The sequence below is a fragment of the Pyrus communis genome, chromosome 11 (assembly GCF_041283825.1).
Source record: "Pyrus communis isolate YQ-2024b chromosome 11, ASM4128382v1, whole genome shotgun sequence".
In the NCBI taxonomy this organism is placed as follows: Eukaryota; Viridiplantae; Streptophyta; class Magnoliopsida; order Rosales; family Rosaceae; genus Pyrus; species Pyrus communis.
Genome location: NC_142575.1, coordinates 12,193,271 through 12,265,359, shown reverse-complemented (window position 1 = coordinate 12,265,359; position 72,089 = coordinate 12,193,271). Strand labels below are relative to the sequence as shown.

General features: G+C 38.0%; 4 protein-coding genes across 5 annotated transcripts; 3 read left to right on the top strand and 1 right to left on the bottom strand.

Annotated features, from left to right (window-relative positions):
* Window positions 1-37,972: 37,972 nt before the first annotated feature.
* LOC137742076 (serine/threonine-protein kinase D6PK) lies at window positions 37,973-42,767 on the top strand. The gene is made up of 3 exons (XM_068481822.2): window positions 37,973-38,339; window positions 39,112-41,038; window positions 41,576-42,767. Exons 2-3 carry the CDS (start codon window positions 39,339-39,341, stop codon window positions 42,429-42,431), a joined length of 2,556 nt encoding a protein of 851 aa, XP_068337923.2. The 5' UTR covers window positions 37,973-38,339; window positions 39,112-39,338; the 3' UTR covers window positions 42,432-42,767.
* Window positions 42,768-43,509: 742 nt separating this feature from the next.
* LOC137741945 (protein-tyrosine phosphatase) lies at window positions 43,510-46,431 on the top strand. The gene is made up of 6 exons (XM_068481648.2): window positions 43,510-43,919; window positions 44,174-44,309; window positions 44,480-44,547; window positions 44,645-44,731; window positions 45,700-45,929; window positions 46,143-46,431. The coding sequence occupies exons 1-5, from the start codon at window positions 43,548-43,550 to the stop codon at window positions 45,778-45,780; spliced, it is 744 nt and encodes a 247-aa protein (XP_068337749.2). The 5' UTR covers window positions 43,510-43,547; the 3' UTR covers window positions 45,781-45,929; window positions 46,143-46,431.
* LOC137741944 (alkaline/neutral invertase E, chloroplastic) lies at window positions 46,297-50,098 on the bottom strand. Of its 2 annotated transcripts, none has more exons than XM_068481646.2 (7): window positions 49,780-50,098; window positions 48,655-49,493; window positions 48,127-48,292; window positions 47,768-47,979; window positions 47,166-47,659; window positions 47,037-47,085; window positions 46,297-46,852 (listed from the first exon to the last, which is right to left on the bottom strand). In XM_068481646.2, the coding sequence occupies exons 2-7, from the start codon at window positions 49,378-49,380 to the stop codon at window positions 46,535-46,537; spliced, it is 1,965 nt and encodes a 654-aa protein (XP_068337747.2). In that variant the 5' UTR covers window positions 49,381-49,493; window positions 49,780-50,098; the 3' UTR covers window positions 46,297-46,534. The 2 variants fall into 2 exon arrangements, with proteins under 2 accessions (XP_068337747.2, XP_088536741.1); XM_088680615.1 differs by having other exon boundaries at window positions 46,961-47,085; window positions 49,780-49,977.
* A 16,927-nt stretch (window positions 50,099-67,025) lies between these two features.
* Window positions 67,026-67,907, top strand: LOC148692906 (uncharacterized). The gene has a single exon (XM_088680263.1). The coding sequence runs from the start codon at window positions 67,026-67,028 to the stop codon at window positions 67,905-67,907; it is 882 nt and encodes a 293-aa protein (XP_088536389.1).
* The last annotated feature ends 4,182 nt before the right edge of the window (window positions 67,908-72,089 follow it).

The window sequence follows — 72,089 nt, the reverse complement described above, 5'->3', positions numbered from 1 at the left end:
TGTACGTCGCAAGTCAATCTATTCATGGTAGACAAAGCATCTTCAAGAAGAGTGTGACTCGGCTTTCTATGATTGGTTTGACAAATTTCATTCCTATCTCCATCGGGTTCGACCTGGATATGATTAGGATTACATTATGGCCTCATAAGTGGAAGATATCGTCAGAGACGGTGGTGAGTACATCGAACACAAGTATGTGAACACGGCTCACAACATACCCAATGATGCTTAACCTCGTATCTCCCTTGCTATATATTCCCTCCCATCCTAATTATGTAAATTTTCTAGGGACTTTTGTAACTATGTCGTAATTTCAAGCTTAAGTATGTATTGCAAGTACAAGTTTTATAGACGTTCTTGTATATTCACAAATTTTCATAGGATCTCATAACACGTGAGTCGCAATTAATGACACATTCCATCACTGCTGTCACCCACATATACTTTGAAAAATCAACTGTGACCACAAGTAAATAATAGTTCACTCCTTACAAAACTAACACATCTTGCATACAAAATGAATATCAACAATTTAATTATTCACACCCTTTTTAATGGTAATTCATTATATATTCATAAAACTTATCTAGCATCCCCGAATGACCGCTCGTAGGTTTAGTGTTACTGCTTTGGGTTGGCATTGAATTAGGCTCAGGATCAACAATTTCATTTTGCTCGGTAACATCACCATGACTGGTGCTCGGTGGCGCCTGTGTGCTTTCTTCAGGCTCGCTCCAGCAAGAACTGGACAGTTACAAATCAATCCAAAGTTATTTCAAACATTACAGCCACAAATATATTGTCAAGCAAATCATATTTACATTGCGTACCTTCTATTTGGCCGTGGACAATTCTTCTTCTCACCTTTGCATCTCTAATTTTGACTTCGCTTCTTTTTTGTACTTGTCTTCAATGCCCCTTTTCTTTTAACTTGAATAAGATCTTTAAGCACCTTGGGTTGGGAACTCCTCGCTCCTTCTGCATTCTGTTTTTTTATGACCTACTACCACTACCCAAATAGTTCAACTTCGTATTTAATGCTTTGAAAGTCCAAGATAAAAGTGCGGTACCTTCCTCTGACATCATCGCCTTATCAATCAAGTCGAAAGCTTTATTAGAAAATTGAGCTCTTTTGGACACAGTAGAATTGTCGGGGTGTTTGCCTATTTCTTTCCCTTCCGTGTCCAAAACAATGTCGCATTTGGCAGTTTGAAGCCACATTTTCAGTATGTAAGGTTCCACCAGTAGCTCTATTTGTTTCATTCTCAAATAGGCCAATTTGTTTCATTCTCAAATACGCCAGTATGTAAAGTTCCACCAGTACCTCTAAGCTCTATCTCTTTGCAATTGCATTTAGCATAACCCGAGGTCGTATTAACCACCAACCTCTTCATCTTTGTCACCCCCACATCCCTCTCAAGTACTAGGTACATTGCCTCATTCTCGTGCCCGAAATACTCCTTCAAGGAACAAGTCAAACTCTTCAACTCCTCCACTTGAAACTTTTCAAACATAAATCGTGTGTACAATTTGGCGATTTGCTCTTCCATTGGAATACGAAGCTGTAATGGAGGGGCACGGTTTTCATCATTATGGTCACCAACCACCTTTTTCTGACATTGTCATCCAAGGGCTCGATTGAACCGAATGATGAATTCAATCAAATAATGCTTTATGTGCATATATTGCTTGAAAAAGGAATGACTACTCTAAGCACACTGGCTGCTTGACATTTTGATAGAAAAAACATGCTTATAAAATGTTGGAACCCCTTGTGCACGCAAGTCATAAATGTCCCGAAGCCATGTTTTATCAACCAACTCATGTTCTTCTAGCAACACCTTCCACCTTACCTCAAATTCTTCTTTGCTTTTGATATCCCATATGCAATCATGCAGATCCTTGAAAGTGCCCCTAACTTTGTCATTGAACTTGTTACTAATATGCCATATGCAATAACAATGAAATGTGGTTGGTAGTTTGCTGCTAATAGCCTTTGCTATGGCTCTATCTTGATCCGTCACTTTCAGCAGCTCACCTGACATAGCCTTAAGCATTTCTTCAAACAACCACTAAAAGCTCTTGGTTTTTTCATTTTTCAAGAATGTACATCCGAATACCTTGGTTTGACTGTGGTTTTTAACTCCTAACAAAGGAGCAAACATCATGCCACAGACATTGGTGTTGAAAGAAGTGTCAAACACAATCACATCACTAAAAAGGCCGTAACCACGTCGTGACTTAGCATCTACCCAAAAGAAATTCCCAAGTGTTTTACCTTCGTCAATCTCCATCTTGAAATAGAATGAATCGTTTTTTCTTTCTCATCCTTAAAATGCTCTTTCAACATTTCGGCATCATGCCGGATTAGATGGGTTCGCAATTGCTGTTCCGCATTATACATATCCTTAGGGGTGCAATCAATATTTCCAATTCCTCCATTTTGCATCTTTAATAAAGCCACTTGTTTACTTACTGAAATATTGGTCTCCGCGCATTGTTCAATCATCGCATTCTTTGCCTCCGAAACTCGACGGTGTGTTTTAAATAAGTGTGACGTACTTGACATAGGGTGGTTCTGTCCTTCAATGAAAATTGTTACACCAAACATTTCACAACCACTTCATTTATTCAACACAAGATTCGCCTTGCACTGAGTTCTAGCATCTCCCATTTTTCCTTTCTTATTAGGTTTGAGATTACAATCCTCCCTCTTCTTCCCTTGTTTGCAACAAACAAATTCTTTCCTTAACCAACATCAAACATCAATGGACTTTTTGCTACTATGCTCCCGAATCCCCATACCTCGCTGCAAGTGCATAATTGTTGTAAAACCTATATCCTTCATTAACGAATTAAACTGCATTCTCAATTTCGGTTTTAATTCTTCATCTACTCTTGATACCAAAAAAATTCAATCCTCCCTGCACCTAATTCATTCCCTACATCTACATCTTCTCTGTCGACAACAAACCTTCTACTTCTACCTCTCCCCCCATCGAATTATACTTTAATGTCTACCTGCAACAAAGTTACATAAGCACAACACAACTTATCACAAGCCAACACAACATTTACACCTATATATCTAAAATCCACTTTCACGATTTCAACCAAATCCACTAATAACCACTGACCATTATGGTTTCAAATCCCAAGTTTAAAAAAAAAAAAAAAAAACCACACTGTAATGGAAATGCATTATAACATAGGTTCTGCAATTATTCAAACACTCACTTTCAAAATCTGGGCTTCTTCTGAGGTTGTGGATGAACCAACAGTGTCAACTCCAATCCAAGCACAGCTTCAAAGCTTCAATCCTTTATAAATTGAGTGTGTGCACACCTTTCAACACTTCCCTCTCTCTGCCCTTTTTCCCCGTTGGAGAAAACCCTAATCTACCTTCCCTGGTTGTCACAAACACACCCAGTGAACAATTTTTTTTTTAAGTTATGGGATTACCGGGTCACAGCTACAACCCAACTTCGATCCACTACAAATCCGTTCCAAACTCCAACTCCCTATGTTTGCCTCTCTTCCCCTCTTTTTCCCTCTCCAACGCGCACAATGGCCAACATCTATTTTCTGCTTGCCTTCTGTTTCCCTCTGTCAGAGAAATACATGCCAGATGAATAAAAAAAATTTAAAATTTTCTAAATGTACCGGGTCACAACGACCCAGTTCTACTCGTGAACTCGTCCATTTTCAACCGTTAGATCCTTGTCCCTATGCTTCATCCACACCTTAGACACACCTAATTGAAGTTTCTGCTATCGTTAATTTATACGTTTACCAGAAACCTTTAAGGGGAGGGATCTCCATTTTTTTTATAAGAATGAAGATTAGTTTTAAGGCCCAACCACATCGGAGTTTAACGATATAAACCATATATTTTTTCAAGTTGCACCTCATAGATCATCCTTGCAAAATATTAGCCAAATCGAAAACATTTGAGTCATCTAATGGAGTTCAAAGAAATTGATGAACACTTTGTTCTACAACAAACAATGAAATTTTATCGTGATAATTAAAGAGGCAAACAGTTTTGGATTAATAATAATAATAATAATAATAATAATAATAGTAATAAAATTGCATAACATCCTATTTGTAGATAGATCCTGCCTTTAAGGAAAGAGATTCTCATTTTTATAAAAAAAAAAAAAATTGGGAATTAGTTGTTGGACTCATACTACATCAAACTTTAACAATCCAAATAGTTTATTTTTTAAGTTGCATATCATAGATCATCCTTATAAAATATTAGCCAAATCAGAAATATTTGAGGCAAAAATTGACGAACACTTTTTTTCTCTAAGAAACAATGAATTTTCTATGTGATAATTAAATAGGCAAATGATTTCGGATTAATTTGAATTTTCGTATGGATGATTTATGAATCGAGACTTACAAAATAGACGGTTCATATCATTAAAATTCAACTTGGAGTGGGCTTTACAACCAGTCTCCATTTTTACCCAAAAATGGAGATCCCTTTGGATAAAGGGCTGACTAATCCTAATTCTTTATTTGAGTGAGGAAACAAAATCCTTATTTTAATGGGTTAGCCCAAATCCAAACAATAAAATAAACCTAAAATACTAATATTTTCCAAGTAATATAATTGTTGTGCAATATTTTCAATCTTTATTTATGTGGGATCAACCGTCACGGGTGAAGCAGTTTATGGATAGTGTACATGGGAAAATTGGAGAACAATGATATGAACATATTTATGCGACTTTGTTATCTTATTTCTTTGCATTTACTTAGTTAATTTCCATTTATTATAGTGATTTAGTTTATTTTCGTATTATTGTAGGTTCAATTGGTGAAGATGACAATAAATGGCCAAAATGAGCAATTTGGAGCAGTTTTGGACTTGGATTGGATAACATGTGTGGGGAGCACTTTGGATGGATGTTTTTGGTGGTCAAATAAGGCTAGGAATGTGCTACAATCTAGAAGAATTAGGATTGAAGCTTGGAAGACAAGGAATCAGAAATTAAAGGCAAGCCTTATCCAATCTTATCTTATCCAACCTTATCCTTAACAAACCTTATCTTATCCTATCTTTATTCTATCTTACCTTATCTCCAGCTGAAAGGGGGATTCCTTATCACATTAAACCACTTCCTATCTGATTTTTGGGAGTCCTAAATTAACTCAAAAACGCCAAAACCCTTTCCTCATTGGATTCAGCCATTTCCCCCTATATATATGAAGTTCCTGCAGAGATTAAGGGTGTGCCATGCCTACCATTCATCCATTGAAGTTGCTGGAGTGTTTCTAGGTGTATTCTATCCTTATTTTTAGTTTCAATGTTTAAATTAGATTGTTTTTATTTAGTTATGATACACATGTGGAACTAATTTCGTTTTAGCTAGAGGTGAATTCAAAGCCATGAACATATATGTGTCACATCCCGGCCCGGGGCGTATCACTTCCCGGGCCCGCTCCACCACCATAGCACGATATTGTCCGCTTTGGGCTTACCATTCCCTCACGGTTTTGTTTTTGGAAACTCACGAGCAACTTCCCAGTGGGTCACCCATCATGGGATTGCTCTCGCGCGCTACTCGCTTAACTTCGGAGTTCCCATGGAACCCGAAGCCAGTGAGCTCCCAAAAGGCCTCGTGCTAGGTAGAGATGGGAATATACATATAAGGATCACTCCCCTGGGCGATGTGAGATGTCACATATGTGATTGGTGTGAAATTTAACTTGACACACAAATTAAACCCTATTTGTGACAATTGTAGTATATATGCAAGTAGGGATCGTTCTAGACCGGGGATTAACTAGGGATGCTAATCAACACAATTAAGACTCAAAAACACCAAAGTAGACTCTATAGACTCAAAACTAACTTAAAACACTTAAAACAGCAACAAACAATAAAAAAGACTCAATTCTAGACCTAACAAGTGATTTTGACGAAAATAAAACTTAACTTGACTCAAAAGACTAAAAGAAAACAGATTTTGACTCAAATAACAAGACTAAATGAAAAGGGGATTGTTTTTGACGAATTAAAAACTTAAACAGAAACTTTGCATAAAACACATTGTAAAAACGAATTTGAGTGAATTAAATGGGTGAAAGGCTAGTTAGAGAGTCCTCCTTCACACATGACATATGCATATAAACCAATTTCTAGTTATTATTCCTTTAGACTATGAATGACAATGCCCCAAATTAACCATGAAAATCATAAATTAACTTTCAAATTTTCCTTAATTCATTGAATTGGATGGGATACGCATCACAACCAAATTATCCTTATCAAGTTCCCTAACTATGAAAAGCATGATAGAAAATCATATCAAAGGTCATTAAGTTCTTTGAAAACCATAAGCATTGACAAGGCATTCGTAACTATGAAAAGCATGATACTCATACAAGGATTCACTTAACACAATCATGACTAGTAACTTCCACTACTTGTGAATATAAGTTCATAACGATTTGGTGAAACTCCCTTATACTCTAGCATTAAATTCATGCATGCAAATTAAGTGTCGACCCCAATCAACATACATAAACAAGTTTTGATAACTCAGATAAGCAAATCACATTCAAGGCTTAAGAAATAATAACTGGATGTAATCAATTCATATAAAACATATAATGATGGCTTCGAATTCACCTCTAACTAAAAAGAAATTAGTTCCACATGTTCATCATAATTAAAAACCAAATTAACATAAATATTGAACTAAAACTAAGGATAGAATAGACCTAGAAACACTCCACACTCCAATGGTAGATTTCGAACCCTCCTTGGATGGCAGATTGCACAAGTCTTTTTCTCCTTCCTTCCTTGCTTGCGGCACTAGGGTGATGTGGTGTGAATTATGGTGTTTGATGGCTGAATGTATGAATGAATGAATGAGTGAATGGATGGATAAAACCTGTGGCAAAGGCTTGTATTTATAGGCTAGGTCTTACACAATTTCTGAAGGAAAAGGATTGCACAATCCAATGGGAAAAGAACTTGGGTTTTGGACCTTCTAGAAATTAGAAAACCAAAGAGAATATGGAAAGGGTGCGGCATACATTTAGGAGCAGATAAGGGCTTTTAGAAAGAGTATTAGGGCAGATTTCTAGAAGAACCTAGGCTAAGGGGTGCGGCACCTTTGTAGGAGAGGGATTACAACTCCTAAACCTTCAAGGAATGGCATATATGCGGCACATAAGGGATTAGGCTTCTAGAATATGAGTTATGTGTTTAAATGTATAACTAATCCCTTCTAAATAGCTAAAATTTATGGTACAAACTGATTTGGATAAGAAAAGATAGGATAATGCTAGATTTAGGAAAGGATAAGGTTGGTTAGGATAGGATAAGATAAGGTTGGATAATGTTCCTTATTTCTTGCTCTTTCCTTATCTTCTTTGTATTTGAACTTCTTTCTCCAGATTTGTAGCATTTCCTAGCCTCTCTTGACTTCAATTTCGTCCATCCACCTTGCTCCACTCATAAGATATCCAATTGATGCCCAAAACTACTCCAAATGGCTCCAAAATGCACTTTCTTCCTCCTTTTGGCATTAGGACCTACAAACATACGAAAATAGCTTAAAAGACTATAATAAGTAGTAATTAACTAACTAAATGCAAGGAAACAACATAGCTAAGTAGCATAAATATGCTCCTATCAAATTCCCCCAAACTTAGCTTTTGCTAGTCCTTGAGCAAAACGAAACAAACAAAACACAATCTAAACCTTCCAACAATTTCCTCAGGGATTTCCAATGCAACATGACATTAAAAATCACTACTCACATAGATTTTAGCTATCCTTACTCTTAAGCATACACTTAACAGTAGTCACCACTTACTAGCTTGCATTTAATCAATTAAAACAACATTTTGAATGTAGTAACATGCCTTAAAGAATCCCTTAATTCCTCACTGGATATACTCTCTATTTTCACACAGATTTTTTGACTACACTCCCTACACTAAGTATATGTGAGAAGATTGATGTAAACATGTAGACTAATACTTACATATGTATAATCAAAGAAGGCACTTTCTGGAATTATTAACATGTATATGATCTCATGAATGGAATGCCACTACTTAGACGCGAGAACCAGGGATACCATATGCTCAAACCAATTTTAAACTCCACATATTGAAACACATAACAATCAAGATCGAAGTCAAAGGGTTGTAACGGGGCTAAGGTATTTGGCTAACAAAGAAAGGTAAGGATAAACAAAAGTTCTTAAAGCAATAGTAAGCAAAGTAATGAAATAAGCACTTAGAATTCACTTTTGAATGCAAAAATCAACTTTAAACACAAAAGGAAGATTCACACATCGCTTAGGGCCAGATTCAAACTTTTGGACCCTTTCTTCAACAACCAATACTCGTGAGTTCATTCTCACTTATTTTCAACTCATTTTCTTTCTTTTCTTCAACTTTTTCTTCTTTTTTTTTTCTTTTTCACGTTTTTTCTTTTTTTCTTTTATTCCTTCGTGCCCAATTCTTTTTCTTTGGCACATAAATTATACATCCTCCTAGATTTCCACGAAAATCCTTCCCCCACACTTGTTTTTCTGCAATTTTTAGATCAAATGGAATTCCCTCTAAGTCATGCTTTACTATCCTTTAAAAATAAGGGTATGGATAGTCCTATTCTAGGTTAGGTAAGGATAATGTGGTTAACAAAGAAAATAGGCTAAATAATGATCAAAGGGGTTAAACCTACGATACATATGCAAGGGATAAGGCTTTTTGGCTCTGGTTTTAACTAAATAACTTCATCTTGTTATATGTTATGCACTCAATTTTATGCTTTGAATGAAATGGGTATGAGTTCTAGTATTTGGAACTATAGTGATGAAACGCATTCTAAGTAGCAACCAAGCAAAGAAATAATGAGATCATGCAACGACTTTAGAAAACAAGAACATCAAGATTAATAACTCTCCAAATAAAGTTTAGGCTCAAGTCTCTCAAGGTTGTAGCGTTAGTTTGAGTTTCTTCCTTCAAGCATGTTACAAAAAATGATTTTTTTTCCTTTGCGATTACATGTGAATTTGTAAATGTCAACTATAACCAAGCATAAACCAAAGAACATATCAAACTTCCATCCATGTTTGTAACTTTCTTTAACAGTCATGCAATTAAAAGCCAAATCCTCATCATTATGTTGGAAGGTACCCTAAGACACAAACAAACACACAAAAATAACTCTTTTTGGGTTTTTCAAACACTCTTTTTGAAATTTTTTTTTTTTCCTTTCAAATTTGTGGATTTTCTGTTTAAGACACATAAAAACACTTCAAAACACATTAAAAACACTTTAAAACAGTGAGTAACAACATTAGAAGTGATAGGTGATAAAATCCCATGAAAATCATGCAAAAATAGCTTGTTTACCCCCCAACACTTGAATCAAACATTGTCCTCAATGTTTCAAACAAAGGCTCACACACAAACAATGAAACAACATAACGAACAAACATGACAATCATGGCAAAGTAAAAGCAATAAAGAGTAGGGTTTAGGAACGTAAATCTGCTTGTGGTGCCAGAGATTCCTAGGTCTTCTTTATTTGAATGCATGGGTTGCCTCCCAAGAAGTGCTTGCTTTAACGTCTTCCAGCCGGACGATACTTCATTTTAAGCTTCATTGGAGCCCACGGCATGGAGGAGTATATCCTCCACTACATGCTCTTCAAAATGCTCATAGTATGGCTCAATGAATGGGAGGGGATAGTGATCCTCCCTGATTGTGGTGTTTTGGTTCCTAAAGTCCATGTAAATGCTCCCACCACCTTGAAATCGATTTGGAACCTACAGCAAAGAAGGTAACAACCTATTAGTTAAAATGGGAATTGGAACTGGGATTGGAGACTTACTAGGATGTTGTGGCAATGCCCCTAGGGCAGCCACCATCTCGCCAATTTTATCATTAGGCACGGCTAGATTGGGTGTTTTTAGGGTAATGGCGTGCTCCTTGTGCTCCACTCCAATTCCTTCCTTGATGATGGTTCTAGATGCATCCTTCTTGATTGGTGTTGAACATTCCTACCCTATATTTTTAATTACACCAATGGCAAAATAAGAACGAACATCATTAGGATTCTCAATAGATTCAGAAACTTTAAAGTTAATCATATCACCACCAAACTCCATAGTGAAGGCTCCCTTAGCCACGTCAATCTTGGTGTGGGCTGTTTTTATGAAAGGTCGTCCAAGTAAGATTGACGATGGTGGAGAGTGGGTTGAATCCTCCATGTCAAGCACATAGAAATCTGCAGGAAAAATCAAGTGGTCTACCTGCACCAAAACATCTTCCAAAACTCCTATCGAGTATGCATTAGATCGATTGACTAATTGAATAATAACACCATCATTTTTAAGCTCTCCTAGATTCATAGATGCATAAACAGAATATGGCATGACATTAATTGATGCACCTAAATCTAACATAGCATGTTCAAACCTTGTATTACCAATTACACAAGGGATAGTTAAACTACCTGGATCTTTGCATTTAGGTGGTAGCTTTCTTTGCAACATTGCAAAGACATTCTCACTTACTAGGGTTTCTGACCTTCTAGAAATCAGAAAACCAAAGAGAATATGGGGAGGGTGCGACATACATTTAGGAGTAGATAAGGGCTTTTAGAAAGAGTATTAGGGCAGATTTCTAGAAGAACTTAGGCTAAGGGGTGCGGCACCATTGTAGGAGAGGGATTACAACTCCTAAACCTTCAAGGAATGGCATATATGCGGCACATAAGGGATTAGGCTTCTGGAATCTGAGTTATGTGTTTAAATGTATAACTAATCCCTTCTAAATAGCTATAATTTATGGTACAAACTGATTTGGATAAGAAAAGATAGGATAATGCTAGATTTAGGAAAGGATAAGGTTGGATAATGTTCCTTATTTCTTGCTCTTTTCTTATCTTCTTTGTATTTGAACTTCTTTCTCCAGATTTGTAGCATTTCCTAGCCTTTCTTGACTTCAATTTCATCCATCCACCTTGCTCCACTCATAAGCCTAATTGATGCCCAAAACAGCTCCAAATGGCTCCCAAAATGCACTTTCTTCCTCCTTTTGCTATTAGGACCTACAAACATATGAAAATAGCTTAAAAGACTATAATAAATAGTAATTAACTAACTAAATGCAAGGAAACAACATAGCTAAGTAGCATAAATATGCTCCTATCAGTGATATGAATTGATTACATCCAGTTATTGTTTATTTTCGTTGAAGGACCGTTTTGTAGCTGCCCTCTTTGTCGTGATCTTCAAGCTTTTGTGGCTGATTTCTTTTCATCTTCATGACTTTGTCATCGTCATCCTTCAATGCTTACAAGGTTTGTCTCGCATGTCATTTGCTTTAGCGAAGCAATTTTTTTTTCTTCTTTGTTTTTTTCTTTTTTGCCGTCCCACTTTGTGCTTATGTTGCCTTGTTTGTTTTGTTGCAACCATGGTATTTTTAAGTGCTTTAAGAGCAATACCATCACCATTCTTGCGAAGGAAAATAATTCACAAGATAGGGGAACGATGTTGAAGCTTTATGCGCCGTTGATTGACCCTAAGGTGCTTGTTCTTCCTTCAAAAGACAATTTGATGCACATCAAGTTGTGGTCTTCTGATGCATCTTGGAAGGTGACAAATTTTGGTAAACCAAATACAAAGAAGAAGACGTGTACGTCAAGGATTCTTATCTTGAATCCTTCACACCATGCTCGTGACAGTTCACTAGCTTCATGTAAGCTTCTTGGAGATCGCGTCCATAGCGGAGTTGTGACTTGGAATAACACTTTGCTAACTACTGGAGAAGTCGTCTTTGTTGAGTTTCATTGGAAGTGGCTTGAAGATGTCTTGAGCCGATCCAAAAATGTATTTACCAACATGGGCCTTTATCACTTTGTGTACACATCTTTGTTTAGTTATTATAGCCATCATTCCGTCCTTCGTGCATTCTTTGAGCATTGGTGTTCAGCAACCAACACACTTCACACGTCATAAAGGGATATGTTGATTTCATTTTGGGATCTCCACAAGATAAGAGGCTTGCCAATCCAGGGTAAGTTTTACGATGAGGTTGTTCCTAGCATGGAGGAATTTTCTCGTTGCAATAGCCAAGGATTGTCTGCGAGTTGCCGCTATTTGTTTTGGGTGTATCATAAGCTTTCCCAGGAGGCTCAGGGTAAGTTAAGCGTGAAGATTTCTTCATTGATCCGATTTTGGTATTGGGGTGCCATGAAGTACAAGACGCCTTCGAAGAAAGTGGCTGTAACAAGACCACTAAACCAAAGGGAGACTCAGACCTGTCATGTGTCATTGGTTTAGCCAGGTATTATTCCCCTGTCAAGTTGAAAGCATTTGAGGATATTGGCATAGTGTTAGAGCCCATGGAAGAATCTTACCTAGCCACTTTCTTAGCTTGTTAGCTTTATAAGTTTGTTTTCCTTAAGGACGATGTCAACCTTATCTATCTTGGAGTCTTCAAAGTGGCTAGCAAGATGGCTACAGGTGAATCTTTTAGCCTTGCTATTCCGGTCTTAGCCAATATTTACAATGGCTTGAGTCTTGTTTTGAACTCAACGAGCACTGAAGATCGTGCTGCAGTACTTTCCTACCATTATGTGTATGGTTGGTTGGGTGAGTATTTTGGCACTCATTTTTCTTCGTCGACTTTAGACAAGTTGGGTCCTTCTTCCTCAACTTCGGCCAAGCTGGGGCTTTTGATGACAAAGTACTCTGGTGTGCGTTTTGTAAAGAGATTTGATGATTTACAGGTGTAGACATTGTTTAGAAATTGTGAAGGTTTGAGAATGGATCACTTGGCAAGGGTTAGCTCGACGTGGTGAGGCCTCGTAGATGATTCACACCTTCATTTCTTATACTTGTCTTATATTACAAGTCTTCGCTCTGGGTATGTTTCTTTGCGGCAAGGAGATCGATGTATTGTTCAGCCATATAGCCCTCACCGTTTTAGCAGGCAATTTGGTTTGTCCAACATATGCCAAGCAAATTGAAGGAAAACACACAGTCGGAATCCTTGCAAGCCTTGTATATGCATTGCAAGTCTTGTACCCGTTCATGCACAAATGCTTCTATCACTCTGTTGGCCAAGGACGAGTTTAAGAGTAATCCAGTAACCTGTGCCTACATAGGTTGATGGTCAAAGGTACATCATGAAGACTAGAGGACAACAAGTGGCGCCAATTCTTCTCGTTCACGCAATGATGCTCCAAGAAATGATTGTTTTGCAGTTCTTATACAGCGGGCACCTTTTGATTATGCGAGTGTAGCTCTTTTGCAAGATGGACCTACGACTTTAGCTTCTTAACACCTGTGTTTGTCTTCTCATCATTTGAATGCTACTGAAGAGGCAGGTGACGAGGTTGACTGGTGTGAGGATGAACTTGTTTTGCGGGCAGCTTCAACAAGTTTTGAACAAGTAACCGCTTAAAGGTGCTTTGGATAACAGTAACGTTAATTTCTTTCATAAGAAGAAGAAAGTGTTTAGGCCTCCTCAGTTTGATGGTCGTGTGTCACTTGAGAAAGATGTATGTATTTCCTTATTTCTTGTGATTTCTTCTGTTTTTTTATTGGTTTAGCTTTTTGTTTCTAACACCTTTCTTTGTCTTCTTTAGGCTGGGCCCTCTTGTTCTTTTGACTTGGCGAACATGTGCATTCATTCCTTTATAAAGATGCTATTTGAAGGTAATCTACCTATAGATGAGGAGATTAGGGATTCGCCTAGTGCAGAGCTTGTTCCAAATCCACCAAGTTGCCCAAGTTTGCCGTGTGTAGGTGAAGGTATGCAAAAGCCCGCCATGCCTCCAATACCCTTGCCAGCTAGCTTTGAGATTTCTCTTAGAGAATTGAACCTTAGTGGCACTGAGCAGCTTATCCATTGCATCAACGTTCACGCAGCTATGGACATCAAGAGCCACATTGAGAAAAGGATTGCGAAGTGCCAATTAGAGGACCTTGCATTGCTCAATGAGGACTTGTTGAGGCTTGTTTTTGCGATTGACAACTTAATGTTGATTCCTCACTCTTAAGAGTCAAGATTGCTGAACTTATGGCTGCCTCAACTGAGTATTATTCTTTGCATGCTACTTCCTCAACGAAGTTGAGTCCAGAGGTTAGAGCTCAACAACTTGCTGCAGTAGACTTATCAATTGCCCAAGTTCGATCTTCTCAACAAGCTGCTTCAGAAAGTTATCAAGATATAAAGACTTGTTTGGTTTTCATCCAAGCACGTCTAGAAGCGTTAGCGCGTGAACGAAAACAGTTGGAAATCGAAGCATCAGCTAGGATTGGGTGATAGGAAGGGAAGTTTACTAGGGCTTGTCTCTTGACGGCTTTGGCTGAGATGTAGATGATCTCGTGTTTGTTGAGAAGCAACACCTATTTAGTTAGTCGCCCTGTCAAAACTGGCTTGGACATAATGTACTTGAGTGAGTCGGCTTTAGTAACCAAGTGGATGGTGTAAGCATGCATGTAGTGTTTAAGCTTTTGGACTGCAAAAACTACGGCAAGGCACATCATCTCGATTGGCGAGTAGGTGACCTCAGCACCAATGAGAGTTCTACTTAGGTAGTAGAGTGTTCTTTACTTTTGGTCTTCATTTTCTTATGCCAAGAATGCTCCAATGGAAGTTTCTTGTGTAGTAATGTATATGATGAGCGGTTTTCCAAGTATGGGTGCTCTTCAGATAAGTGGGTTTGCTCAGTACCGTTTTATGCTCTTGATTACATTGCGACATGCGTCATCCCATATGAATGGAGCGTCCTTCTTCATGAGTCAATTGAAGGGTTGACAACATCTAGCAAGGTTAGAGATGAAACACCTAATGAAGGCTAGCCGCCCTTGTAAACTTTGCAGCTCATGTTGATTCCTTGGCTGGGGCATGCTTTGAATAGCTTTAATCTTCAATTGGTCCACTTTAATGCCACGATGCTTGACAATAAAGTTGAGGAACTTTCCATAGGTGACGCCAAATGCACAATTTAACGGGTTCATCTTGAGGTTGTAGTGCTGGAGTTTGTCGAACATCATTCGTAAATCCTTTAAGTGATCAGATCTTTTCTTGGTCTTGACAAATACATCGTCTACATAACATTCTACATTTTTGTATGGTATGTCGTTGAAGATTTTCTGCATTACATGTTGATATATAGCCCTAGCGCTTTTCAAGCCAAAGGGCATCACCTTGTAGTAGTAGATACCTTTTGGAGTGCGGAAAACTGTTAGTTTTTAGTCTTCGAGAGCCATGCGGAGTTTATTATAACCAAATGAGTCATCCATAAAGGATAATGCCCCGGGGCCAGTGGTCACGTCCACCATGGTTTCGATGATTGGCAAGGGAAAGTCATTTTTCGGGCAAACATCGTTGAGGTCCCGAAAATCTACACAAACAAGTATTTGTTCAGATTTCTTAAGTACAATGATGATGTTGGAGATCCATTTAGGGTATTGCACCTCTCGAATGAAGCTTGTTTTGATTAGCTTGTCAATCTCGACCTCAATGTATGGGATAAGTTTGGATCGATAGCATTTTTGAGTTTGTTTTATCGGTTGCATTCCAGGCTTGACTGCAAGACAATGCACGACCATGGTAGGGTCAAGGCCGGGCATTTCCTTATAGGTCCAAGTAAAGATGTCATTGTACTCTAATAGTAGTTGGTAGTACTCCTCCATCTCGTTCGTATTTAGTAGTGCACTTACGAAGATAGGCTTCAGTTCTTCGCTTGTGCCTAAGTTGAGCTCCTTGAGATCATTAATCATGGCTTGTTCCCCATCTTTGAGCTGTGGTGGCACAGCAGTGATGTCTTCCTCGGGGAATTTATCTTGGATTGTGATGTGGAAGACTTCTTGGACCTCCTTTTTAGTGCCGTCATTTTGGGCTTGTTAGCATGAAGATTGGCCAATGTGGATGATGATGCACTTCTTTACCTTAAATTGTCCTTTTGTGTTAACTTCCAAGGTTGCTTGGCACTTCATCCTTGAAGGAATCGAGCTTCGAACGTCGTCTTTTTCTGCTAGACCGTCGAGCTTTTCTTCCTTTGGCGTTGTCTTCCTCTTCCTTGAAGGCTTCTTGGTTTCTTCAGTTCTTTCCAAGGTCGACCGTCATGCAGGAAAGCTAGTTGTGTTGCTTTGTTCCTTAAGTTTTGATAACATTTCAAAAACAGAACTTTGGGATGTTAGCGTGTTAAGCCGTTTGAAGATGGAAGTTCGGTCTTGACTACCAATATGATCAAGTGCCGAAATTCTGGGTTTTTAACGATTCAGCTTATTGAAGATTGACGTTCGAGAGGTAGGTTTAGGCTCTTCTTGATCTTGTTCAATGCTCATGCTGTTATGTTGAGCGCTAGCATTTTTTCGTTTTGCTTGAAATCTTACGGGTGTATTTGGTGTGAAGCCGAGTCCAGCTTTGTTGTTGTCAACACATTCAACATCTTTTGAGTCCTGGTGAGGTCACGTTCTTTGTCGTTAATGGTGTTTTCATTCTTCTTTCCAAGATTTAAAAAGGAGAAGAAATTGTACTCAACCTTTGACATGAGTTTATAGGCTTTTGGGTTGAAACCTTCTTCGGTCCTCTTGGTTGGAAGAAAGCTTGGTTCTGCCCTCTTTGGCAGGGGTTTTACGAAACCTTGAGGTGGTTTTGAAACTTTAGCATTGCCTAGGTGCGTCAGAGGTAAAACTGCATTTGTCTTGAGCAATTTTACATTGTACTTATGCAGCTATATGTTAGCTTTGCTTGTTCCAGTTTCGAACGGGGATTGCCCATTTTTCCTTCTTAACATTGGGGTGTATTGGAAGACGGGTGTGTTTGATTTTTTGAGATCGTCACACTCCTTTTGATTATCGTGGGCTTGGCAAGCTCATCATCATCTTTGCTTGAAGATGGCACGACTTCCCTTTCTTGCTTCTTAGGCACGGCTTGCCACTCTTTCTTTTTGGATACTGTTTTACCAGTGGATTTGATCTTTTTTGGAAGAGCTTCGAGTACCATGTCTTCACCTACGTAGAACTTGGGGTTTGCGAAGTATGATTCGACTTCAGTGAATGGCTTGGTGTCGCTTTGTATCACCTTTACTCATTCTCGGTAGAATTTTGAGCATTAATGGAGGATAGACGACACTACTCCATTCTTATGGATCCAAGGCCTTTCTAAAAGCAAGCAGTAGGAAGTTCTCGCATCAATCACGTGGAATAATCTGCCTGACTTGAGTTCACTAATGGTCATCTTGACTCGGACCATGCCCATTGCTCTTTGTCGTCCTTAGTTAAAACCTTGGATTAAGAGGTGGCTTCGGGATAGTTCATCCACCTTGATGTCGATTGTGGTCATTATTAGCTTTGGCATGATGCTTATGGTCGATCCACCATCCATAAGCATGTGGTTGATTTTGTTCTCTCTCATATACCTAGAGATGAAGAGAGGACGGTTATGAGGCTTTAACCCTAGTAGCTTCGTCAATGAAGTTGATTGCATCATGGGTAGCACAGCATGTGGCATATTCATGTGGTCGAAACTTTAAGCCTTCTTCCTTGCTTTCTTGCACATACTGGTCGTTAGGACTTCCTAAGACCTTTACTAGTGCTCTTCGTATCTCCTTGGGCAATCGTAACACCTCATCGATGCTAAAGTGCACTGGCAAGCTTTCTTTGGGTATGAGGCTCTTTTCTTCCTCGATGACAATAGCTTTGCCTTTTGAGGGCTCTTCTATCTCCACTTAAACCATGTGAAAGGTAACGGCAGTGCACTATTGGAAGAAGTCAGGCAGGAAGTACTCGTGCAAGGTGACAGGAATGCGTGGCTTTTGCTCCATAAGTTCCCTAGTGTATGTTGGCTTACCAACTCTTACGCTTCTTTTGGGCTTCTTATTGTTGCAGTAGCGGTGTTTTCTCCCTTGCTCCACCATTGGTCGTGTGGCTTATGGTCTTGGCTTCTTTGTCTTTTTGTTGGTGACTAACGTCCACCCTTCTTCATCATAGGTAAGTGCATCTTGGTCGTTTTCCCCCAACAATGGTTGGGCAGAAGGTGTCGTGCAGCTTGAGCATAGATGAGAGTGGGCATGTGTCGCTTGAAAAGGCACAAGATCGTAGTAGGGTGAGTTGTGGCCATGTCTTCAAGGTTAAGCTCACTTTGCCCTTGTTGTGCCAGCTTCATGATGAGCTCCTTGAGGACGAAGCACTTGCCGACTAGATGACTCACGATACGATGGTATTTGCAGTACATAGGATCATTAATGCGATTCATCTCTTCGGAGTGCTTGCATTTAGGCAGCTCGATTACTTCTTTTTTTTTTCTCCAACAGGTTGTCTAGTATTGCGGCCACGTCAGAGTTTGGAAAAAGGGTACGTCTTTTACACCAGTTCCCTCAAGGTGTTTTTGTACCTATCTTGGGTATGAGGAGGCTCACCTTTCTTTATCTCCTTTGCTTTGTTCTTGGAGGAGATTTTGAAGGGCGCATACGAGGTCTTGATGGGGGTAGCGTTGATAGTAAAAGATTCATTGGTGGGCTTCTTCCCAATTTTGTCCACCTTTGGAGTAAACACCTTGTCCTTCTTAAAGTCGGTGATCGGTTCATTTTTCCCATGATTAGCAATACTCAGCTCCATGTCGTGGGATTAAGTTGCCAACTCCTCAAACATTCTCGGTTTTATGCCTTAGAGGATGTATGATGTGAAAATTAACTTGACACACAAAATTAAACCCTATTGATGACAATTGTAGTATATATGCAAGTGGGGATCATTCTAGACCGGGGATTAACTAGGGATGCTAATCAACACAAATAAGACTTAAAAACACTAATTTAGACTCTATAGACTTAAAACTAACTCAAAACGCTCAAAACAGCAACAAACAATAAAAAAGACTCAATTCTAGACCTAACAAGTGATTTTGACGAAAATAAAACTTGACTTGACTCAAAAGAAGCTAAACTGACTTTGATAGGATTAAAAGCACACCACAAAGTAGCACTCAAATGTCCTATTGATATTCCTTATTAACACTAAGATTTGTCAATTGTAGCATATGAAAATAAGGGTTTTTCCCGCAGAAGATTGTTTTATCTAACTACTTAAAATGTCACAAAAACTGGGCTACTGTCCCTACTGACCAGCCACCGAAAAATAATTATTAGACCGACTTACACATATCTAAAGTCTACGAAATTTTATATGCAAACACTAGACACACAGAGCTACACTCATACAATTTTTGGGATTTTTGGAGTTGATTTTCTATGTAAATTAAATCGAACCAAAACAGGACAAAAACAGATTTTAAGAAGTTTGCAAATTAAGAAAAACGAGTTAAGGGAATTACTATCCACCACCAAATAATCATGCAAACATGTTATGTTTCATTCAAATTCCTTTCATTTTCGGATGAAGATGCTCAAGTTGGCTCAATGTTAGAACTCAACCTATTACTCTTTCTTATGTAGTATGCTAAGAGAATGGCGTTTTTAACTTAACGTAGTCCCTAACATGCAATCTAGAATTGCGTGTTCATAGATTTAACAAGTAGAAATCATTAAGAACAAAAAGATTTTGAGTCATCACAAGGCATCGTAAGTACTAGTGTTGTCTTACTTATCCTAGAAATTGATTCATATGTTAATCGCAATTAACAAGTACTCTCTAGAACATATGTAGGTCCTCATTCGACAAGGGCATGCACACACATATTCATAGCATTAGAATCCTAGATATGCTTACTAAGTATGCATCCGTAGAAAACACATAAAGAATTCATCAATGAGACAAGTAGTGAACCAATTTTCATCCATTCATAAAAGTAATTCAAACGAAATGTCATAACAAACTTGCAATCATATTTGGGGCTTTAAAAGTAATTCAAACGAAATGTCATAACAAACTTGCAATCATATTTGGGGCTTCAAACAGCCCCTAACTACTAAAAATTTAGTTACACAATCCTTAAATTAAAACAAAAGATAGACATGAGTTTGAGAAAATAGAACCGAAAGAAATCGACTGAGGCTTCATTTTTCCTTCCTTCCCCAACACTAATTTTAAACCAATTCTTGCTGCATCATTTTCTTCTCCTTAACTCACCCACTAATAGCCATTTAGTGATGACAATAAGTGAGAGGAAATGGTAAAACAATTGTAACTCCTTGGGTAGCCTTTATGCCAATTACTCCCTCTTAATCCTCATCTTTAATACCATTTCCTCTTATATTTGAATAGGTGTCAGCTGGCTTGTTCTTGACTGCATCAGTTTTGGCTGCTAGATTTATTGGATTTATTGCTTTCAATGCTTTCTTGTCAGTTACAAACTGCTCAGTCTCTTGGGAACCTTTCAGTGTTAAAACGGCCATAACTTTTAGAAAAATGATATTAACAATTCGCGAAATGCTCCAGAAAATAAACATCCTTAGCTTTCCAAGCATATAAGGCTCATTCTCTAATTCATTCTGAGATGTCCGCAACTTGCTTCCAAAGTCAACTGACCTGCACAGGCAGTTTTGACGAATTTGTTACTTAAAATCTCACTTTTGCTATTTTTCTTTTCTTTGCTTGACAAATCCTACAAACCACAAAAACAAAGTAAATAGCTCAAAAATATAAGGAACTAACTAAGAAAAGACAAGTGAATTTGATGTAAAATATATATAAATATGAGCTTATCAGACTCTAAACAACTTAATACTATCAAATAAACACAAAACTGACTCTATGGGGATACTTAGACGAAATTTAACTAACTTAGACTCAAAATAAACAATGGAGATAGATTTAAACCAGTTCTAACTAAAGGACACAACTCAATGTCAATGGGGGTTTATTTGGACGAATTTAAACCTAAACTTAACAAATTGCAAAACAACTTAAAAGACTTCAAATTAAGGTGAATTAAATGGGTGAAAGGCTAGTTAGAGGGTCTTTCTCCACACATGACATATGCATATAAACCAATTTCCAGTTATTATTCCTTTAGATTATGAATGACAATGCCCCAAATTAACCATGACAAGCATAAATTAACTTTCAGATTTTCCTTATTTCATTGAATTAGATGGAATATGCATCGCAACCAAATTATCTTTCTCAAGTTCTCTATATGAAACGCATAATAAAGATACATATCAAAAGTCATTAAGTTCTATGAAAATCATAAGCATTAACAAGGCATTCATCACTATGAAACGCATAAGACTCATACCAAGGATTTACTTAACATGATTGTGACTAGCAACCTCCACTACTTGTGAATAACTATTACGTGAAACTCCCTTATACTCTACCATCAAATTCATGCATGCAAATTAAGTGTCGACCCTCAACCAACATACATAAACAAGTTTTGATAGTGTAGATAAGCAAATCACATTCAAGACTCAAGAAACAATAACTGGATGTAATCAATTCATATAAAACATATAATCATGGCTTCAAATTCACCTCCAACTATAAAGAAATTAGTTCCACATGATTGTAGAAATTAACAACGAAATAAACATAATTATAAAACTAAAACAAGGATAGAAGACACCCAGAGACGCTCCAACACTCCCAAAAGCTTGGGCATAGGCACGGCACAAAGGCTTCTCCCTACCTTCTTTCTTCTTGCTACGGCACAAATTGTATTTACTGATTTTCTCTCTAAGTTCTCCCCTCCCCTACTGCGGCACACTTTAATATATATACATATATATATATATAGGTAGCACGACAAACCCTAGGGAAATCAATTTAGGTCTAGGGTTTGGTAGAAATCAGGTAGGAGGACTAGGGTGTGGCACAAGGCTTGGGCTTCAAGAAAAGGGTCAAAACCTAATTAATTTCTGAAAAGGCTTTTCACAATCCAAATCCACTAGGAATAAGCCCAATTCAATTTAGAATCCAAGAGGAAAAAGGTTAGGGAAATTATGTGTTTTGTGGCAGATTTTGGTACTTCTAGAAAGGATAAAGGGGAAGGGTACATCACTCTTTTAAGAACAGATAAGACTTCTAGAAATTAGGTATTTAGGTCCCCTTGCAGTTGGAAATAAGGTAAAACAAGATTAGGTTAGGATAAGATAGGATAAGGTTTGGATAATGTTCCATGTTTCTTGCTTTTTCCTTATCTTCTTTGTCTTAAACTTGTTTCTTCAGATTTGTAGCATGTTCCTAGCCTCTTTTGACTCCAGATTCATCCATCCACCTTGCTCTATATGCAAGCTATCCATTCCATGCCCAAAACTGCTCTAAAAGGCTCAAAATTGCCTTTTCTTGCCAACTTGTCATTAAGACCTACAAACACACGAAAATAGCTTAAAACACTATAATAAGTAGTAATTAGCTAACTAAATGCAAGGAAACAACATAACTAAGTAGCATAAATATGCTCATATCAATGTAACGTAACCCTCAGTGCATGCATTGAACACACATCTCAATAGCGGAGGTTCAAAAAACTGATCTTTGCAATCCAGACTTAATGAACGCTATCTGTTGATGTAGTCAACGACAAGTTCGTCCTTCCATTGCTTCGTACTTCTTAGCTCCAGCATGTTTACGATTCGGCGAATATTGTATAAGCGGTTAAGGAATTCCCTTTCAAGCTGATCCAAACTGTTAATAAATTCAGGCTCGAGATTGGTGTACCAGTAAAAGGCGTTACCTTTCAACGAGCGCACAAATTGATTGATAAAGTAGTATCCCTCCGTCCCAACGTTGTTGCAAGTTTTGATGAAATGGGTAATATGTTGTTTGGGATTCCCCTTTTCCATCGAATCGCATGAATTTTGGCTGTTGATAACCCCTTAGCATCCTCAAGGCGTCAATCTTCTTAAAGTAAGGCTTTGAATACAACACAGAGTCATGTGAGCTCCCTTCATACTACACCTTGATGGTGCAAACGATCATCTTCTACAACTATTGAATAGAGAGTGATCCCATTAGTGTCGTTGCTTGGTCCAGCTTCTCCTCGACTTTTTCTATCGAAGGCTTCTCATCTTCATTAGTTTCCTTCTTTTGTAGTTTAACCTTTGGGTCGTGGTCAGCTTTTTCATCATATTACACCTCAAATCGGTTGACGAGTATGGCAATTTGCAAGTCTTTTTCCTCCACGGTCCTTATTAGCCTTGCAATTGCTTTATTCATTTGTGCCAGCTACTCCTCGATGGAAGTTGCACCAGTAGTCATGACCTGCATGGCTACAGGATATGAGCTGCTGCTTGAGTTGGCATCAGAATTTAAAGACTCGGAGTACCTCATCGGGCTTTCCTCCCTTGGCGCCCTCAGCAAAGCCAAGCTGATCATGGGCTCGTGCCTCAGGTGCTCTTGCTCTTTCGGCAAAGTTGATGTAGGGATGGAAGACACGATATAGAGAGCTCTTGCCCTACAAGGATGTTCTTGTTCTTCGCATTAGTTGCGGTAACAGCTTGATCATTTCTTGATGCCATATATGTTTGTTGTGGATTCGAAGACAAAGATGAGACGCAGAGATGTCCCACTGGGTGTGCCAAATTTGTAAAACACAAAAATTCAATAACAAATGAAATGAGAACACGTGTACAAAATAGATTTGTATTTATTTGAATTTGTAGGGTTACAATCTCTATTTACAATTTTCCTCTAATTCAGTCTTCAAATTTGATGTAGATGCGTAGGTTGTTGATCCATAGGTCGCGATGACTTGATGTCGGACAAATGGTTGAATGATTGCTTTAAGTTTTGAGCTTGAAACAATGTGTGGATGGTCCTTACCTCAAGGTGCAGCAAAGATAATGTTGATGTGCGATTTCATTGTTTCAAGGGTCTTGGCGACTTAATCTTGAAATGAACGTCGTTACAAGTTTTAAGCTTGTAACAAAGTTTTGAAGGAATCGGCACAGGTGCTTGTTGATTCTTCAAGGGAGTGTTTGGCTTTGGTCGAAAGAAAGCTTCGGCTTTGGTTGCGCTTCTTCGAATAAAGCTTTGGCAGCGTATTAATCTTTAAAGATTTGTGCAGAGGTTCTTCTTAATGTGTAATTTTTTACCTTCAATGTGTGTCTTGGATCTTTGTATTTATAGACTTCCAAAGACATGCCTTTGGATGGATTTGGCCTTGATTTGTGTCTTGATTCGTCCATGGGAGAATTTAGGCATGTTTTGTGTCTTAATTTCAGCCATTTTCCCTTACCTTGGCCGAAATTTAGGACTTTCTTGCCTATTTTGTGAGCAATCTTCAATTCTTGCTTGTTTTGTGAATATGCTTTACCTTTCTTTCAGGTTTTGGGAGCAATTTGGGCCCCTTGCCGATTTTAAAGGATTTCTTCCCCTTTTTGCTGAGTTTTGGGGAAGTTGTATTCTTCCTTTGCTTGATTTATGCCACATGTCATTGATGACTTGTCCATTTGTGATGAGTCATATGCCACGTGGACCTTTGTGATGCATTATTTGTATGCAATGAAATTTACATGTCTACATGATTTTTTAGGAAGAGAATCAATTAGCATTTTAGTTGGAAAACATGGCTATTTATGGGGGAGTGACTAGCCTTATTTGGCCACATATGGTTAAATTGTGAGTGTAATTGCAAAATATTATGTGAAATAATATCTTACAATTAATCCCAAATTGAACAGGAAAATTGGGAGATACCTTTTGAGTGAGGATTTGATGAGGAGTGATGAGAAGGTTTTGAATAAATACCATTTTGATCACATTTGACTTTTCCTTTATTGAGCCGTTATTGTCCATTACATACGCGTGGGACTCCCGGTGTGCCTCAAGAGTAATTTTGTCTTTTTCACCCAAAAGTACATGCGTCGCCTCCATAATCTTCTTGATTATTTTGGCTCCACAAATGCCCCCACACCTGCTGGGCTACTCACAGGAAAGGGTAGCATGTGTAGGGATCTCCAAGTTTGATGCAGATTCCCACTTGGACTTGGAATTAGATTCTTCTAGGAAAGTGAAATAAATCGCCTCCAAAGCCTATTTAAGCCTACCTTAAGTATGGGATTAAATCAACTTTAGAGGGCACTTATTTATCCCTACAAAAAAAAGAGAAAGCTAGAGGATATTTGTTCCCCCTCCCCTAGCACTCTTATTTGCTTGCCCATGCAAAGAATCGTCTTTTGTTGATTTCTTTGTCATCTCCGCGCCGCACCAATGTAAGAAAAACTTAATTTTCTTTGTCTTCTTCTTAGGTGGTGCTGTCACAGGGCAGCTGTCGGGGTGGTGCAGCACGTCAGCTGGCAAGGGCCATGAGTCGACTTAGTATGGGCCGAGGAGGTGGTGTGGCAAGGGCCACAACTTGTACTGCTCGACTTGACTAAAGCCAAGGGCTGGCTTGGCATAGGCCACAGTTTGGGTTGCCATATCTGGACTGCTTGCCAAGAATGAGGAAATTGCTTAAGTTTAATTTCTCAACTGCCGTAGATGGAGCAATCAAAGGCGGAGCTACCAAGATCAGAGCTGTTGAAGATGAAGTGTCAAATGAATGCACTGTTAAGTGCAAAATGGCTACTGCCCCTAACCATTTGCTACTTAGCTAGTCGTTGAGTATTCGATCTTTTGAGCTGTGCGGCCTTCTCGCACTAGAGAGCAATTAGTTTATTCTCTCGCATTGGAGAGCAGACCTAGATGGGTGTCGGGGAATTAATTTACCAACTCGCACTGGAAAGCAATTAGTTTATCCTCACGTATTGGTTATATTATAGAATGGCCGTATTGCATTGTAATTGTAACTGGATAGGTTCTCCAACCACTTCTACTTAGCTTGGGGAGCCATGACATACTACTAGGTGTCACTCATGGTTTGTGGAAGCCCTGAAGATTAGCAAACATTAATCTTCATCAAAGGGAGAATTGAAATGTAGTTTCAATTCACAATCGATCATTAAGAGTAACAATCGCCCGTTACCTTGCTAATTGGAACCTAATGGATCGTACACCAAGTAAGGATGAAAGTGAAGAAATATAAATGAGATGGATTAGCAATTAAATGATTTAATAAGAATGGTCAAGATTAATTAATTAGTTAAGTAATTATATGAAAGGTTCATATTGGGCTTTCAAGTTAGTTTTGGGTCTCGGGGCCTAAAAGGGTTTTGGTCCACAAGGCCCATTATGTTTAAGTTGTATGACAACTAAAACAAAATGGGCAATTAGCCTAATAACTAAAGGATGGCCGGCCATAGTGTGAGTGGTAGTGAACTTGGCATAATTGCAAGTTTACCACTCAAATGTGAGGTGCTATAAAAAGAACTTAATAGCTTTACCACATTAAGGGTTTTCTTTGAAGCAAAAGAGCAAAACTCTTTCTTTCTTGTCTTCCAAATAGGCCAACCACACTTAGAGAAAAATAGCTAGCAATCTTGCTTCCTCTAAGTCATCCATTTCATCTTCACACCTTATCATTGGTGTAGAGACTTAAAGACACCAAACTTTTGGTGTTCTTGGAGTTCCTCTCCTCAAATCCTCAAGGAGCAAATGAAAAGCAAAGAAGCAACCATCCAAGGAGAAAAGGAGGTGACTTGAAGGCCCTCTACTTGGGAGAATCCCTTGTGTAAACAAGGATAAGCTTCAAGGGTAATGAAATTCAAACTCTCTCTTCTCTTTAATTTGTTAAAGAGTCTTTTGGTTCACCATTCATTAGGCTTTGAAAGTCATGGGTTTTAGAATTGTTTATGAATGCATGCCTACTTTAAAGAGTTATAGTTTGCTTATGTGTTCAAATGTTCTCACATGTTCTTAGCTAGGACAAATTTTTTCCTACAAGGTAACCCGCTTATGTTGGTCATGTCTCGTTGGATCGCCTCGTCAGTTGCTTTGTTGCGCTGGAAATTGCGCAATCGTTCTATTATGAGCTTCTCAACTTCTTCTTGAATTTTCCTCTAAGCTTCATTACCTTCAGTCATGACCTATTGGTCTAGGCTTATTTCCATGTACTCGGCTCGTCTATGTCGCGACTGCAGTGCAAGTGGTACGTTCCTAACAGGCAAACAACTTACTCGTAGGCTGCTAGTTGAACTTAAGCCAAGTTAAGTGACTGTTTCTCTCCATTCGTCGTGTTGCCTACTATGATGGAAGGAGGAGGATGCTCTTTGTGGGCCTAGCCGAGAATGAACACTTCGCCTGGAAGGTTGCTCATGTTAATTATCGGAGTCTGGCCCTAACCGTGAATGTATGCTCGTCTGTCGGCCTAACCGAGAGTACATGCTCCTCCGCGTACTAAGACGAGAGTATACGCTATTTCGAGTGATTGCTTGTCAAGACGTTGCTGAAGAGATTTGTCGTCTGCCTTTGTCTTACTTCTGGACACCTCATCTAGGGCACGCTGCATCTCGATATACTGCAAGAGTTGATTCACCAAGGTAGTCTGCTGCACGAGAGCGCTTATCAACTCTATGATTTGTCGAGAGTCATTCGCCATTTGGGGTAAAAGAGCTTGGACGATGTACGTCTCTTCAGTGGAAGTGTAATGGACTCCAGGTGCGAGATTTGAGTTGGGATATGTCAAATTTGTGGAGAAATTGGCTGAAAATACCCCCGATTCAATCATCGGTCTAGAAATTTGAAGCCAAGATGGTTGAACCGATTTTGGATCGATTAGGATTGCTTGGTGAGCCACGAGAGTGGGTTGGGGTATAAGCGTGAGCTGGACCACGAAAACGGGTTGGGTCGTAAGAGCGGGCTAGACCACTAGCCTGGGATGGGCTGTGAAAACAAACATGCGTTGGGCCTCCTCTCTCGTCGGCACGGTGCAGGCTTCGGCTTAGCTCTACTCTGTGGCGTAGGCTTGGGAGTGCCAGGCTGCTGCTACTGGCATCTAGGCTTGGGTTGCTGAAGTGGCAGCAAACTGGGCTGCCTCTAGGGCTTGCACCTCATAGGTCGTGGCCTAATGGTCTTGCTGCCATATAACCGGTCCACTCCCTACTACCACGGTGGTCCCCGTGGCTGCCATGGTAGTGGTGCTTCGTGGTGGCAAAGTTCCTTATCTTGCCATCGCGTTGAGCCTCATGGATTGTTGTGGTGGGGCTACGTCTTGTCCTCTATCATTTGATTAAGATATTTGAACGTAGGAAGTTCTGTTCCTCGTGGTTTCCGAATTTTCCATCATTGTATTTTCCCCTTACCTCTATTCAAAGAATTGAAAAATTCTAGGAATAAAAAAGTATGAAAAAACTTACGAACGAACGAGAAATGAGAAACTTATAATGTGAGGGTCTTCTTTGAGTGTGTGAATCAAACTCTCAATGAAAACACCAATTTGTGGACATAATTTTCTGCTTTCTTTTCCTTTGACGAAAATGCACTTACAAAAAATAACACCTAAGATTAAGGCCAAGATCCTCATGTGCCCATGATTAATGGGGGCTTTAGCCGAAGAATCTCCAATGCCAAAGTTAGAATTTGAGAGAAAAAATGTTTAGGGATTTTTTAGGGAGAGAATCAATTAGCATTTTAGTGGGAAAATACGGCTATTTATAGAGGAGTGACTGACCCTATTTGGAGAATAGGGGGCCGGCCACATATAGTCAAATTGTGAGTGTAATTGCAAGATATTATGTAAAATAATATCTTGCAATTAACTTGGTGATTAATCCCATATTGAATAGGAAAATTGGGAATTACCTTTTGAGTCAGGATTTGATGAGGAATGATGAGATGGTTTTGAATAAATATCATTTTGATCATCTTTGACTCTTTCTTGATTGAGCTGTTATTATCCGTTGCATAAACATGGGACTCTCGATATGCCTCAAGGATAATTTTGTTATTTTTCCTTAATATGCATTAAGAAATAAATGCCACACCACCACAAGAGGAAGGTAAAAAAAAAGGCCAATCTTGAAGAATCCCTTTGCTCCCCTTGTTGACTGCTACCTTTGTATTGAAAACGTGGCGGTCGGTTTGACCAAAAAAAAAAAAAAAGAATCATGGCTGTCGGGCTTTTACAAAAATATGTTGGTGTGGGAATTTGAATTTTTTGGGTTGAAATGTTCACAAATTTTTTTAATGATAGCATTAGTTTTTTTTTTTTTTTTTTTTTGAAAAAGTCATTGGAAGTTTTAGGAGTGAGGCACAACTTTTTTCTTTCTTTTTACAAGAGGATCAATTGGTGATTTCATCGCGGCAGTTTAATCTAAAGTTTCTTGATTTTCAATATTTCATACTTTAAGTTATTTTCATTACAATCTGGTACTTAAAGTTACATTTTTCTCCCAGATTCTTTCAGTTAAGTTGATCGTTAGTGTAACTCTATTAAAACGTGACATGACACACACGTAGACGATAAATGGACACCAATAAATTTTAAAAAAAAAAACCTATAAAAATCTAAATATCTAAAACTAAAAACAAAATAGAAAACAAATAAGAAGAAGAGTAGCATCCTCCCAAATTCCCCACTCAACCCAGGCCACTTGTTAGCCACAATCTTGCTAGAGCAATATTAGAAAATATGAAAATAACACAAGAATTTCAATTAAAATCATTATAAAGAAAATCACAATATCAATTGCATATAAGATTAATATAAACAACTAGAGAGAAAGTAAGAAAAACTGACAAACTTGGAGATTGAAGTTTGTATAAATGGAATGTCCCAATGACTGAATTTCGCTCCTACTTTTGTTCTTGTAGTTCGGTAGGCATCCATCTCCCAGGATTCAACAATCTATAATTCGAGATTAAAGCACCGTAATCTTCGGACTTCGACAAACTTTATATATTTCGTACTCTCAAGACACGACTCGAAATTGACCAACAAAAGAAGAACATAGAGTATAGGGTAATACTCTATGTCCAATACGTTCTAATTAACTCTATATCATTCTAATTCTGTGAGGACTAAGTCATATTTCTACAAATGGAGTGCTTGAGTTTATATGAAACTCAATACACCTTTTGATAAGTTACGTGTCTTTTGGCTTTAAACCATATAACACCTCTTGTTTTCAACAGAAAGTTACACTTAAGTTGCAACCTTTGTGAAGAATAATGCCATCGCTTATCAAAAGATGGCACCTATCTGAAACACCAAAACCGTTTTCACTAATTGACGGTAACAAATAACAACTAGCAATTTTCCCTTCAATTAGAAATTATAATATCATATAATTTTCAACAATCTTCCATATGAACAAAAAATTAGGAAGAAATTGAGAATACAGGCGAATAAGAGATGCATAGGGAGAGGTGTTTTTTGGACTTGAACCTACCCTAGTGAATACTTATCGGATTTACTTGGTGACGCAGTGGATGTTAAAAATCTTGAACTGTTCACTGCAACAATAAATTGGGACAATAAGCAAAACACATCACTAATCCTAATATATTACGATTCATACCATTGTGTGTTATTTTGGTCTTGAACAAATACCGGATCCATAAGAGCCTTAGAGAATTTAGTCATCTCATACTCATAGAGGTGACCCACTTCTACTCTCACATAGGTGACCACTGATTAAGAATACTCTGCAATATTCCTCTTATTTTGTAAGATATTAGTGTCATTAAACATAAATATACACCTTAAAACTCCTGCAGGCAACACATTTCTTCCACCATAGGAATGAGGTATATAGTGTGTTAACTTCTTTGAATCATGCCAACCAGTTTGCCTATTGAACTTAAGATTATGAGATCTCCAATCAACTAAGTTAGATTTTTGTCCGGCTGATTCATTGGCTATGTCGACTTTAGCCTCATTGCCCTTGATGATCAACTTACTCTCTAGTCAATCCTTTAATAATTGGATTCACTACTAGATTGGCTATCTTTAATGGTGTGCACAATCCTTTTTATGAAATTTAGTTCATATGAGAGTAGTTGTTTTCCAATGTTAAGTCCTCAAAACATATGTTAGGACTTACAAAATAATTTACTAACACTAGGAAGTAGACTTCCCCACATTTAAGGTATTTGTAAGAAGGTCTCTAACCTTGTCATACCTAAAATAATTACTCATTACAAGAGATGACATCTTGATTATCTCATTCAATTAACAATTACTTTTCCATTCTTCTGAATTAAAACTCATATATCAAAAGATAGATAAGTCATCCCCACAATTTTTCCATTGATGTGGTTACTTATAACGTTATCGTTAAGTTGATCAAGTTTTATACTTTAAGAAGTAGGAAACAATAAAAATAGACTTTATTTATCTTCTTAGGCCTTCATGCTCCTAAGCTTGTTCAAGCTTCAGATCTGGATTCTCCATTACCATATACTCTATGTTCTTCCTTTGTTGTTCAATTCCGAGCTGTGTTTTGAGAGTACAGAATATATAAAGTTCGGATTTGAAGCTTGAAGAAGCTCAAGAGCAAAACAGCTTCCACTCTCATGGTTCCATTACGGGTCAAATCGGGCATCAGCGAAGGAGATTTTAGAGTGCAAGAACCACATTGGGTTTGGGGTTAATAGAAAATTAGGGTTAGGATCGGAGGGAGTTGATGAGGGCCTGGACTTCGGATTGAATTGCTGAGCACCTTGTTGAGCTCAACAGATGGCGGCAGAGGAGTCGACGAGGGCCTAGACTTGGGCCGAAGTTGTCGTTCTTGGCTAGTCAGAAGGTAGTGAGAGAATAAGATCACTCTTGCAAAGCATTGCTTCAAATCTTCTTTGTCTGAATTAGTTTTAGAGACTAAATTAGATTGGTTTGGCATAGACTAATAAAGTGTTTAATGCAATGTCGGACTAAGTCACAGATTAAGTTATTTTTGAAATTCGAAATTTTTTTTAATTCACATTATTAATATTTTTATTATTATTAAATCCACAACTTTTTGTCTCACACTGTCTCCCCTCTCAACCTTTCCTTTCCTCTCACCGTCGTTTTCGTCGAACTCTGCATCTCTCCCTTCTCTCTCTAGAATTCACTTCACAGTATAATTCCAAAGAAAAATTAGTAAACTTGTTAGCTGAAATTTGCAGGTGTCATTTGGATTGCCCCAACAACCAGTCGATGAGCTTCGTGTAGCTTCAAGATCCTCGAATCTGGAACGATTGCTGTGCGTTTTGGTTTGAGAGGCACAGCGATTTTGTTTCGAATTTTGGGGGTTGGATCTGGAACGACTAGTGTGCGTTTTTGCTTTTTTGTTTCGAATTTTGCAAGGGTGCGTTTTTGGTTTTCTTGATCTGGAAGGACTGCTGTGCATGATCTGGGTGTCACTGGATAGAAGACAAAAGCAAGATAGAGGACGTGGGCAGGAGAACAAAGAGCAAACGAAGCGAATGAAGGTCTTAGCAGTCGCATGAATATTGGTAGGTCTCGCTAAGACCTGCTAGAGAAGGAGTTTGTCGTTGCGAGTCCCTTTTAGTCTCATTAATCTTAATCCCACACGTAACAAACACAAGACTAGACTAATAAGTAGTCCAGTCCAGTTCAGTGACCAAACAAACACACCCTTAGAGTTTTATTAGTGAGCTATTCAATAACGAGTGAAATCCGAGTATATTCCTATATAGGCTGAAGGGGTTCTTGCATTGAATATAATTATGTGAGCTTTAGTATTCTAGTTACATGTTTAAGGTCCCTACGCACGCTGCTATACCTCACAAACCCTAGAACTCCGCATTAGTTTGTGAGTCAAGAATCAATGATGCATAGAAGAGCTTCAAGCTATCACGTCCTCAAGTTTGTTCATCCATCAATTCATCATATCGATGTTAGTAAGGTTTTGTCTTTTGATTAGCATAGAACTATAAAAGTTTGTACAATAAAAACCTGTCAATATTATTATCGTCCTTTGTAGAGAATTTTTCGCTGTATATAGGATCGCCTCGTGGATCTGAACTTTGTTACGCATGGATCTTTTCCCCTCTTCTCATAATCATAGCAAGGCAGACAATATCAGTAATCTTGATAGAAGTAGTAGAGCATTCAAAATTTCAAACCCCATAAGTGATCTCCCGTCAAAGGGGAGGGTAAAACCATGCAGAATGATGGTTTAAGACAGCAAAAGCTTCCACTAACCGAGAAAAAGAAGGCAAAGTTTTAACTCACCTTGTTCTTTATAGCCTATAAAGTGTAAAGTTAGTTTAGGTCTTGATTGTTCTTGTTACAATGTTGGCATCATGATTAAGATAATCTCCCCAAGTCTCTCTTTTTAGTATTACAACATCAAGTTGGATGCATATGGATTGGACAACAGAGGCTTCTGTCTCTCTTGCTTTTGCCGTTTTGGTTCACATGTTGTGTTTTTTTCTTTTGAAAATGTATAACAGTTTAGGCTATTAATAAAACTCAATCCAGTCAAACCTAAAATGATTTTGTGAGTCTTCTCGACCTCCGGAAAACGAAGCCACCAGCTGGTCGTTTTTTTTTTTTTATTTTTTATTTTAAATAACAGTTTTTTTGTAAAACTTGTTAAGTTTTGGCGTTTTTTTTCCTGATTTAATTGTTTAAAAGTGTTTCCTAATTGTCACACTATGTTTTACCGATGACAAAGCTGTTGCTATTCAAAGTCCACATAAATTTTTTTATCGAAAGAAATAATATTTTTTTTATACAAAATACAAAAATTTCATTAAGTAAACTTCAATAGTTATATGAAAATTGTCACAGGATATCAAGATTTATATGAATGAACGAACACAACAAACAACGCACATCATGCAATACCAAACGAGGCTTATATCTTTAAAACTATTGCTAGCACCTGAAACAAAGCAACGGTCAAGCTCATTGCATCGTAGTTATGCGTAACTTTCAAACAATTTGATTTAAAAATGGTTAAGAACCAAATTCAAACACTTCCACCCATATGTATGTGAAAAGTTAATAATTTGGTTTTAATTAAAGCCCTAGAGCACTTCCACCCATTGTTTTTAGACATGGCAAAGTGATTTTAAACACCCTCTACCCGTTATTGTGATTCTTGGCAATTGGCAGTCATGGCCGGAGCCATGACAATTCTAGCCCCAAGCCCAGCGATGATAGGATGACATCAGTCATATGAACATGCACCTAAGGTCTGGTCAAAACCTGGAATGCAACCGCCATTATCACATGACACTTTTTGAGTCTTTCGATTTGAATGGTAACTTCAATCCAACAATCTCGATTTTTTTCTAAATCAAATTTTTTTCAAAGAAAAAAAAAGAAAATTTTGAAATACAAAATCCATTAAAAGTTGATAAATATATTTTAAATATAAAATTCCCATTTATTTCCTTAAAAATAAAATGTGGACACATGGTGCAACTATAGTAACCTATTCTAAACCCTCATCCATTGAATAATTATTAAATAATTGAATCATACATTAAACAATAAAATAGTCATTGTGAATAGTAACTGCCACATTTGTTACTATTCATAATGGTAGGGAGACGAATAAAATGGCGCATAGATTAGCACGAATGAGTCTGAGTTGTGATAATCCTATTCTTTGGTTTAAAGAAGCTCCTGATGTAATTATGGATCTTCTCTTTGAGGATATTAATTCTTAATTTGTTTGGTGCAGGACACTCATTTTCCTTTCGACCAGGTTGAAATTCCCCGCAAGGTTTTATTGAAGCCCATTGTATGCACCATGTCCTTATTGATTGCACGTATTTATATCGTTAATGAATATCGTACATTTTCTTTATTAAAAAATAAATAAAAATCTACCCCAACCCTATAGGAGCCAAATCCACCAAAATGGGTGAAAATGTTGTTAGCTATTAAAGCAACTCCACCCCAAGCAAATTGCTTGGGCTATTAGGCAATCCAATCCCCCAAAATCCCAAAACCTATCCCCCTTGCCAAATCAACTGGGCTCTAGGGGGCGGACTAACCACACGGGCTAGAATAGACAACATTGTGACTAAGTGGATTTGACGTTAGGCGATGTGGCTCACTTTGCACCATTGGATTTCCAACACCTAGATTTCTAGGTTGTTAGATTTCCAACTGTTAATTTTTATTTTTTTTTAATTTGAATGTAACGACTAGTACACGTGGTGAGTTCTGTTCCATTAGATTTTCCAATCAACAGCCCAGATTTTTTAGCCTTAAATTTTTTTTAAAAAAAAATCAGCAAAAATTCTATTATTACCATTGGGACTACATGTCAAAATTTGGGTTGTCGGATTAAAAAAAAAAGAAGGAATCCAACGGTCCATATTTATTAGGTTAGATAAAAATCATTATAAGATTATAAAACAATTTAGAAAAATATAAAAAAATATATAATTTTTCTTATAAATACCCAAGCATCATCTTCCATTATACACCACATTTCAATAATTTCATATACTTTCAACCAATTTGTCTCCCAAAGTTTTTCATATACTTTTGTTTGCAAAAAGTTAACGATACAGGCTCAGATTGGTCGATCATCAAAGATGTTACATTGTGTGAATGCTAGGTTTAAGTTTCTCATGACCCGATTACAGGTAATGAGTAGAAGACTCAACAACTATGGAAGAAAGTTTGTACCTTGTTTTGTGAGAATCTTGGCAATAGACGGAGCAAGCTCTAGCAAGTTTTTGAAAAATACTCAACCAATCGTTTATTAGTTGGAGAAACGCCATCTCTCAAGCTCATGTTAACGTTCGAAGTGACAAAAATTTATCGGATCAGGTAATTGACATTAATTAGTTTGAATATAATTTTTTTTTCTCCCATTTTTTTATAGGCACTTCAAGCACAAGCTTGATAGTATGCAACCAACAAGAACAAATCATTCAACCGCTTTCAATGTTGAAGTGTTGTCAAAGATTGGTCTAGGCACAAAATTGTGGCAAATGGTCCATAAGTTGTCATGAATGATACCCCTCTACACTCAACACCAGAAGAAGTTTTCCCTGTTCAAGGAGGCAACACATTTGAAGTGTTTGGAACTGACCCGTCATTCATTGCCTTAAGGTAGGAAGGCTGCGAAGAAAAAAAGGGAGTTCTTCCAAGAATGATTATAAAATATATGGAAGAACTTACTCGCCAAGATGAATTGAGTTTGGCGTGGGACTTGGCTAGAATTGAGGCTGACAAGGCTAGAAATGAGGCTAGAGTTGCAGCCAATGAGAGACAAAAAGAGGTACTTAGACAAGAAGAGAGATACTTAAAGAAGAAATGAGGGCTGAGAAAGATTGTGAAATTATGTCCAACCTCTTCAAGGAATGTCACAACTTTCAAGGTTGCATGTTTAAATCTAGAAAATCTCAATTACTTCGCAACATAAACGAGGTTGGATTGCCATGTGCACAAGAACTTTAAATGGTATATATTCTTATTTACTCTGAAAGATATAGTCTTTGGATAACTATCCATTCTCAAGCAGAACATCCCTTTCAGATACTTAGTTAGGGGCAATTATGAGACCATGATATTTCCAATGTCGGAGTACGAATGAGAATATGCATACCTTAGAAGTCTGGTCATGGACTCAACAACTTCCATCAAATTGAGCTACACAGACGGACTAGTGATGCCACCACATCCTGTGTTCCGAAAAAGTAGGCAAAGTCTGCCGACTTTGCTGAGATTGAACATTTTTGTTCCGCAAGATATGGAAACCTAAATCCGATTGGGATCATATAAGTTTCCTATATTCTTGGAGATTCCTACAATTAGAGACTGGTGTGCGTCGTAAATATTCACATTCCTTAGAAGATGCACTATCTATTCTTATATATCCTATAAGATTCTCCCAGTTTAGTACATATTCTATATCCTAAAAGTACTCTCTCGACTAGCATAATAAACACTTCTGGGGTTCATCTCTAGTAACGCAATTATTGCACACTCGATTCTCTTGACTACTGCTTGAGTCTCATAATTTGCTTACTAACTTGATCGTCGGTGAGCCTTTGGCAAACACCCAACCGGTGACAAGGTGATCTTATGATTGTTTGTTCTTTTACATGTAGTCGAGTTTGTGCATCTCCTCCACACACAATGGTGTGGGAATTTGGTTCTAACACAAACCATAGAGTAAATTCTTCAACCTAATTGAAGGCATGTTTTGTCATTGAGAATGTATTGATTCAGGTATACCCAGTCATATTGGGACTTTCATATAAATCTCCTTATCTAGATCCCTACAATGATGTGCAGTGACCACATCCATAAGCTGCATACTCAGTCTTTTGAAAAATAGTAAATTGATTAAGTAGTGAAACATAATAATGTCCATTACGGGAGAATACGTTTCCTTATTATCAATCCTAGGGCGTTGTGAGAAACCTTTCACCACGAGGTGGACCTTATATTGTATGACCTCATTATTATTATTATGTTTCCTTACGATTAGCCATTTGAAGCCTACCAGTTTCTCGTCTGAGGGTGTTTGAACGACTAGTCCGAACGTGCGACGTTTTGCTAAGGAATCAAGTTCAACTTAGATTGCCTCATCCTATTTTGGCCAGTCAGATTGACATTCAACTTCAACAATGGATCATAGTTCGATGTCATCGCTCTGTACTATTTCGACGACTGCATAAGCAAACACATTACTGATAATGATCTCGTTCAGTTTCCACATGTCTTCCAAACTAGTTGCCAGAGATCTCAAAGTTCACAGGATAGGGACTCATATCCCATGATCCAGAAGAATGCCAAGTTGTGGACGAACGAGGTAGAGAGAACAACCAAGCTTAGGATGACTTACGATGTCCCTTTATGTGTCGCTGCTATCCTCTTCTAAGGAAGTTTGCTCTTCTTACTAACATGTTTGCCTCGATTCAGGGAGGGGACATTGACTGGTTAGTTGCCAATATTGTTCTTCGTCTATCATGAATGACATGCTCTTTCGGAACACAAGATCCAACTGGGGTGACCTTAGGAACATCAATCCTTGCATGGTCATTTGTAACAGGAATGTGTGATAATGTGACTGTCGCTAGATCAGTACAGACATCTAGCAGATTTTGAGCTACGATTTTTGTTGTCTCGCTTTCATATTCAAATGGTAGAAAAATTAATATTTGGATATGAAAGGGCAAAAAAAAAAAAAAAAAAAAAAAAAACACTGTTACCGAGAGTAGTAAAATTGAAATTAAACAGAAAAAAAAAAAGTAGTGGATGGTAGCACAAGCGTAAGAAAAACCCAATGGGATTCCCACATGATAACCCACCCCCAATTACTCTGTTTCCCTCTGGATTCCTGTGCACGGTGCGTGATATAATTTATAAACAGTGTTTTTCCGCCCATTTGAAAAATGAGCTTAAAAGAAAGAAAGCAGATATTCAGACAGAGCATCCAAGATTTTTCTGCTGTCTCTCACTCCCTCACCCGCATTTCTCGTGAATTTCATTCCCTTTCTATTGAAACCACCCCCACAAAAATTAAATAATTAAAATTAACAATATACAATCTTCAAACCCTAACTTCCATCAACCCCAATTGTCTCCTCCTTTCAGCTTCTTCTTTGGAGTTCATGTTCAAGGTAAAGGTTAATGATTTTTTATTATTTGTTTATATTTTTATTCCTATTTTCTGTATGAGTCTGATTTTACTTGGTGTGAATTGTGATGTACATTAATTTTGTTAATTTATTGTTTTTGTTGGTGATTTGGAATGATGGGGTTTTTGTTTTCGTTTGTTTTGAAAGATCTGTGTTAAAAAAAATTGATTTGAAATGGCTGAATGTGTCTGTTTGTTGATAGTAAGTTTGGGTTGTCTGTGTGGGGATGATTGTGTTGGATTTGTGAACAAGATTTGTTGTTTGCCTTATGTTCTGGAGGTATTATCGATACGTGACTCTGTCATTCTTCGTAGTCTCCAAAGTGGTGGGAGTGGCACTTCTTACTTTTGTTTCTTTCCGTTAAGCTGTAATTGGCCAGTTAACCGTTGTGTGCAGGTGACGATTGGTGTTGTTATTGTCAAAACTTTCGGTCATTGCAATCGTTGATTGCTTAAATGTTGTACTTCTTGTTAATAAAGATCGAATTGGATGTCCTTTTGTTTTATTCTTTTGGATCTTACCTTGAAATTGAAGAAATAATGAATTAGATTGTTGACATCTTTACTAATTGAGGTTGAAGTAATATCAGTTAACGATTCCCTTTACCTTTCGATTACATTTGGTTCTATATAAATTGGTATTAGTTTTAGGTAATATTTATGCTAATTTTAGTATTCTGTGGATAAAGCATAGACATGGCTGATACTTTTAGGAAATAGAAATTTGATGACTTTTGATATTAACTGAAATGTAGCAATCATGGCCGGCTTTGGATGCTGCATTTTGGACCAAGTAAAGGAATAGTGTTGGGGCACTTCAGTCTGCAAAAAATCAGCATGGCTCTAGCAAACTTCAGGGGATATGTAGCTCTATTTCCTTTTTCTGTGGCTCGGTATCTTAACAATGCTTCGTCAGAAGTGGGTTAGTATGAATTCTCAAGGATATTACATCATCTGCTGTATTTCATTTGGTTCATGAAAAATGAGTACATTGCGCTCGACGTGTGAAATTGTTGAATCAAGAGAAGAGGTCCATTCGGAGTCCAAAATGGATGAGGAAGGTGGAAAACACTGTATGCTGAAATCAGAAAACAAATATTCCATCGAGGATGATATTAATCAGCTTTTTCAGGCAATTGGTGGTAGAAAGTCAGCTAGGATATCAGGTATGTCGCATGAGGCTAGTAAAGAAGCTTTGAGGAAGAGTGCTATGAAAAGGCCAATGAGAGTTAGTTCATCAAATGCATCAGGTATCGGAATTTCAGAGCCTGTGAGTTTGAAACAAGCACTAAGAGGATTGTGCATCACTCAGGCATCAGAGTTGGCTGCCATGAAGCGGTTTTCGAGGCCAGGTCGTTCGTCAGGGGTCTCAGAATCAGGAACTATCAAAAGGTTGTATGGCACAGTGGTAGCCGAGGCCAACGGGACTGGCCTGCCTATGACTGAAGGTAAAGGGAATTATGTAGAGGTGTCCCTTGTGCCTGAAGCATCCAAAAATTCTGAAAACAATCCTGGGTCCATGCAATCAGAGACACAGGTTGATACGGCCACAAATTTGGGCGCTGCACTGATGCCAGATGCTAGTAAGATCAGATTAGCACCACATGATCAAATTGCTCCTTCTTCATCATCAATGAAAAGTGAGATATCAAAGGGAGAAGATAGAGAACTGGAATCAGCAGAATCTTCATCTTGCTTTCATGATAGCAAGAAAATCATGCAGAGGGGTGCAGTTGCTTCTATCTCAACCGAAGTTCCAATTAATACTTCAAATTCAAACAAGGGGCTGCACTCTGCTTCTTCTCCATCTGGCTCTAGCACTGGTAGTAAGGTAAGCAAATCCTCTGGCAGTAGTTCACATTTAATCAAGCCGGTACCAAGGAGCAAAAATATTGTTAAGAAAAAAGTGCATGATTCAAGTTCTGGCTCTAGTAGTTCGAAATCAGATAACCGACAGGTTGATAATGATGCATGCTCTAGTACTAGTAAGTTAAAGGACCAGACACTCAACTGTATTCCGAAGCATGAAGGGAAAGGAAATGAGAAAGAGTCTCTAGCATCAAGCACTACGAGTCTTAGCAAAGAAATGAATTCAGGTACAAGCAAACCAGATTTCTCCTCAAATAGCAGCAGTAGGATTAACTCTGTAGTGACAAAAGTTGATGAGAGGTCAAGATCAAGGGAAAACGGGGATTTTTCACAAAGCTCAAAAAGTAGCATTGGTGACTATAGCAGCACTACATGCACTAGTGAGGAAAGCAGTCTAAGTGGTTCTGGTCGTAGCGGCAAGAGGCCTCACATGTCAAGAGACTTGAGATGGGAAGCCATCCATCACGTACAGAAGCAGCATGGAAGCTTAGGTTTGAAGCACTTTAAGTTGCTTAGAAGGATTGGTTCCGGGGACATTGGGACTGTTTATCTTGCTGAGCTAACTGGAACAAATTGCATATTTGCTTTGAAAGTGATGGACAACGAGTTTTTGGCTACCAGGAAGAAAATGATCAGGGCTCAAACAGAAAGAGAGATACTAGAAATACTGGATCATCCGTTTCTTCCTACACTATATTCCCATTGTGTGTCAGATAAGCTCTCATGTTTGGTTATGGAGTACTGTCCGGGTGGGGATCTGCATGTGCTGCGGCAAAAGCAACCTGGCAGGAGTTTCTGTGAACAAGCAGCCAGGTACCTATTTCTTTTTAAGGTCCACTTGTAGTTAACTGTGCCTGCGCTTTTTTAGCTGCGGAAGACGATCAAATGCATACATTTGACATTATTATTTAGTAGGTTACATGTTTGTCTTCCCCTGATTTTCCATTTCTGGAAAAATTCCTTTGATAGTTGTTTGATTCTAGTGCTTACTTTATGTTACATCTTTCTTTTTTTCTCCTTGAGTTTCCGAAATCGGCTTGTCAAGCATATAAGACCTAGCAGTCAACTGTAGGTGAAGATGGTATTTACACTAGATAACATGCTCTGGCCATGTGTATACATGTTTGGTTTGTTAAATTAGATGATTTTATTTCGTGGGATTTAAACTCGTGATCTAATAACATCGAAACAATCTCATTTTGCCTATTGGAATGTAGAAAGCATTGGCCACTAAGGGCTGCCCTGGTGCCTTTAGAGAACTACATGATTGATTTACATCAGCGCAATTGTACTCCAGTATTTTAAATGTTCAATAGACTGATTTCAAGCAATTTTATACTGTTTCTTCAGATTTTATGTTGCTGAAGTCCTCCTTGCCCTGGAGTATTTACACATGCTAGGAGTTGTGTATCGAGACTTGAAACCAGAAAATATTTTGGTCCGAGAAGATGGCCACATCATGCTCACAGATTTTGATTTGTCACTTAGATGTGCTGTCAATCCAACGCTGCTTAAATCATCCTCTCCTGTTTTGGAGAGCACAAGAAAAATGTCAAGCCCATGCATAGAATCTAGCTGCATTGATCCATTTTGCCTTCAACCATCCTGGCAAGTTCCATGCTTCACTCCCAGACTTCTATCCGCCACTGCAAAATCTCGAAAAATGAAATCTGAGCTTGCTGCCCAGGTCACCCCACTGCCACAGCTTGTAGTGGAGCCAACTAGTGCCCGGTCCAACTCATTTGTTGGAACCCATGAATACCTTGCCCCAGAGATCATTAAAGGAGAAGGCCATGGGAGTGCTGTTGATTGGTGGACATACGGAATCTTTTTGTTTGAGCTGTTATATGGTAAGACACCCTTCAAGGGGTCAGGAAACGAGGATACATTATCCAATGTTGTTTCGAAAAGTCTCAAGTTCCCAAGTACCCCTATAGTGAGTTTTTATGCAAGAGATCTGATCAGAGGCCTCTTAATAAAGGACCCTGAAAATCGTCTAGGATCAGTGAAAGGGGCTGCAGAGATCAAGCAGCATCCTTTCTTTGAAGGCCTAAATTGGGCATTGATTCGGTGTGCAGTACCGCCAGAGCTTCCCAAGTGGGGTGATGTTGGAATTTGTACACCGTCTGCTTCACAGAAACAGGAGAGCTCAGGTTGCAAGGAGCTGGAGGGTATAGGAGAGCATATAGACTTTGAGCTGTTTTAAATCTTTTACATTGGGAAGAAAGGTGATGTTCTTTTTCCGAAATGTCTTTTCGGTTTCAACTGATGATATAGCTTATAGTGTAAATTAAATGTAACTCGAAATACTGGTGGATAGTTGTAGAGCATGGATACTGATACAGTAGCTGAGAGATGGAAATCGGATTAGCATTTTTCGTGTTCTTTTTGTCTTATAACTCGGGTGTATTCATGTTGCCAGAACTTCTTCTCTTCCCGCAATATGATCCGGTAAGAGATGCAAGTTTCTACCCTCATCACGTGAAGGTCATGTAATTACTTATGTTCTTTTCCAAGTTAAAAATATCCAATTTACCTGCTCTCTCGGGTTGTGAAGTGTTTAACGCTCTCGCGGACAGGCTTCCTTCTAGTTCCTTTCGTTGTTTGTTTCCGTTTTCTTTCCCTGGCCGGGAAGGATGGAAGCTTAGTTGAGAGTGTGGTTCTGTATGAAGCGCTTTTAATCCCTAGTGCTTAAGTTGGAAGCAAAACATTTCATTAAAAGCATAAGTGCATATTATGTATTCTCTTGAAAGTACTTGGTGAAGCACTTTCGCACTTTATAAAGTTTTTGTAACTAAACAAAGTATGATCAAAGGGGATTATCGATGGTGGTAACCGTTGTATCTTTATTTAAAATTCAAGACCCAACGGTTAAAAGCTATACGGCGCCATAGATTTTTTTTTTTTATTGAAGACTGTCCTTCAAAGAGTTCTCATGTAAGAAGCAGCTCTACTCGTAAGCTTGTTATAATTGTTTATTTGTTGGTAAAACTACAAGCTTGTCATGGAACAACGTTTGGAATTGCTCTTGGTGGAACATTGCTCTCCTCTTAATAGCATTCCCACAACGAACCGTTAATTTGTTTGATTCATATCGAATATTGTATGTCTCTGAATTGAAGGAATATTTTTCTAGAAATGATCTTTAGTTCTCCATAAAAATAATAAATTTTTTTGATAATGACGTTTATACTGTGAAATGATGTTATATTGTTATTGAAGATGAAACGCTCCTTACATGCCAAGTATTTATCCTTGTAGGAATAAAAGCACCGCCACTCAACTCCATAGCCATAAGCACTTTTCTATAACCAAATCTAGAATGAAGGCATTGCACGCTGCAGCAGCAACCCCTCTAAATTTACAATTTTGCCACTCCACCGACCACCACTCCCTAAAACCCCCATTTCTTCTTCTTCCTCCCCAATTCCCACCCCTCCAAACTCCAACCTCTCCTTCAATTTCTCTCAAACCCGGCACCCGTTTCTCATCTGGGTCCGCAATCAAAGCATCAATGGCGGCTCCTACTCCGTCCACGGCGGCGGAGACCAAGCCCTTCGCCGTCCTCTTTGTGTGCCTCGGCAACATCTGCAGAAGCCCGGCTGCCGAAGGGGTATTTCGAGACTTGGTCAACAAAAGGGGTTTGGATTCCAAGTTTAAGATTGATTCAGCTGGAACTATTGATTACCATGAGGTAGGACCTAATTTTCAATCATATATTTTGATAAGACGATATTCTAAACTGCTCTAATTTACGAAAATGGATTCTAACTTGGGTGAAAGCCGGGCGGGCACGCTTCCATGGCTAACTGGTCTAATCCACGTCTACGCTATCACCACTGCTTAGTTTCTGAGAAAACGTAGAAAGTATATGAATTGTTTCATTTGATTTTGGTGGTGTTAATAAGTATAATTTCTGAATTTTAATTGTATTTTTGGTGTTAAAAGGGGAATCTAGCAGACCCGAGGATGAGGGCAGCCTCGAAAAGGCGTGGCATTGAGATAACTTCATTATCGAGGCCAATCCGGCTGCCTGATTTTCGCGATTTTGATCTTATTCTTGCAATGGACAATCAAAACCGAGGTGGGATTATTAATGTTGATTCCAAGAATCATCACATGCATTTTACTTGGCATTCTTGAAAGTTTTGATCATCCCCTTGTATGTTTTCATACTCGAATATTTGTACATGTTTATAACTCTATATGTATGTGTTATACTGGATTAACCTGTGGTATGGATGTTGGCTACAGCTGATATAATAGAGGCGTTTAATCGGTGGAAATTTAGAGAACCTTTACCTGAGGACGCTCACAAAAAGGTCTGTAATTTGTACTTAGTACTCGGTTAAAGGATGCTTCCATGGAGTGGTATGGGTTTTATTCCTTGATTTTCATAAGTGGTTATTCGTAATGCAGGTTAAGTTAATGTGCTCTTACTGTAAGAAACATGATGAAACTGAAGTGCCGGACCCTTATTATGGTGGACCACAAGGTTTTGAGAAGGTGATACTGTAAATTCCCGTTAATCATCGTTCTTCAGCTTATCATTAATATATCAAGTGCCTGCATCTAAAGTGTCAGCATATAACATGATGGTTTTATCTGTTATGCAATGCTTGTGAGGAATTTAGTGAACTTATCAACGATTGACGCATTACAGTGACAAGGGCTGTATACAATATTGATAACATGCTCATGGTTTCAATATATATCTCAAACCTTGTTAACCATGCCTTACAAATAACAATTACTAGAATATAATTCGAACTGATTTTTTGTTGTAGTGTTTGTAAAATGTTCTCCTTGCAGCTGATAAAGTTTTTGTTCAAATATATAGGTCTGCACAGTCAAAAAACCCTTTCGTGTTCATTTTTCGTTTATATTTTTTTATGTGATGGCATCTGAAGATCATTTCCGTATTCTACCTTTTCAGTTTCTATTTACTCTATACGATGTTTCTTTAGAGCATGCAGGGTTTTGAATCAGTGTCTAATCTTTGAATTCTTTAATCGAGGTAAATGAAGTTTGATGACACTATAAATACAACGCTTGTTGTGTTATTCAACAAGCTATCCCGAACCGAAATTTTAGGATTTAAATCTGTTAAACAGTAGGAAGATGATCCTGTTTTTTTCTTGGTTGTTTAACTATTTAACCAGAATACAATGACTCATTTTTCTATTAAAAGAGAGAAGTCCCAGAAAACCGTAGGGAGAGAAAAAACGCAATTCACTACTGCACAGTCAAGAACTCAATAAAGGAATTCAACCATTGGATTTTGCTTATATAACTTTGAAAGGATGATATATATATATATATATATATGTATGTATGTATGTATGTATGTATGTTTACAAAATGAGAGAAAATAAGGAGAAACTGTAAAAGAAAGATAATCCGGCTAGCTACTGGCATTGAGTTCTTATACTTTTGTAGATTGGTGCTAATTATGAAACATCATTATCTTGCAGGTTTTAGATTTACTTGAAGATGCGTGTGAATCATTGTTGGACAGCATCTTGGCTGAGAACAAACACATCTTTGATTCTTAAACTCACTGTGAAATCCAGTTGGATTGATTTTAGGGATTTCGGTTGATCAGCAAACTGTCCATTTTGCATAATGCTTCTTGTTTGTTTGTTATGTAAAGCAGCTTTTGCTCAAGATCCGACGCCATTACATAAGATCCACATTGTCATTTGTAAGTGAACGGTAGCTTCAACAGAGAATTTATCGCTAACTTCACTTGATCACTCAAAAATATTGGTGCATCACTTGATTTAATCAAGGCACTGGATTACGCGTGTCAATTTTTGAGTCGTAGTTTACCCCGACAGAAAATAGAAATGAAAAGTTATTCGATTACAAGTCTATCGGTTTGTTTGTCCGTTGTCTCTTTGCTCTTGTTTTGTAGGTGAAAACAATGTTCAGAAGGGAGGAAATCAAGTGCATCTTGGTGAAGATGCTACAACTCTGGTAACTACCCGAGTTACAAGCCCTTCTACTCGTGTAAGATGCTAGATACATTGTCATGCCAAAGATCCTTCAACTCGTGGTAGTTGTACTTCTTTATACATGTGGAAATTCTTTATCTAAAAACTTCAAAAACAAAAGCGTATATCGAGCATTACTCGGAGACAATATCGTGATGTCTACAACTGTTTACAGTATTAAAACTAGCTATGTTAAATACATTAGCCGTATGTTGACGCAAATGTACAATGATACTGACCTGGCTTCTTCCGCTGCAAATGAACTAATTCGGAAACATTTGAGACTTGAATGCTCCGCCAGATCTTCGTTTCTTCATACTAAAATCTGTTTTTTCCAACCGCGTTTCCTTCTCGGACTGGCGCTTATCATGCACGAAAGTGCATTTACAAGCTCCGAATCCTCTTCATTCACAAGCTTCTTTGCTGCACTTGGGTCGGCAAGGAGGAGCTTCGCTACAAGATATCCAGCAGCCGACCAAGTCTGATACAGCTGTGCCTTCTTTCCGATAAACCTCGCTCGCTTGGTGTCATAATATTCAGGCCAATTGTCAGTAGATATGCGCTTCTCAGCAACCTCGACGGCCTTTGCTGCAATTTCTGGTCGATTAAGCTTGATGCATGCCACGGTGAGCTGAAACAATCCCGCAACGGTGTTAACTCACACAAACAATCAGATCACTGCTAGATGCTAATGCAAGAAGAGGTAAACTTTGCATTCTTTTCAACACTTGAAAATTACATCTTCAAAGTCGTTGGAGGTGGGACTTGGGAGGGGAAAGAAACAGCCTTCACTGAAATCCGAATAAAAGATTTACCTGCCAGAGCAACGTTGGCCACGAGCCTCCATTGTGATAAGACCAGGGACTACAACATAAAATCAGATAAAGGGGGTGTTAGGAAACAGGAGAGTGAATTTTTCAGAAAGTCGAGGATGGAATCATTACGTATTTTTGGGATCGCTGCCTGCGACGATTTGCCATTCCTGGCCTTCGAGAGCAGGGTAACATATTTTAAACGGCATGTCTGCTACTAATTCATCCCATTTTGATTCAATAAGATCCAGTATAGCATGCGACTGCTCGTCTGTTGCAAGACTACTTACAATAGACCATAAGTTTCCGAGAGAAAAGAAACGAAAGTCCATGTGCGCAGGCTGCAGGTTTCCAATCAAGTACCCGCCTGTACTGGGCATGAATCCCATCAGCCACGACGGAATCTGATCTGGGTAAATATTGAACTTATTAACAGCATCATACGAGTATTCCTCTGTCATGTATCGGTAAATTTCATTCAGTTTTTTCAAATCAATCCAGTAATATTCCCTGATATGGAAGGACAATGCAACCAGACGGTTGTTAAGCGCTCGCGCAAGGTCTGCTGATGCTTCCTCTGGAGCAAGCATCTCGCGCGCACCAAGTAATGCTGAATAAAACAGTGCCTGCAAGGACAGAAAACACTCCAATGACTCTAAAAGCATTCACTAGAAATAAGCAATGAAATGACATGCACACAAACAGATAAAAGAATTCATTCGAAATATATGTACCTGAATCTCCAGAGGATGGCCATGAATTCCCATGCGGCGATCTATCATGCAAGAACCATCTGTAACCAATAATGTTGGAAACATATCAAAACCATCAGCAAGACATAGCTTTAAAATCATTTTTATCCCCGTTTGCACATCGACTCTTTCCTGCACTGAAACATCTCCAGAGCATTTTCCATAAGCTCGTAACAATATAATCCACCATAACCCTACAGAAAGATCAAAAGCCAGAGACTTATTAACTGATGATGTGACGGACTTGAAATTAAAATGATACTACCTCCCTATCGGGTTTGGATCATCGAAAAACTAGATTGAATTTCAAAGATAATTTACAAATAGAACACACTTCCTACCAGAGTCAACTGGGGCAACTCGACCAATAGCAGAGTCACCAAAGTCAGGATCCAATACATCTTCAGTTGCAAAATCATCACCTTCGAGTGGAACAGTGCGAACCTTAAAACTGGCTGGCATTAGTCCTTGACCAGGACTATAGCTATCCATGGTTTTCTCCCAGCTCTGTAATAAAAGGGAGGGTGATTCAGTAGGACAGAAACAAATTAAACTTAAAAAGGAGTATGTTCACATAGAAGAAATTGAAAGATAAGATAAATTCAATAGAACAGCATAAACAAATTAAACTACGGAAAATGAAGGTCGGCATTTATAACAGAATTCATGTTTCCAAAGAGCTACCTGGCCCTCTCTAATCATGAATTTTTGCAATCACTAATCTGTCAGAAGCCAAAGGATTCATATGTAGACAATCCGTTGGTGTGTAATGCACCAAACCAAATGATTTAAATAGAATACCAAATGAATTTAATTCAAAATTAAGCAACTGTGTATATGCGTATTACTCGACTAGGAGAGTATTTTACCTGCAACTGAAGGGTATAAAGAATGAAGTTCCGCACAATATCATACTCCCCTTTTAAAAGGAAAGCTATCCCAGAAGGTATGAAGTCACGAATAAAGACCTGATCGTAATTAAGAGTACTAGGAGAGCTTGGATCATTAGAGGCAATGGTTCCAATAGGATTGTTACAATAATAGACCATGGAGTTCTTTATTAAGGTCCATGCTTCCTCCTCAATCGAATTGGCCTTCGACTTCTGCGTAGAACCTTTAATTTTTCTAGCCGCAGTCGCCTTGCTATTTGACCCAAAACCTCCATCTTCATGTTTCAGTTGTTGATCCGCCTTGAATTCATAATTATCTGGAGTAGGACTAGTTACACCATTAGGCGGAAATGGTATTGCTTTATCTGATTCGTCTACAAAAATTTCCCCGTGCTGATCTTCTGCGGTTGCCCCTCTGAAATTCTCTGCCTGTTGACATTTGCAACTCATTGAATCAAACCTTCTAACATGATTCTTTCCATGAAAAACATCATTTCTCCCCTGAAACGCACATATCCTCCTGCGGTCCCACGAAACTCTCGCATTTGTACACACTTGGGCACTCACCGAACTTCTTTTCCGCGCAGTATTCACACCAGACTTAACAGAAACAATTCCATTTATATTTCTCAAACATATATTAAAACAGGCAAATCGAGGTAATGCCCCAGACATAACTTGTCGAACAGCTTCCGAAGTAGCCATTGGGCACAACGTATACAACTAACTCTTCCGAAAACCTTAAATTAACCCCTCTGATGACGAAACCTCGATTAAGTACATTCGATATTCAACACCCCTTGTCTCAATTAAGGCACCTACATCAACACATTAGCTTAAACTCATCAACTACTGCAATTAAACTTGCCCAACATTGCTAATTCAATCTGTTCCACCAAACTAGAACCGAAAACTGAAAACGAAATGGTTATCATCAAACAGAATTTGCCCTCCATTCAATCACATAAACAAAGTTCAAAAAGCATGAATTCAACAAGCATGCACAGACAAAGTGGCAGGATTTCAGTATCCAAAAACAACAAATTTGGATTTTTCATATTGAATATTAAATTTGGCTAAAGTTGTACTGTTTTCGAATCTTACCTCAGAAACCCTACACCTAAAGGGGAGAGTTTGTCGAGCGTGGCACCAAAAAGACGACAGTACTCATACACGCAACGAACCAGGACTGAGCTTCTGCAATAACGATATTTTGCTTTGGCTTCCAGAAAAAGAGGAATTTTATATTTATGGTTTGAATTTTATCGAGATAATATAAGGGATATTTGTCTTTGGTCCAACAAATGAGAATCGTCCTCGTATACGCACTTGCTCATGCACAGTATCAACAAGCTGGAGGTATATGATTTGTCAACTCAATCAACCAAAAAAAACATGATACAGAGCAGAAAATTTTCATTCTGATCGAAACACGGATAGAATACCATGTATTTTAATTTAAGTGGTGATAAATTTTATTTGTTAAAGTTATTAACTTTTTAACACACATATCCTACAATTTATACAGTAACACGTGATTTATTATCCGTGTTTCGATCACATTGAAAAATATCCGTGTCTCCTTGTCTAACTCTGTTACACGTGCCCCAATCCTAACTATTACAAATCAATGTCTCGTTTGTAACTCCTTGTCTAATTCTTTTACACGTGCCCCAATCCTGACTATTACAAATCAGTAATACACGTAACAAGTATTCATCAACCACATCATTGACTAATCCACCTTTGTATCTTGATTGGTTCTTACTGGATTAGAGTGGATTCAAGATTTGTGAAGTTCAATGTTTGTTTCTGACGAAGACTAGTTTTAGTGGGATTAAGACTAATGGACTCACTAAATGGCCTTAGCAAGACTTACTGAATAACATGGGACTGCAAGCCTCACAAAATGAGACGTCAAATTCAATACTTCAAATTTAAATTTAATGGCTGACTTGGCATCCACCATCTCCGACGCCAAGACCCCCTATCTCTGCCATCCTCTATCTGGCGTCCTCCATCTCAGACCATCTCCTATCCGACTGCGCCGTCTCTGAGATTTTTGAATTGGATTTTGGGTTTTATAAAACGAAGGATCTTCTCAGACTCCTCGTCATCCCCGATCCGACTGCGCTATCTATGAGATTTTTGAATTGGATTCTGGGTTTTATAAAACGAAGCATCCTGGGTTGTTTGGACTGCATCCTGTATTTTTTGGATTAGCTTCTGGAATTTTTGAAATAAGGGTTGGATTCAGGGAAAAAGAGGGGAAGAGAGAGAGTTTGATAAAGAAGGGTCTTCTTCATCTGGACACACAAGGTTTGTTTTGCAAATGGGTTTCTTTTGGAAGGCATGGGAATTCCATGAAAGAGGATTGGTTTTGCGATTTGAGGTTTGGGTTCTGGGAATTCGATGAAGCAACAAAGGTTTGAGAGGATGAGGTTCACAGAGAAGTAGAATCTGTGATGGTATAAAATGATTATGATATTTATTTTTGGGTAAATTACACATTAACACCTCAGGTTTGAAATCTATTGCAATCTTTTTGACCAGCGACCCGACCCGACGAAATCCATGATTTTCGATGCCTTTCACTGTGGTTTTTCGGCGAATTGAAGCCACTCACCACCTGGAATCGACCTAGCATCCCTTCCTCTACCACTTTCATCCAAAACCGGAGTCAAATTAGCATTGGTTTCATGAAGAACTGCATCATTAGGTGTTATGGTCCCTTGCCGGTGATCCATCATTTCTAAAGTGTTCCTCTTTGACCACCACCACCACCAAAAGGCTCCCCTTAAGCCCAGGAACAAACCCCAAACCAGTTTGGGGGCAGTGCAGCGACATGTTAGATGAATCGAAGCTCATTTTATTCGAGGGTTTCGATGGATCGAGGACCATTTCAAGTGTTTCCAGGCCTAATTGAGCCTTACATGTTTGTAAAATTTGGTAATTTTTGGAGTTTGTCGAAATTCATGGTTTCCATTCGCCGGAAACCGCTGCCTGTGGTAACACGTGGCCAGTGGGCTGATGTTTCCTTTTTAAGTTAATTTTGACATTCTAAAATTATATTTGATATTCGTTTGATGTGATTCAATTGTTTGAGTTTAATATTGTAAATGATCGCCATTTGAATATTTTAGAAAATGGTTTAATTAACAGTGAACTAGGAATGACTTGATCCCGTTTGAGGGTATGCAAGTAGTCTAACAAAAAGGTTAAATGTAGCCATAACATGACCGAACTAAATTTATTGGGGTTTATAGAGTATTAATTAACCATGACATTGTTTTTTGGCCTACCACTAGATTTTGCTTCCAAATAATTTTTCTATAATTTTGGGTCGTTATAGTAATGCCTCCATCTCAACTTGCATTGCCTTTGTCCACTTTAGATCTCTCAAGGCTTCTTTCATTTTGGTAGGTATTTTAATAGTTTTCATTTGTTAAACAAGTGCACAATATTGCGGCGAGAGTCGATAAGTAGAGACATAGCTAGCAATTGAATATCACACCTTCCCTTCTGGAAAGTACCTGTCTGGTGGCTTTCCTCTATTTTGTTGAGGAGGCAACACAGAAGAAGATCTATTAATATTTGAGTGAGCACTTACCTTAGAGATATCTGTTGGATCATATATGTGTGCTTGAGGAATATTGACTCCATTATTTGATCTCGATGAGTATGGCTGGGAGTAAAAAATAACTCATCTTCAGAGAAGGTTACATCCATGGTGACGTACATATGTCGAGTAGATGGATGATAACATTTATAGCCCTTTTGTTAAGGACTAAAGCTAAGGAACATACACCATACCGCATATGGATCAAGTTTGCTTTGTTGATTTTTGTGAAAATGTACATGTGCCACACAACCAAAAACCCGAGGTTTGAGATGAAGAGTGGAGGGTAGCAAAACATGATTGGCAAGCACGGCCAAAGGTGTTCTAAAAGAGAGAACATGCGAGGGCATTCAGTTCATGAGATAAATAATATAGGTGACTGCATCAGCCCTGTATATCTTGGGTGCACAACTACCAATAAGAAGAGCATAGGGAATCTCAAGGATGTGCCCATTTTTTCGTTCGGCAACTCCATTTTGTTGTGGGGTTTGAGGACACGTAGTTTAATAAAGAATGCCTTTTTTTTTGTAAGAAACTGAGAAAGATCCTAATTAAGATACTCACCACCATTGTCTGACCGAAGCACTTTAATAGGGAGTGGATATTGAGTATAGACCATGTGATAAAAAGTTTTCAAGATGGCCCCCACATCGCTTTTATTATTCATGAGGTATAACCAAGTCAACAGTCATCAACAAATGTTACGAACCAACGCACACCATGCTAAGTAGTAACCAAAGATGGACCCCACACATCAGAATGAATTAACTCAAACGGCATTGTTCTTTTATTCAAAATTGGAGAATATGAAGCTCGATGACTTTTAGCTAATGTGAAAACATCACACTTTAACAAGGACTCTGGAATATTACCAAATAATGACGGAAGCAATTTTCGAAAATAACCAAAGAAGGCATGACTGAGCCGATAATGCCACAACTGAACAGTCTTCAATTTTCCATTGTCACGAACTTGAACTTGATGAATACGACCCTGTGCAACATCATCAGCATAATACAACCCCTTTTCTCTTAGTACCACGTCCAATGATTTACTGAGTGCAGATATCTTGAAGTAGATAGAAAAAATGGAAATATTTGCACACTATAGTTTAATTGCTCGATAACTTGTCCCACATATAATCAGAGTTTAGAGAGTGCGGGAACAAGTAAACAGTTATGTAAGGAGAGAGTAGGAGTGAGTGCTATCAAACAAGCCCTTGTAACTTGGGCCACACCATCATTAGCAATGATAATACTATCTCAAGGTAGTGGTGTTGTAGAGCTAAAAAGGGACTGATCAGAAGTCATATGATCAGTGGCTCTAAAGTTAATGATCCAACCTGTATCAGGAATAACAAATGCAATTAAAGCAAAGCCCGTGTTACCTGGATTGTCGAACTGTTCTTGGGAACTAATTAGATTTAATAGGGACAGCCGTTGACCCAGGTTGCTTGGGTCCAAATCTAGTGCATGGTTGTTGTCCGCTAGTGGGTTTAGCAAGCCCACGGTTGTTTTGTCCACTCGGCAAGCTCACGGTTTCTTTTTCGCTGGCATCAACACTTGTATCAAGTATTACGAATGAGAGTTTACATGTTGTTGTTGATTTTTTGATTTAAATTGTAATGTATTTCATATATTTTGATGCACAAGAGACCAATTTTATATGATAGAAAAGATGAGAGAGATGGCCACAAGCAACTAACCGGGAAACCCTAGTGACCGGATAAACCTAGGCTTAATCCAATCCTTAAAGCAAGGAGATTACACCAAACACTAGGTTAAAGAGCTAATCATGTCAACTCCCTTAAATCAAGGGAAGATAGTTGTTCTACACCTTGAGATAATGATGACCTTGATATCTAGGATTTGGTGACCCTAGAAACCGAAAGACCAAATGTGTGTACATTTCAACACTCCCTTTCAAGCTGGATCGAGGAGGTTAATCAATGCAAGCTTGCCCAAAATACGATGAAATTAAATCGATGAATGTGCCTTGGTAAAAAGATTTGCTTGTTAATCATGGCTTCGCGTGAATATTGTCCGGATGACGTGAGTTTGAACTTGAGCCTTGATGAAATGGCAGTCCACTTTAATATGTTTGGTTCTTTCATGAAAAATAGGGTTAGCAGCGACGTGCATGGCTGCCTGATTATCACACATAAGTGACATAGAAGTAGAATTAGGAAACCATAAGTCTGAAAAGAGGCCTTTAAGCCAGATTAGTTGACAAGTCGTGGCCGCCATTGCTCAATATTCAGCCTCTGCACTGCAGCGAGCGATAACTTGTTGCTTCTTACTCTTCCATGTGACTAGATTTCCACCAACAAATGTACAATAGGCTGTAGTAGATTTTTCTCCCTATGGAACCTTTGAGATATTGTGGGATTCTCTTAACAATGTTGAGATGATTCATAGTGGGAGAGTGCATGAATTGACCGGCCAATCTCACTGTATATCTGAAATCCGGACGAGTGAAAATGATGTAAATAAGCTTGCCCACCAATCTTTGATAGTAGCTTACATCATGCATAGTTTCTCCATTAATGGCAAGCTTCAATTTACAATCAATAGGTGTGATAGCAGGTTTGCAATCTAACATTTTAGCTTCATTGAGAAGGTCCATCATATATTTGCGTTAATGTAGAAATAACCCCTTTGAAGATGTTGCCATTTCGATTCCCAAAAAATACTTTAACCTCCCCAAATATTTGATAGCAAAAGTTTGGTGTAGTAAGAGCTTCAGAGCTTCAATCTCAATGGCACTATCTCCAGTGATGATGAGATCATCAACATAAATAAGGACCATCAACTTCCCATTGGTACCAGTTCTTACAAATAATGAGGAATCAACATTACTCCGCAAAAAGCCAGCCTTTTCCATAACTAAACTGAGCTTGGCATACCAAGCTCGTGGAGATTGTTTCAATCCATATATTTCCTTGCGCAATTTACACACCACATCACCTTTAATGCGATCATAGCCTAGAGGAAGCTGCATATACACTTCTTCCTGTAGTTCTCCATGAAGGAATGCATTATTCACATCCATTTGATAAACAGACCATCCACAATTGATTGCCATAGAAAGTAAAACCCTCACTGTTTTCATCTTGGCAATGGGGGCAAATGTTTTATTATAATCCACTCCAAAGGTTTGAGTAAAACCTTGAGCAACAAGTTGAGCCTTGTGTCTCTCAATGGAACCATCAGCTTTGAACTTGGTTTTGTAAATCCAATGACTTCCAACAGCCTTTTTTTCTTGGAGGAAGTTGAACTAGGCTCCATGTAAGCATTTCTGCCATGGCTTATTTCCACGGTGGGAGTAGAGTTGCCTCTTGAAAGGTTCTTGGCTCATAATGCTTAACAATGTCACCAAGGAAAGCAGCATAAGTTGTGGAGAGTCCACGAAGATTGATACTTTCAGTGATGGGGTATCGTGAAACGTAAGTCACATAGTCTTGCAACCTCGCTGGAGGTTTTCTTGTTCAAAGAGGAATTCTCCTGATCACTTGAGACTTGTTTGAGGTCTGAGAGTGATCTGAGTGTGGTTCCATCTTTCTTTCACTGCCAGTTTGATTTCTGGAAGTGTTCGAGTCATCTTGAACTTTTCCATTATCTTGAGTTGCAGTAACTGAGCTTTCTTCCAACACTGGATTATTAAAATTTTGAGGAAGTGGAAATATATCAAATACTTCCTTCCCCTAACTTGTAGCAGCTCCATTATGTGTGAAATAAGGATAGTCTTCTTCAAACTACACATTTCTTAACACCAGGCACTTCTTAATGACCGGATTAAAACACTTGTATCCCTTTTGGGTGGAAAAGTACCCCAAAAATACACACTTGGTTGCCCTGGCATCTAGTTTGTCACGATTTAGGGCTTGGATATGAACAAAGAAAACACAACCAATTACCTTGAGGTGTGTCAAATCGATTGGCCTTGCCTTTAGTACTTCATAGGGTAATTTAAACACTAGCACCTGAATTGGAAATAGGTTGATGAGATAAGTGGCATTGAGAATGGCAAATGACTGAAACCTTTTAGTGATACTCATACGTATCATAAGAGAACAAGTCTTTTCTAATAGATCTCTATTTTTTCTTTTGGCTACCTAATTTTGTTGTGGGGTTCCTACACAGCTTGTTTGATGAATAATGCCATGTGCAGTTATGTATTGAATCATGTTGTTGGACAGAAATTCAGTGCCATTATTTGACCTGAAAACCTTAATATTTGATTGAATTTGTGTTTTAACATGCATATGAAAGTCCTTGAAAATAGTAGACACTTCACTTTTTGATTTCATAAGATATAAGAACCTAACTTAAGAGAAATCATCAACAAATAAAACAAAGTATTTAAACCCTTCCATTGATTCAGTTGTTGGTCCCCATACATCGATGTGTACCATTTCAAAAGGTTTCCTTGTCCTAGACATTGTATTACCAAAAGGTAGCCTAGTCAATTTTCAAAATTGACAAGTATCATATGTAATATGTGATTTACAAATACTTGGGAACAATTTTGACAAAATGGTCTTAGAAGGATGAGCTAATCTCTTATGCCAAAGTTGGTTTTCATTTATGGACTTCAATTGAGCTTGAAGAGCCTGAGTAAAACAGGAATTCTTGCACAGGTAGTAAAGTCCATTTATGAAAACCCTTTCACCAATCATCTTCATGATGAGAACATCCTGAAACATCACATTATTTGGTGAGAAAATAGCACGACAATTTAGGTTGTTTGTGATTTTTCCAATTGACAAAAGTTGGAAAGGAAAAGATGGTACATATAAAGCAGTGAAAGGTGTTTTGTGCGAAAGCAAGGTGATCCCTCCTTTGCCTGAAACTAGGACATTATTTCCATTTTCAATTGACACATGTGAAGGACTTGGAAAAGATTTAAAATTATGCAAATGTGACCTTGTTTGTCATGTGATTAGTGGCACCTGAATCAATTACCTAGCAATCATTTTCAACATTAGCTAATAGGTTAATAGAGAATGCTTCGAGAATACCTAGTGCTTCACCACGTGGTACTATCTTATTTCCAGTAAGAAAACCAGCAAACTATCCCAACATAGCTGTGTGGTAGCACCCTCCATTACTTTGACCATGTGAAGCTCCCTTATGTCCCTTACCTTTGGCCAAGTGAAGCTCTCTTATGTCCCTTACCTTGCAGGTAAGCTGCAAACTCATTGATAAAGGTCAATGGATTTGCAGTGAACTCTATAGATCCTTGTGGCATGGTAGGAAGAGGATGAGCAGCATTAATTTGTGTCTTGAAGTGAGATTGTTGTGAGGACCTTGGTAGCATTTTTCCATCTTTGCTAAACTTAGGCTTGAGTTCAAGACGGAGTTCCTAACACTTCTCTTCCACATGTCCAATAGCATCACAGTATTTGCACTTTAGGTGTGTGTTTCTGCCCTTGTACACCTTGATCTCTAAGTGCTTATAATTTGAGGCATATGCTCGAGTCTTCATCAGTTTTGGACCGTGTTCAACTTTCATCACCTTTTTCCTTGCTTCTTCTTGTTGAATTGTAGCACAAACATTGTTAAAAGTGGGCAGCTCCTGACTCATCAGGATGTGACTCCTTAGATCTTCATACTCAGAGCTTAAACTCCCTAACAGCTGGTAAATTTTGTCTTCCTCAGCTCATTTTAGGAGAATGATAGGATATGTGGTATGTGGCAGGTATGCATCCAACTCATTCCACATGGCTTTGAGACTCCCAAGATTTTGAACAAAAGTTTTCCCCTCTTTCTGAATACTAGCAATATCTTTCTTTAGTTGTAACACTCGAGCATAGTTATTTTGATTTCCATACATATCATTTAAAGCCTTCCACAGGTCTTGTGAGGAATTGGAGTAACTGAAAATCTCAGCAATATGTTTCTCCATGGTGTTAAGCAGCAGAGACATGACAAGTTGGTCCTTGCAAAGCATGCATCGTACGTGGGAGAAGAACTATCTGAAACTTCCACGCTTCCATTAACTAAGTGTTGTTGATGCAAATTCGTGGGATTTTATCACCCATAACTTCCAATGTTGTTCCTTGCTGTTTTTAAGTGTTTTTAAGCTATTTTAGAGTGTTTTAGTGTGTGTTGACTTAAAAATCCGAAAATCCCATAAAAATTTGAAAAATTGTTTTGAAAAACCCAAAAAGAGTTGTTTTTGTGTGTTTGTTTGTGTCGTAGGTTACCTTCCAACACAATGATGAGGATTTGGTTTTTAATTGCATGATGGTTAAAGAAAGTTACAAACATGGATGGACGTTTGATATACTCTTTGGTTTATGCTTGGTTGTAGTTATAGTTTACGAATTCACAAGTAATCACAAAGGAAAATTAGTTTTTGTAACATGCTTGAAGGAATGAACTCAAACTAACGCTACATCCCTGTGAGACTTGAGCCTAAACGTTTATTTGGAGAGTAATAATCTGTGTATCATTGTTTTCTAAAGTCGTTGCATGATCTCATTATTCTTTGCTTGGTTACTACTTAGAAGGCGTTTCATCACTTTGTTCCAAATGCTAGAACTCATGCCCATTTCATTCAAAGCATGTTATTGATTTGCATAACACATATTCAAGATGAAGTTGTGTAGTGACCACCATCAAAGCCAAATAGCCGTGTGCCCTTAATTCATTATGTGTTTAAGTTTAACCCCATTGAGCCGTGTTAGCCCATGTTCTTTGTTAACCCATATTATCCTCACCTAGCCTAGATTAGGACCATCCATACCCTTGTTCTTGAAGCATAGTAAGCATGACTAAAAATGAATTCCTTTTGATTAATGTGTTGCAGAAAATAAGTGTGGAGGAAGGATTATTGATGTGAGTTTAAGTGCCATAGGCACGGCTAGAAAAAAACGTTGTGAAAAAAAAAAAGTGAAAAAGAGGTGAAAAGAGTTCCAAAGTATTGTTTGTTGAAGTAAGGGTCCAAAACAATGAATTAGGCCTTAAGAGTTGTTTGAATCTTCCCTGTATGTCTAAAAGTTGATTTCTGCATTCTAAGTGAATTCTAAGTCCTAATTTCATTACTTTGCTTGATATTGCTTAAAGAACTTTTGTTTATCCCTATCTTTCCTTGTTAGCCAATACCCCAAGCCCCGTTACAACCCTTGACTTCTATCTTGAGTGTTGTGTATTTCAATTTGTGTAGTTTGAATTTGGTATGAGCATATGGTGTCACTGGTTCTCGCATCTAAGTAGTAGCATTCCATTCATGAGATCATATCTAAACATGTTTAATTACTCCAGAAATTGCTTTCTTTGTTATAACATATGTGAGTACTAGTCTTTCATGTTTACATCAATCTTCTCACATATAACTATTGTAGGGTGTGTAGTCAGAAAATCTGAGTGAAAATTGAGTGCATAACTAGTGAGGAATTGAGGGAATTCTCTAAGGCATGTTACTACATTCAAAATGTTGTTTTAATTGATTAAATGCGAGCTAGTGAATGGTGACTATGATTAAGTATGTGCTCGAGGGGAAGGAAGACTAAAAGCTATGTGAGTAATGATCTTTGACATGTCATGTTTCATTGGAAATTCCTGAGGCAAATGTTGGAAGGTTTAGGTTATGTTTTGTTTGTTTTGTTTCATCTTGTTTTCTTTAGTTGTTTTGTTTTGCTCGAGGACTAGCAAAAGCTAAGTGTGGGGGAATTTGATAGGAGCATATTTATGCGACTTAATTGGCTTGTTCTCGTGCATTTATGTTGTGTTTCCTTAGTTATTTTAGTGTTTAAAGTCACTTTTGTGTGTTTTCAGATTATAAAGCCAAAGTGTGCAAGAAGATGCAAATTGGAGTCTTTTGGAGCAAAAGAGAAATGAATGAGTTGAAGACTTGAAGAAATATGAATTCCTAATTGAAGATGGATTCCTACTCACATGAGGATTCCTAGAAGAACAAGGATTCCTACTCCAACAAGGATTCCTACTTGAAGTAGGAAAGTTAAGCCAAGGTTTCCCATTTTGGTAACCTTTCCTAATCTTAAAAGTCCTTATTTTCCAGCCACTTTGAAGGCCTCGTATGCACTTTAGGACACAAAACAAAGGCCCTAGACCCCTTAGGGACCTTTGCCGCACCTTTCCCTTTCTCCCCATCCCTTGCCGTGCAAGGGACCCCTTTTCCCTTCAGTTTTAGGACACTTCACCTTTCCTAAAGCATTAAGCCGCACCTCTTAACCTTTCCTTTTCCCTTGCCGTGCAAGGGGGGTCCTTATTTACTATTTTCTGTACTTAAACACATTCCCCTTTCAAATAAAACCCTAGCCGCATATTTTAGCCAATTTCCTTTTAGTTTCTGATTTGATTTCCTAATTCTAGAAGCCTTTGACTTAATTTTAGTTAACCAAAATAAGTTAGGGTTTTAATTTCTGAAAACCCTTTTAATAATTGGACTTAAGCTGCACCCTAGGATCATTCTTTCATCATTCCATACATTGCCGCAGCCACCATCATTCTTCCACCTTCAATCCGCAACCTTCCATCCAATCCAGCCACCATTCTACACCTCCATACACTTACACACCATTGCAGCCACCTTCCACCTCTCTACCGCAACCCTTTACCATCCTAAATCCCTTCCTAAACCAAAATCACATCCAAAATCACCCTAAGACCTCTGTGCCGCAGCAAGGAGAAGAAGAAAGAGGAGCTTGAACGTGCAGAAATTCAAAGTGGAATCGTTGGGCGTTCTAGGTGTAATCAATCTTTTGTTCTCTATGTTTAATTTCAATTTTGTTTCTCTTTCTGTGAACATGAGAGGCTAAACCCCTAGTTAGCTAGGGGGTGATTCAAAACCATGTATATGCTTGCAATATAAATTGATTACCTTCAGTTGGAATTTCATGAGTTGTGGATTCAATTTGTTTAACTGCTTGATTGATAACTTATTCGTGTATGTTTATTGAGAGTGCATGCTTAGTTTTCATGCATGAATATGATGCTAGAATATAAGGGAGTTTCACCTAATAGTTACAAACTTATATTCACAAGTAGTGGAGGTCGCTTATAAACGTTCGCGTTAAATGAATTCTTGGCACTAGTTTCATGCTCATCATAGTAACGAATGCCTCGTCAACACTTATAGTTTTCATGTTGCTTAATGATCTTTGATTGTATCTTTATTGTGCTTTTCACGTAAAATCTGTTTTCATTACAATCTGTTTTCTTTGTTTTAATTCGGCAAAGGGATTAACTTTGCTAATCCCCGGCAACGGCACCAAAAAATTGATGCGAAATATATAAGCACACAAATTAAAACCCTCTTTTGACAATTGTAGTATACGTATAAGTAGGGATCGTTCTAAACCGGGGATTAGGAGGGATTGCTAAATCACTTGAAAACTGACTCAAAAACGTAAAACAAAGGTTAAAACACTAAACTAGACTCAAAGAATGCAAAACTAAACACTAAAACACTAAAACAAACCAAAAGACTCAAAACAGCAACAAAACACTCAAAACTGCCTTAAAAACACAATCTGAGCAGTTTTGAACACCTAACACTAATTTGGACGAATTTGGGTTATAACTTGAATCAAAACACTTAGAAACACAAACTAAGACACTTTCTAACTAAATTGAAACACTAAAGTAAAGGGGGATTTAGTTTTGACGAAATTAAAACAAAGAAAACAGATTGTAATGAAAACAGATTGTAAAAACGAATTTGATGAAAATATGGATGGAATGCTAGCTAGAAGGTTCTTCTCCACACATGTCACACTTGCATACAAGATGATTTTCAGTTGGTCTTTCGATGAATCATGAAACTCAACACCCCGGGTTAATTAGGTTCGCTTAAATTAACCTTCAAGTTCTCCTTAAGTTAATGAATTGGATGGGAAAACGCATACAACAATTCAAAACATTCTCCAAAAGTCCTTTACGTGAAAAGCACAATAAAGATACAATCAAAGATCATTAAGCAACATGAAAACTATAAGTGTTGACGAGGCATTCGTTACTATGATGAGCATGAAACTAGTGCCAAGAATTCATTTAACGAGAACGTTTATAAGCGACCTCCACTACTTGTGAATATAAGTTTGTAACTATTAGGTGAAACTCCCTTATATTCTAGCATCATATTCATGCATGAAAACTAAGCGTGCACTCTCAATAAACATACATGAATAAGTTATCAATCAAGCAGTTAAACAAATTGAATCCACAACTCATGAAATTCCAACTGAAGGTAATCAATTTATATTGCAAGCATATACATGGTTTTGAATCACCCCCTAGCTAACTAGGGGTTTAGCCTCTCATGTTCACAGAAAGAGAAACAAAATTGAAATTAAACATAGAGAACAAAAGATTGATTACACCTAGAACGCCCAACAATTCCACTTTGAATTTCTGCACGTTCAAGCTCCTCTTTCTTCTTCTCCTTGCTGCGGCACAAAGGTCTTACGGTGATTTTGGATGTGATTTTGGTTTAGGAATGGACTTAGGATGGTAAAGGGTTGCGGCAGAAAGGTGGAAGGTGGCTGCAATGGTGTGTAAGTGTATGGAGGTGTCGAATGGTGGCTGGAATGGATGGAAGGTTGTGGATTGAAGGTGGAAGAATGATGGTGGCTGCGGCAATGTATGGAATGATGAAAGAATGATCCTAGGGTGCGGCTTAAGTCCAAGTATTAAAAGGGTTTTTAGAAATTAAAACCCTAATTTATTTTGGTTAACTAAAATTAAGTCAAAGGCTTCTAGAATTAGGAAATCAAATCAGAAACTAAAAGGAAATTGGCTAAAATATGCGGCTAGGGTTTTATTTGAAAGGGGAATGTGTTTAAGTGCAGAAAATAGGAAATAAGGACCCCCCTTGCACGGCAAGGGAAAAGGAAAGGTTAAGAGGTGCGGCTTAATGCTTTAGGAAAGGTGAAGTGTCCTAAAACTGACGGGAAAAGGGGTCCCTTGCACGGCAAGGGATAGGGAGAAAGGGAAAGGTGCGGCAAAGGTCCCTAAGGGGTCTAGGGCCTTTGTTTTGTGTCCTAAAGTGCATACGAGGCCTTCAAAGTGGCTGGAAAATAAGGACTTTTAAGATTAGGAAAGGTTACCAAAATGGGAAACCTTGGCTTAACTTTCCTACTTCAAGTAGGAATCCTTGTTGGAGTAGGAATCCTTGTTCTTCTAGGAATCCTCATGTGAGTAGGAATCCATCTTCAATTAGGAATTCATATTTCTTCAAGTCTTCAACTCATTCATTTCTCTTTTGCTCCAAAAGACTCCAATTTGCATCTTCTTGCACACTTTGGCTTTATAATCTGAAAACACACAAAAGTGACTTTAAACACTAAAATAACTAAGGAAACACAACATAAATGCACGAGAACAAGCCAATTAAGTTGCATAAATATGCTCCTATCATCCATTCACAAACCTTAATTTGCCTTTTGCCACTGAGAGCTAGTGAAACAGCTTGAGACCAAGGCAGGTAATTGAGTTCGTTCAATAAAACTGAACATAAATGTTGATTAGTGTTAACCTTAACATCTGAAAAAATTTTGAAGAAGGACCTTGTGAAGTTTTGCCCTCAAGATTCATAGAACTTTCTTCAGCCATAATTCAAGTTTTGAAGGAATAATTGCAATAGTAAGAATGGGTAGAGATAGGTTACAAAAGAACTTGCTCTAATACCATTTTGATTTTCTAATTTAAATTGTAATGTATTTCATATATTTCAATGTACAATAGACCAAGTATATATGAGAGAAGAGATGAGAGAAAGAGATGGCTACAAGCAACCAACTGGGAAACCTAGTGACCGGATAAACCTAGGCTTAATCCAATTCTTAAAGCAAGGAGATTACACCAAACACCAGATTAAGTAGCTAATCACGTCAAGGGAAGATACTTGTTTTACACTTTGAGATAATGATGACCTTGATATCTAGGATTTGGTGACCTAGAAACCGAGAGACCAAAAGTGTGTACACTTCAACAGTTGCACATTGTCTCAAAAGTTCTTTAATTTGATTACTGTGTGGGTAACTTTGCAGTTACGATTGGTTAACAAATAAGAAGCTCCGATCTGGTTACTTTGTGTGGACATTTACCGCTTATGGTTTAGGTATGAAATGTGCTAAAATTTGGGGCATTTTGTACTTCTTTTTATTTTTCCTAAACAAAGCATTCAAAAAGTGCATCTGATTGAGCTTGATTCAGAGTTTCATCGGCATGGCGCTTTTTGTTTATATATAGAAAATAAAGGTCAATGATTCAATTCAATGATGTTTAGCGTAACCTACAATTGCCTACTTATGAATGGTTGCTTGGCGATTACAATTGCAGGTCTCCTTATCATGTATATTGAACTCAATGGACGGCCATGGCCAACCGGCTTTGTTGTATATAGTTCCGTTCGCACTTGGTAAGACGCAAACTTGGCTAATCTGCACTAACATCTACATTGTTAGCAGACCCGACAATTTCTTACGTGACCCATTAACACGACATGTAAACGACACGAAAATAACAGGTTTCGAGTCAACACGATAACTAATTAGGTCGTTATCAGGTCACTCGATAAGAACCCGTTAATAATGGGTTCATAATAGGTTTACACAAAGGTGATATGCGGGTAACCCGTTTCGACACGTTAAGAAAAAAGTTATTTTGATAATTTTAATTTTTTATACTGAAAAACTTACTATAAAATACAATAGCCATAGAGTTAGAGGTGACAAATCAACCCATTGGGTTGTTAATGGGTATCCATTAAGACCCATTAGTTTAATTTCACCTTACAATATCATCATCACTACCAATCTCACCCTTATATTATGGTGATATTAAATTAAATGAATCTTAACAGGTACCCATTAACAATCTAGTGGGTTGACTTGCCACCTCTACATAGAGTATATGTATATATTGTATATTAAATATGTATTATTGTATTACTATTCTATATAAATTTAAAAAAGTTTAAGTTTTATTTATACTGTAGGCAAATAGGGAGATTTAAAAATTATAAAAGACATTAAAGCCTAATGAAAACATTGTCAATATAACTCTTGAAGACAATGTATCAAGTCAAAGTTCCAATACAATTTCATTTGGTGATTGATGAAAATTGAAGGGTTTTATTGTAAAAAACATGCAAGGTTCCTCAACCTTGAAACACAACTCCCTTGATTTTGCATATCCTTGAATATTTTTATTTTGTAGTAACGTACTAATGTTTTTTTTTTTCATTAGGCTTGTATTTTGGGATATGTAATACTTAAAAGACAAATGTTTTTATTTTTTATTTTTTATTTTTATTTTTATTATATAAAATATATATATATATATATATATTTTGAAGTAATATTTACGTGACCATGTGGTATGCATATACTAATTTAGTATTATGTTTTTCATTTCCATTCTTTATTGATTTAAAATATATTTTCTTTAATGGGTAACATGTCGGGTCATATTACCTGATAATATTAACAAGTTAGGTCATATTACCCGTTTACTTTAACGGGTGTTACACGACACGACAAGACCCATTGAGATATCGAGTATATCGCGAAATCAAAAAACACGACACAAATGCGAGATCTTACTAGTGCTCAGTGGAGTGGAATAAACGTTCATCGCGAAATAGAATGCATGAGCATCCATTGACATGAGCTAGTTACATTTCTGCAGGTACCCTTTTGACTTTGGACAAGAGAAGAACCGGAGAGGGCATGCCCGCACGTCCATCTGCAACCCTTATCTTAAGAAACGAAACTAGGAAACAAAGTATTAGTGTGACAGCCATAGATTAGTTTAGAATTAATACACAAAAATTTGTCATAGTTGTAGAGGATAACAAAGATTTAAGAAGTTGTAACTAAGATGATTTTTCAAGGATCAACTGATATTTACGAAGTTGCTAGAGTGTACATATACACTAGTACAAAAAAAAGTTATAAATGACGGTTCACTAGTACAAAAAAGTTGTAAATGACGATTTTAACCGTCTTCTTGTATAAAAAAAGAAAAAAAAAAGAAAAAAAAAAAGAAAATAGAAAAAAAGAATTGTCTTATAAGTGGGTGCCATCTCATAACATAGGAGACGACAGTCTAATTCCAATTACTCAACTTTGTTGATAAAATTATTAAAGTGATTGCATAACTGTGACTGAGTTTAATTAGCATGAGACCCCAAAATATATGCAATTAGTGAAGGTAAAAGTTATTAGACGGTATGTGGTGACTAATACTGCATATGGATATTAGACGATATGGGGTGATTGATACTGCCAGATTTTATGTTCCCTATTTCCATGGGATTCTCTATTAAGTCTAATCCCTTAATTTGAGGAAGATTGACATCTAGATGACTTGTTGATAGTTGTGTGCTATTGACATCTAGATGATTTGCTGATAGTTGTGTGCTAGCTACTTGCTGCACTCCCTTAATTTAAAGAGTGACAACTTTAGGGTTTACCGGGTTAGTAGGATTTGCCAAGTTAGGGTTGCTTGTAACCTTCTACCTCATTATATATCCCCCCTTGTACATTCAATTAATCTATGAAAAAAATACATTCAAACAAACTTAAAATTTCCACATGGTATCAGAGCAATGTCGTCCTTAACCTATCTCTGCCTATTTTTTTTCCGCTGTTGTTCATCTTCAAGCTCTAGTTATGGCTGAAGAAAGTTCAGTAAACCTTGGGGGAGAAAACTCACAAAGTTCTCCCTCTTTGGTTTCAGATACTAAGATAAATACGAATATGCGTTTATGTTCAGTTTTGTTGAATGAATTCAACTATCTTCCATGGTCTAGAGCAGTGTCTCTTGCTCTCAGTGGAAGAGGAAAACTAGGGTTCATCAATGGAGGAGTTGAAGCACCTGAGTCTTCTACCCAAGCATATGAAGCATGGTTGTGCAAAGACCAACAAGTCATGTCAATGCTTCTCAACTCAATAGAGAAACATATTGCTGAAATCTTCAACTATTCCGAGTCTTTACACGATCTGTGGAAATCTACGAAAGACATGTATGGGAATCAAAATAATTATGCACAAGTGTTTCAGCTAAAGAGAGACATTGCTAGTCTTCAACAAGATGGAAAAACCTTTGTGCAGCACCTGGGAAGTCTCAAGACTGTGTGGAATGAGTTAGATGTTTATCTACCTCACACCATTGATGTCGCAGTTCTTCTGAAAAGAGTTGAAGACGACAAGATATATCAGTTAAATGCGAGTTTAAACTCAGACTATGAGGATCTCATGAGTCACATCCTGATGACTGTCGAATTTCCTTCCTTCAAAACGGTGTGTGCCACGGTTCAACGTGAGGAAGCTCGAAGAAGGGTGATGAACTTGGAAAAGAATTCCATAATTTACGAGTCAAGAATATATGTTGCCAAACATAAACCCTCAGACAGCAGGTCTTACAAGGATAAAAATCCACACTTGAAGTGCAGTTACTATGACGTTGTAGGTCACGTGGAGGAAATGTGTTGGATTTTGCACCTCGAATTGAAACCTAAGTTCAACACGGATCACATAATGATTCCTTCAAGGCAGTTCCAACTGGCTCATACAAACCTCAGCATGCAGCAAATCACAACTATACCTTATTCCCTAAGAGCATTCAGGACTTCACTTTAAATCCTATCTCGCTCATAAATGACTTTGCAATATACATGCAAACCAAGGGACATAGAGAAGCTGCAGAAAGCTCAAGGAGTACAACTGAAAATCCCACTGCTCTACTGGGACAGTTCGCAGGTTTCCTTGCTAAAAATGAGAATATACCAAGAAGCAAGCTCTAGGTATTTTTAGTGCATTCTTAATTGCTCTTCACACTAGTATTAAACATGATTGTTGGATTATCGACTCAGGAGCCACTGACCATATGACAAACAAAGCCTTAAACTTACACAGTTTTCAAACTTTGTCAAAACCCTCTTATGTGTTAGTTGCTAATGGAAAAAAGGCCATGGTTTTAGGCGTGGGAAAAGTAAAGTTGCTTTCAAACAACCTTGAGTCTACTGCATTGTTTGTTCCTACCTTTCCTTTTCAACTTCTGTCAATAGGAAATATCACTAGAACCCTAAATTGTCTTGTCATTTTCTCACCAAGTAGTGTTATGTTTCAGGATTTTCTCACCAAGAAGAGGAATGGTGAAGGGTTCTTCTTGAATGGTCTTTACTGCCTATGCAAGGAACCTCGTTTAGTCAAAGCATTCCAAGTTGATTCAATTTCTTCCAAGGACTAAAAAATCTAACATCAAAGATTAGCCCATCCAGTAGAGACTGTTTTGCTTAAACTCTGTCCCAAAAAGTATCAATCATCTGTAATGTGTGATACATATCAGTTCTCCAAGTTTACTAGGCTCCCTTTTAGTTCCTCAATGTCTAGGGCTAGCAAACCTTTTGAACTTGTACACTCCGATGTTTAGGGCCAACTATTGAATCTTTTGATGGATATAAATATTTTGTTATCTTTTGGATTTTTTTCTAAAACAACATCGCTATATCTATTAAAATAAAAAAATAATAATGTCTTCACTATGTTCAGAGACTTTCATCAACTTGTCATAACTCAATTTCAGTCAACCATTCAGAACCTAAGAACCGACAATGACACTCAGTTCTTATCCAACAATATGTGTCAATATTTGAGCTCTCGTGGTATTGTTCAACAGACAAGCTATGTGGGAACCCCACAAAAAAATGGGATCTCTGAAAGAAAGAACATGGATTTACATGAGAAGACTCGTGCATTGATGCTGCATATGAACATACCAAAGAAACTTTGGTCACAATCCATTCTCACTTCAACCTATTTAATCAATAGATTGCCTAGTCGTGCTTTAGATTTTAAGTCTCCTTATGAAACTCTTAAAGGAAGACATATAACTTTATCACATTTGAGAGTCTTTGGCTGCATGTGCTTTGTTCATGTTCAAGCATTGCACCGTGACAAACTGGATGTTAGGGCTACGAAGTGTGTTTTCATGGGATATTCATCCTCCCAAAAAGGTTACAAATGTTTTCATCCTATTACTAACAAGATGCTTGTGGCTAGGGATGTAAGATTTAAGGAAACAGTTCCCTATTTCTCCAAGGAGGTTGTTCACTCCCTAAAGGGGGAGCTAATGCGTGATTTATTTCCCTTGCCTGCGTGCATTAATCACTCAGTGCACTTGGATCTAGAAGCCACTAGCAATCATGAACAAGTAGAGATTGTGAGTAAAACTACTCATGTGTCTTCTCAACCAAGAAACCTGGAAGATGGTATTGAGTCTACTCAAGATGAAAGTCACGAAGAGGCTCCCACTTTACCTCCTACAAGGTGTAATTCTGTGCGTGCTCGACAACCTCTAGCAAGGCTCTAAACTATGTCACCTTCACTTCCAAACACCCCATAAGTTCTGAGTTATAGTTGTGTTCACCCCAATCATGCCACATTCCTAGCTCTCTCATCACATTGAACCACGAACCTTTCAAGAGGCTCAACTAATTCCTGAGTGGAGAAATGCGATGAAGGATGAACTTCATGCCTTGGATAACAATCAAACATAGAGCATTGTGAAGTTATCCCCAGGAAAGATTCATTCATTTGTATAGAAAACTTTTGATTCAGGGATGTTTACACTAAAATAGCAATAACGTCCCTAAAAAAAATCAGAATCTCTAACCTTAAAATTCTCCATAAACTAGACAGTTAGATATTTCGAAGCATATAAGGCTCACTATTTGGTTCATCTTGAGGAATTACAGTTTAAAAGAACTTCAATAATCTTCACAGCAAATCCTTGATTTTGGGATCTTATTTTCTAAATGGGTGTAAAGATACATTTACATATTGAATTGAGTTTGCGAGGGTATTGTAGGTAGTAAATTTTAATTTAAAGAGATATTGATTCTTGAATTAAAAATAATATAAGTGTAGAAAGAGATTATATGTGCAAATAAAATTTCCCTTTATAAAAACTTGAAATTGTTGGGTAGTGATTTTAACACACCCTTTTTAACCATTTGTACACCGTCTGCTAACCTGGGCCGTTTATTTTACGTTCAATCTAATGGTTACAAAATAAGAGATGTGTGTATGAAGTGAAAAAAATGTGTGTAAAAACGTTTCCCTTAATGTCTGGGTTGTACTGATAAGTCTAACCTCCCCCTGCCCTGTAAATACATACATGGGGGGGGGGGAGGGGGGGTCTCCATTAGAATAGAAACCCTAATTTCCTAGTTAATATTCTCTTTTCGTTGACTTATGTCTTGCAAGTCTTCTTCATGTTTAATATCTTTGTTTGTTTACTATGATCATGGCTTCTAACGACGACGACGCAGCAAGAAAACTCATGTATTACCTGTTGGCCCAAAAGATTTTTTACTCCTATGAATAGATGGATGATGGTGATTACGATGGCGACATTGATGACGATAGTGATTCCTCATCAATGCTTGAAAATAACCAATTTGACCATGATCAAGATAGAGACGTTGCATCAAGAAAACTCAAGTATTACATGTTGGCCCAAAAGATTTTTTACTCTTATGAACAGACAGAAGATGGTGATTATGATGGTGACAATGACGATAGTGATTCCTCATCAGTGCTTAAAGATGACCAATTTGACCATGATCAAGATCAAGACTGTTCCTGAATTCCACGGTCTTTGCCCCAATTTTCATCGTATTTTGATTGCGATGTGTTTAGGTTAATATTTAAACTTTGGGCTTCAAATGGAAGGAAGCCCAATTAAGCTCAATAAAGAAGGTATGCCTGAAGCCTAGAGTCAAGCCTAGGTCATCCATCTCAAGACAAAATGACGGCCCCTATTAAATGCAAAGGCTAGGTGTTTACAAGAGAAGTGACAACCGATGGAAATCCACCTACTTCCGGCCCAAAAGTACTTTTGGATGGTAGAACATGTAAAAATGTTGATGATTCATTACCCTTTAGTTACTTTCGGACAAGAACAGAAATAGCACAATTGGGTTTAATTCGTCTATAAAATGAGGAAGAAGGCCCAAAAACAAGGACACTCAACCAATCAAACAAACAAATATACAACTTGTCTCTCAGTCAAGCAAATACTCAGAAAGCTGCACTTTGTCAAGATTCTGCACCCTTTTTTTGCCCTAGATTTCCCACAGAAAGACATCTTTTGTCTATGTAAAAGCTCTGCTACCTTCCCCAAATGTTGTAGTATTGATTCTTTTGTGTAAACTCGTTTACCCCTCATCCCTCTTTATTACTTAACCCTTTGTAACTGCAACAAAAAAAGATTGCAAGACGTTTTAACCTTGCCCTGACAAGGTGAAATCTTGCCCGACCCTCTTTGTTTTTGCCTTTCCATTAATAGATTGGTGTTATAATGTATCCCTCAGTATATATGCAAGTCATTTTCAATCTCTTGATGATCCAAAGTTCTATTAACTTTCAGATCTGGTTCACTGAGTACTTTTACTATCACAAAAGTAAATGAAACTAATGTCTTAATCAGATCTGAACCCCTACTTTGTAAAAAGCATACAAGATAAACAAAATTCCTTGATCTTAAGGCATAGAAAAGAACTTGATATGGATTTAACTCATCCACGACAATTCTTTGATGATGAGAAGTCAGAATAACTTGGGGCGCAAGTAATCGACTTAAATACACTCATTCTACATTTGCCATACAGAGATGGCAGTGGCATGCCTTAGCATTTAGTTAGTTTTGATTGCGAGCCTCCCGGCCTACATCTAAGGCTCGACAAAGGTACCTTTCAGAACTAACTTTGTTCTCTTCTTACAGCCCGAGAAGCGAGCGAGAGCCCGATAGTCAACTAA

Bases quoted from the DNA above. Each gene is read 5' to 3' on its own strand.
- LOC137742076 (XM_068481822.2), top strand. From the start codon at position 39,339: ATGAGTACATTGCGCTCGACGTGTGAAATTGTTGAATCAAGAGAAGAG. The intron at 41,039-41,575 runs GTACCTATTTCT...CTGTTTCTTCAG, and splicing joins TTCTGTGAACAAGCAGCCAG to ATTTTATGTTGCTGAAGTCC.
- LOC137741945 (XM_068481648.2), top strand. From the start codon at position 43,548: ATGAAGGCATTGCACGCTGCAGCAGCAACCCCTCTAAATTTACAATTT. The intron at 44,310-44,479 runs GTGGGATTATTA...TGTTGGCTACAG, and splicing joins AATGGACAATCAAAACCGAG to CTGATATAATAGAGGCGTTT. The intron at 44,732-45,699 runs GTGATACTGTAA...ATTATCTTGCAG, and splicing joins GACCACAAGGTTTTGAGAAG to GTTTTAGATTTACTTGAAGA.
- LOC137741944 (XM_068481646.2), bottom strand. From the start codon at position 49,380: ATGGCTACTTCGGAAGCTGTTCGACAAGTTATGTCTGGGGCATTACCT. The intron at 48,293-48,654 runs GTAAAATACTCT...CTTTTATTACAG, and splicing joins TTTATACCCTTCAGTTGCAG to AGCTGGGAGAAAACCATGGA. The intron at 47,980-48,126 runs GTAGGAAGTGTG...ATCTTTCTGTAG, and splicing joins AGTTGCCCCAGTTGACTCTG to GGTTATGGTGGATTATATTG.
- LOC148692906 (XM_088680263.1), top strand. From the start codon at position 67,026: ATGCGTTTATGTTCAGTTTTGTTGAATGAATTCAACTATCTTCCATGG.